Source organism: Spermophilus citellus, assembly GCF_964194105.1.
Source record: "Spermophilus citellus genome assembly, chromosome: 10".
Lineage (NCBI taxonomy): Eukaryota > Metazoa > Chordata > Mammalia > Rodentia > Sciuridae > Spermophilus > Spermophilus citellus.
This window is the reverse complement of record NC_138197.1, coordinates 3,979,542-4,051,630: the sequence shown is the minus strand read 5'-3', so window position 1 is coordinate 4,051,630 and position 72,089 is coordinate 3,979,542. Positions and strand designations below refer to the sequence as shown.

The 72,089-nt window shown below is 38.4% G+C and overlaps 2 protein-coding genes across 2 annotated transcripts; both read left to right on the top strand.

The window, feature by feature from the left end:
- Positions 1–13,317: 13,317 nt before the first annotated feature.
- Positions 13,318–17,866, top strand: LOC308658697 (glycoprotein hormone beta-5-like; the record flags this gene model as incomplete). Its single annotated transcript, XM_081311545.1, has 2 exons — positions 13,318–13,521; positions 17,678–17,866. The coding sequence occupies 2 exons, from the start codon at positions 13,318–13,320 to the stop codon at positions 17,864–17,866; spliced, it is 393 nt and encodes a 130-aa protein (XP_081167671.1).
- An 18,595-nt stretch (positions 17,867–36,461) lies between these two features.
- On the top strand, positions 36,462–71,657 carry LOC308659075 (axin interactor, dorsalization-associated protein-like; the record flags this gene model as incomplete). The annotated part of the gene is made up of 9 exons (XM_081312068.1): positions 36,462–36,497; positions 41,141–41,194; positions 41,540–41,594; positions 48,927–48,990; positions 49,258–49,364; positions 66,674–66,796; positions 68,796–68,918; positions 69,728–69,845; positions 69,991–71,657. The coding sequence occupies 9 exons, from the start codon at positions 36,462–36,464 to the stop codon at positions 70,085–70,087; spliced, it is 777 nt and encodes a 258-aa protein (XP_081168194.1). The 3' UTR covers positions 70,088–71,657.
- Between the last annotated feature and the right edge of the window lie 432 nt (positions 71,658–72,089).

Genomic DNA, 72,089 nt, shown 5'->3' with positions numbered 1-72,089 from the left:
AAGGACTGTACCAATCACTACAATGGTGCTCAGTAGATAACCTCAGGGTGACATTGTTGAAAGAGACAGTGAAACCCCCACATGCAGTGAATGTGTTCATGGATCTAGACCAAGCAAATGGCCTTCTAATAGGGCTTAAGAACTTTCTGCAGAACTATTGCTAGTGAATTTTTGAGACAGGGCAGCAAGGGAACTCAACAAATGCTGCCCAAATTTTAAAAAAAAACATTAGAAGATGAGTTATTGAAATTAGAAAGGTAATCTTGATGTGAGTATGAGTAGTTCGGGAGGCAATACTCCTTGACAGTCAACATGAGCTCACCAAAAAGTCATGTTGAACTCAAAAACATTTTTATATTATATTTTATTTATTTATTTTAAAATATGTGTGTGTATGTGTGTGTATGTATATATTTAGTTGTAGGTGGACACAATACCTTTATTTTGTTTTTATGTAGTGCTGAGGATCAAACCCCCTCATGCATGCCAGGCAAGTGCTCTACCACTGAGCCCCAGCCCCAGCCCTATATTTTATTGTTTTAAGAGATGGGGTCTCGAGCTGGGGTGATAGCTCAGTGGTAAAGTGCTTGCCTAGAACATGTGAGGCACTTGATCCGATCCTCAATACCATATATAAATAAATAAAATAAAGGTATTGTGTTCATCTGCAATTAAAAATATAATTTAAAAAAGAAAGAAAAGAAAAGAAAAGATGGGGTCTTACTGTTGTCCAGGTTGGCCTCGAACTTTCAATCCTCCCACTTCAGCCTCTCAAGTAGCTGGGATTACAGGTTCATGCCACTGTGCCCTCAAAAATATTTCTGAGAAGTGTATGCAGCCATTAAATGAGAAGGATTTAGTACATCTTGAGTTCAGAAAAATGTGTAAAATGTCCAACAATACCTTTTTTGGCATAATGTAAGAGCGCCAACATATGTGGTAGGTACTTCATATTCCAGAAGCTCTGTTTGTGGCCCAATCTGTTCTTTTTAAAAAAAAAAAAATGATTTTTTTTTTAGTTGTAGTTAGACACAATACCTTTATTTCACTTATTTATTTTTATGTGGTACTGAGGATTGAAACCAGGGTCTTGCACGTGCAAGGCGAGTGCTCTACCGCTAAGCTACAACCCCAGCCCTGCAATCTGTTCTTTCCACACCTTCCCTTCTTCCTTGTAATCTCTTCAGGAAGTTAGAGTCATTAACAAGTATTTTTAAAAAGAGTTGAATGAATGGAAACTACTTTGTTAGGGATTCAGAGAATATGTTGCGTATTTGCTGCGTTCCCTTTTTTTATGAGGCCATCCGTAGAGCCTTGGTGAGACCTTTGGATAGGAAAAAAGAAAAGATTATAAGAACTTGGTTTTCCCTCTCACTTTTGTTTTAAAATATGAAAAAAGTTTAGCAAAGAAATATGTTACATGGTTAAAAATTCAAGTACTATACCAAGAATTAAAACAAAGCATAACATTCTCTGTCTCTATTCTACCCCACCTCCAGGATCAGCTATCCAGGGGCAAAAATATCTTCAACTCTCTTTTGGCTGTTTCTTGTAATTTACTTCTCCATATTCAAATATTCATGTACTCTTATTTATAGATGTATAAATTTTAGACATTATCTATTCCATTTGATGGACGTTGAGGGAGCAGGATAAGCCAGGGTTTGGTGGTTTAATTGGTCAGCAGTTCATTTCCCCTTTTCCATCTTTCAAATGCAGGTATACTTCTTCCCCAGTTTGGATTTGTTGCTGTCTAGCCTGCTGTACACCTATTATTTCTGGACTTCTCTTCAACTTTCTCCAGTCTTAGAGTCCAGATTCCTGCTCCTGGCAGTAATTGTTGGTATTTGGGGATGATAAGTAGTCCTGTTCTTCTGCTTGCTCAGAGCTTGGAAACAAGAAAGTGAGATGCGAGGATCTGACAGGAGAAGAAAAAAATATTGACTTTCTTATTGAGTGAAGTCAAATTAGAGAGTACAGCTTGATAGGCAGTCAGATTGGCCTTTGCCCTGAGTTGAACCTGCATAATTTATAGATGCTGGTGGTTGTCCACCCTACAGAAGTTCCCTGCCTTGCTCCCTGGCCAGCAGAGCTGGTCCCCAACTCTCCAGGCTGAAATGCTTGTGGTCTCTCTCATTCTCAGCCTCCCTGACAGCAGGTCACCACTAGGTGACCTGACCCTGCCCAATGTGATTAACGAGAAAATCTGCATTAAACAGTAAAAGTTATTAAAGAAAAAAAAATCTGCAGGAAACTTCTGTTAGACCTTTTCTTTCTTAAAAGAGAGACGCTTGTGACAAGATGCTATCTTCCCTTTATTCTCTTTCATTTCTGTTTTTGGACATTGTGGCTTCAGGACACCAAGTCTGAGCTGGGAGGCTTGTCAACACTTGTGGGTGGCAGAGCAGAAAACAGGGAAGCACCTGGGTCTTGGATGATGTTGTCGAGCAGCAACACCACAGTCGATCTTCCCGACTCTGGGCTTCTTGTTATTTAAACTTAAAAATAGCACGCCACCTTCAGTGGCTGGTACTTGTACCTTGCAGCCCAATCCATCCCAATGTAGACCAGACTACAGGATGCTGAACCACTGGGACCATTTTCATTCTGACAACCTCATCAATCAGGTAAGAAACTAAGGTAGGAGTGTGGAGCAGAGAGACAGAGGCCAAATAGTCCCTCTTTGTTTCTTTTGCCTTTTAGGGAAAAATGAGTATGGAGATAAGTCTCCTGTTCCCCCACCAAGCCTGATCATAACACTGGAAGGAAAAGATGAGCATCTAAAAGAGCACCACAATTTTTAAAAAAATCAAGTCTTAGATCTGTATTTTTGTCTGGTAAATAGAGTTGAACCGAGCCTGTGTGTGTGTGTATTCTGCTGGTATTCCTAAAGCTTCACACTTTGGGCTCAGGCTGCCACAGGCCTCCTCCATCTTCAAGGCAATTCAGAAAACAGAGCATTAACAAGAGCGCCAGGCATGCCTGAAATAGGCATTTTGTTTCCAGAGCCCTGGATAAGAACAATGCAAAAAGGATGAATCTAGTGGCGACATCTTTGAGGCACAGTAATTTCATATGAAGTTTTTGTTCTTTACTTTTGCCCCTGAGGGTAGAGGATTATGACAATTATGTTATTGCCCATCAGGCTGTCAGAAAAGCCCAAACTTTTTTTTTAATCCCAACAGAGCTACAGAATAGCAACATGATGGAAGCAAATAGCTGTCTGTCAATCAAATCTAATTTCCATACTCTCTGCATTTCCTTGATGAGATAGTTCAAGTTGCAAAGAGTGAAAAATGCTTAGTTTTTATCTCCCTAAGTAATGGACATTAGTAATAAAACCCAACCAAATTGAGCAAGGTACCAACAAGTGCCAAGAGGCAGATGAGTGTCCACACAGGCGAATCTGTTCACATTGGTGTGGATGGAAGTGACCAGGTTTAATGTCCTGTGTGGGAAAGGAGGTGAGGGAGAGTGGGTGCTGACCTAGCTGCCTGGGCCAGGGCTTCCAGGTCCCTGCTGTCTGGGTGAGTACATGTTGTACACATGCTGCACTACCTCATAGCGCCAGCCATTCCATGGTGACACTTATACTGGCCCACTAGTTTCTCATTTAGATCTGGGGAGACAAATCTTGTCAGACTAAGGTTCACTTTTCTGGAAATTGATGTCAAACTTTCATGGAGACTGACAAAGTTTTAAATCAGGAGAAAAATGTTTGGTGTTGTCCACAAACATTTGAGTTATTTGTTCATTTACTTAGATGTTGATTGCTCACTGTGGGCAGGCATCGGGGACACAAGGGTGAGTAGGAGAGTCACACACAGCTACGTGGAGCCAGTGGTTTAGTAGATTCAGAGACAAGTGATGAAGTGATGTGAAGGAGACATGATAGGAGAGGCGCTCGGGATCACAGGTGGCATAGGCGCCCAGCTCAGACTTGGAGGATCAGAGGGACTTTCCAAGGGAGGCAGTGCTAAGCCAGGTCCCAGATGATAGGTGGGGGTGATATAGAGGAAGAAGTTGTGACAAGGAAAGGGCAGGTGTCAAGGCCAGAGGCAAGAGGGTGATGAGCTGCGGGAGGAGGAGAGAGGCTGTGGAGCCTCTTTTATCCTGAGTGCCCAGGGACAGTGAAGAGTTTCAGCCAGAATTTACCGACTAGGGTCAGCGTCACGTTTACAAAAGAAGATTCTTGCTCTAGGGTAACAAGACAAGGAGTCAGAGGTATCAGTAAGAAGGGTCTTCAATGTTTCTGAATTAGGGAGACTGAGTCTCAAGGTGTTCAGGAGAAAGAACTGACGAGCTGTGTGTGTGTGTGTGTGTGTGTGTGTGTGTGTGTGTTTGTGTGTGTCTGGGTGCAGGATATCACAGGACCGTGTCTAGAATGAATCCAGTGGTATCATTTACAGAGATGGAAAATGCAAGATGAAGGTGTCAGGAAAGGGTCTGAAGAGAAAGACAGTGGGCTTTGTTTGGAACATAAGGACACCGGGGTATTTCTGTGACCTCCGAGTAAGGAGCAGAAGTAGATGGTGAGGACATCAATGAATGATACTGGATGTTGAAATGCCTCTCACTGGGAGCTTAGGCTGTGTGTTTGGGCCTTTGTTGGTTTTTCCATCCAGGCTTGCTAACTCAGTCATGGGATTGAGGCTTTTACATTGCTCGGCTCTTAAGTCTCCACCTACCTCTCTCTAATCTTGGCCATCATTACAAAGGAGGGTGACTGATTTCAACAGACAATGATTCCAGGACCCCAGAGCCACAGCGGCAGGCAGAACTGGACCTCAGATCAGTCTTAAAAATGCTGCTGTTCAATATACTCACCCCTCTCATGGCTTTAGGGCCTCTTTTGGTATTTTCCTTCTCCTCAGCCTTTACCCGTCCAGCTTGGGTGATATTTTTTCCCCCAAATTCTATCCTTTATGATGAAATAACTCCATCTTTTTGATTATATTAGTTTCCCTTCTCTGGACCTGATTATTATTCAGGCCTCATTGCTCACTAAATGTCAGGGCCCTCTCTACTTGGGAGGAATCTCTCTGATTCAATTGGATGCAGCCTCTTCAGCGACGTTAAGGTAAGAAGCAGTGATTCAGTCAGGCAAACGGGCATGTTTCCAAAGATGGAGAGTCTCAAGGAAGTCATCAGGCTCAGCAGATCAGAAATCATCGTTCTGGATAAATAAGCATTTTGATACATTCTGAAAAACATTCTGTTTCATGGACTCCTTGCTGCTTTAAGCTTTGAAACTTTACGTGCACAGCGGCCTGGGCTCAGCTGGCGTGGGTTCAGATATTTCTGTAAGGCTGACCTAATAATCCCCTTATGGGTTTCTCGTTGGAACAAAGTGTCTGAAGCTGCCAGATACAGCCAAAATCAGGCACTCCAAGCTGAGTTTGAATCCTAGTTCCATCACCTACTAGCTGGGAGGTGTGGAGAATTTGCTTAACCTCTGTGGGCCTCAGTTTCCTCATCATGAAGGGTAGGTATTAATACTTTATAGGATTTTGTTGTGGAAAAATTAATAAATATGCCATATGAAAAGGGTCTGGAAGGAATTTTGCTGAGCATAACACTGTCCACCATGACAGCCACGATGCATAGCTCTTGAGCACTTGAATGCAACTACTGTGAATGAGGTGTGCTGCTGATTATATGTGCTGTTAATGCACCTCAGACTCCAGAGGCTTAGTACATAAAACAAAGGATGTCAAGGGTATAAAATAGTTCACCAGTAGCTGTTTATATTAATTACATGTTAAAATGTAAACATTTTGGAGAATATTGGGTTAAATAATATCAATTTTATTTTGATCACACTGGGATTATGTATTGAAATGCATCTCACCTGTTTCATGTTTCCTTTTTAATGTGGCTACTGGAAAATTTAATACTCCCTCTATGGCTTGAGTGCTGCCTCTGCGGTCAATGTGGGATTATCCTGAAGGGTGTCTAACATTTACAGCTTGGGTCAAGCACTCTCCCTAGCTGGTCTCTGCTCCAGTCTCTCGTCCCTCTGAGGCCACAGGTTCTCCCACATTCCCAATCTGCACTCCACCAGTGGCTGCCCTCCTCTTCCCTGACTCTTGCAGAGCTCACACCATGCTGCACCATTATGAACTGAGAACTCACTGTGTCTTCAGTGATTCATTCAACAAATGGTTTTTGATACTTAACTGTCAGCCAGGCAGTTTTCTAGCCATTGGGAAAATAGCAGTGGACAAGACAAAGGCCCTGATCTATAGTGGGTTCCTCTGCTTGGAATGAGTATCTTCTCACTTTCCTTCAGAGTCATGTCTCTAGGAAATTTCTCCCGACAACATATCTTCCCACCCCCATATGAGCATCCATAGATCCTATTTTCATTTTCATCATAGCATTTATCACATTTTACATTGTGATGATATTTTAAAATCAAATCATTTGAGGTGATGCAGTTTTAAGAAATAATACAGAGAGTCCATGTACCCAGCATCCAGTTTTCCTTAATGATAACATCTTGTAAACTATAGTACAACATCACAACCAAGCTCTTGACATTGATACAATTTCTGGTCTTTTTCAGATGTCCTGTTTTACTTATATTTGTGTGTGTGCATTTATCTGTATACATTTTTGATTTATGTTTCCTTCATGTATCCACCACCATAGTTCAGAGAATACTTCCATCATCACAAAAATCCTCATGTTGCCCTTTCATAACCATGCCCCATCCCTCTGGACTCCAGCCCTCCTTAATCCTGAGCAAACACTAGTTTGTTCTTCATTTGTTTGCCATTTCAAGAATTTACAATAATGGAGTAATGTAGTATGTAACCTTTCAGGATTAGTTTTTTAAACTCAGCATTAACTCCTAAGACATTCATCTATTTTTTTTTCCTTTGGTGATGCTGGGGATTGAACTCAGGACCTGTGCATGCTAGGCAAGGGCTCTACCATTGGGCTAAACCTACAGTCCACGTTCATCTAAATTGTTGTGTGTTCTTTCCCTTTTATTGGTGAGTAGTGTCCCATGGCATGGGTACACCACAGTTTGCTTAACCATTCACCTGCTGAAGGATACCTGAGCAGTATCTAGGTTTGGACTTTTATGAATAAAGCTGCTTTGAATGAGGAGAAGTGTTCTTTTTTTTTTTCTTCATGTGGACATAAGTTTCCATTTCTCTGGGATAAATGACCAAGAATGCAATTTCTTAGTCATATGCATGCTGATTTATTTGTCATCTTTACTAGGTATTGGCTCTTTGAGGTTGGGTTCTTAGCTCTATGCGTATTTACATCATATCTAATTGTTATGTATGTGGCATATGGTAAGACTCAATGAAATGATCAATAATATATGGAAGGATGGAAAAAAGGAAGGAAGAAAAGAGAAAGAAAAAAATCTATGATTACTGTTCATTAGCTCTTCCCACCCTCAAGCTATCCAACATCATTATCTTTCAATTTTTTCTTATGAACCCATTGACCCTAGAACAATACAGTGCCTTGCACACAGTAGTTGCTTAATATGTATTTATTAAATGATGTAACGAATACTCTGGAGAGTGGACCAGCTCCTCTTTCCTCTTCTCCCTCTTCCCACCACCCTACTCCATCACCTGTGCTCAGCAATGGGCACAAACAGACAGTATGCATACTCTGGGGCCTCGATCCCAGGACTTTTTGGGAACAAACTCAATAGCTAACAAATGGAGTGCTGTTGCTTCAAAGCTTGCTAACAACAACTTTGGCCTTGTCTGTGTGACTACTTGGGGAATTACAAATGAGGGGTTTGGGGACCCAGCAGCTTTGCAGATGCATTCCAATGAGAATACAGGTTGCACTTGAAATGAAGAATGCTTCTTTGTGACTCATTAAACTCCTCTCTATTCTTCTCTATTAGGCATGTGTCTGCCATGCCCTGCAAATCTATGACACTCCAAAGTGGAAGAGTCAGGCGGAAATAAAAACATTTCACTTCAGCGCCTAAACCATGTGCCCTTTAATTTGCAATAAATCTGTGACAACCGACAGATACTTCTTTCAGACACTCGTGGAGAAAGGCTTGACTTGTCCTAGTAAATCAAACATAGGCTTCATTATTTTTAGTCTCGTTGAAAAAATGTTACCATGGAAACAACACCATCATCTAGGGCAAATGTTATCTCTTTAAGTCAATAACACGAGGAACTGAGCCACAAATACCTAGTGCTTTCAGAGGAAGAAATGGCTTTCCAATAAGATTAATTTATTTTGCGTCTTCACCATTTATCTTCATTTGCAAACCCAGAAGTTTTCTTCCCCTGTAAATAAGAGATATTAAAAGCAATGTACAACTCTGCAAGATCCAAGGCTGACCTTTCTTGTACCTGTTTGAAGAAAATCATTAATTCTATTAGTTCCTTGAAACTTGTAGCTTTGCTTGTGGCTTTTAATTCACCCACAGGAGGCATAATGGTAATGAATTTGACCCTTGGGCAGAGCATTGTGCTTTCTGAGAGGAAAATGGGGAAAGCTACCTTGGAGCAGGAGCAGCTTTCTGTGTTCTTAAGGGACCATTTTAAGGGAAGCAGCAAACAACTTATTTCCTCTGGGCCTTCCCTTGGTGCCTGCAGAACATGGGGGTGGGGTGCTCAGTAAGTGTTGGTGGCTTAGTCAGTTGGACCCCATATTTAGTCAAAACTGAAATTCTTTGTTAGTATTTGTGAAGATTTATTAATATATTGAATTTTGCAACTATGGTAAATTTGCACCCCACCCCCAAAGTATAAAAAATTTGGACCTTAAAAATTAAATCTAATCCTTCAAGCTTTTTCTCCTACCAAAAATCATGTTAATTTTAGTGTCAGATCAAAGCACCACAGATTGAGTGGGGGAAGCAAGTTGGGACACCCTTGGCCTTGTTTTGGAGTGCTGCTGAGGTCTTACAGTCCCCAAACACTTTGTGTCCTCTATTCTCAGACTTACATTCCCCCCCATATCTAATACCATTGAAATCAGGGTAATAACTGTTGGTGTGACCAAACTTTCTCTTGGCAGCTTTTGATTTCTTATAATGGTGCTGCAGTTCCTGGGAAGGAAAGAGGCGCGCCTGTGTACTACTCATTGAGCACTGGGATGTGCACGGGACCCCTGCCAAGGAGGTGTTTTAATGTGTGGGAAGCTGAGGCTCAGAAAGGTTACAAGACTTGTCCAAGATAGCAAGTTGGTAATTGGCAGAGTCAAGATTTGAACCCAAATTGGATGACTTTATTGTAGTCAAATGACCCCTCAGATTTTCCATCTGATTTGCCCTTAGCTTGTTTTGTTCATAAGAGTTTACAAATCCTTAAATTTGGGGGCTGGGAAGCACCTTATAAGTCATAGGGCTTAACCAGCCATTTACAGTTGAGGAAAGTGAGGCTGAGAGAAGCAACTCACCAAAGGTAAAGGAAGTCATGCCACTGAGAATCAGCACGGCTGAGCCAGGAGCAGGAGATTTTCAAGCTCTTTCAATGCCTCCATCCCCAGGACACAGTGAGGCCCCTGGGGACCAGGCTCAGGTGCTCAGCCACTCCTGACACTCTGCTCATTCCTCCTCTGTTTTCCAATTCCCCCAGACCTCAAGATGATCGCTTACAACAACCCCTCTCTATTAGTCCATTTCTTGTTGCCAATAACACAATATCATAGGGTAAGCAAATTATTAAAAAATAATAATAATAATAATAATAATAATAATAATAAAACTTTGGCTTCCAGTTCTGGAGATGCAAAGTCAAGAGGCTGCATCTGGTAATGGTCTTTTTATCAGAATCCCATGGTGACATAGGACATCACTCGGCAAGAGATGGGGAATGTACATGCAGATGTATGTCCTCTGGTTTCTCTCTAATAAAGCCACTAGGATTCAATCATGGGGTTCCACTCATATGACCTTATCTCATCCGATCACCTCCTGAAGGCCTCATCTCTAAACACCTGAGTCAGATTAAGTTTTTACCCTCTTAATATCTCACAATGGGGATTACATTTTAATGCCTGAACTCGTGGGGGGCATATTCAAACCACATCCAGTCTATAGCACCACTTCTCCCCTTTCTTTACCCCTAGTGAACCTGTGTCTTCTGATTTGTCCTCCAAGGTGATAATGAATCCATGTGAAGATGATCATGGAGCACAGTGAGGGAGGCTTCTCCCCAACCTGTGCTTGGAGATGTTATTTATATCTTTGATGCCTCAAGAAAGCAAGAAGTTTGGTATAACTGGAAAAGAAGGTGGCAGGTGCACAGACCATGGTACCGAGATATCTTGTAGGAATCAGGGCCCTAAGCAGCCTTTGCAATTATGCTGCCACCTCTCACTTTGCCTGTGGAGGGGTGCATGGCACGGCAGAGGGCAAGGATTGCAAAAGGTGGCATCCATACACCACTGCCCTTTTCTGCAGCCATAATGCGTCTGAGAAGCCACTGTTCTCTGCCTGCAGAATGATTTTAGTCACCTTCTTGATGCAGTGCTCCAGACAGCTACTTGGATTGACAGTAGTTGGTTACAGAGATGAAATAAACCCAGTTGCTTTCCCCAGTGTTGTTGAAGGCTTTGGAAGTAGGCAGGTTACAAGATGACCGAGTCTCTACTTCTCCCAATGTAAAAAGGAGAAATGATAATTGACTTACACAAGTTTTTGGAAGGTGTAGAGATACCGTATATAAGAGCACAGCAGATTGCATGGTGCCTGGTAGGGAACAGATGCTCGTTATTGTAAGGTTAATGCTGATGGGGCAGGAGGCAAGGATGCCAGAGCTCTGCTTTGTAAGGTGGCTGGGAATGGTGAAAGAAAGATGCTCTTGACCTCCCTTTGTTGCCTGTCTTTATTTTGTGATATGCAGACCTAAGTACATATGTTTCAGGTCTAAGAGGCTTGAGTAGCTCTCTTCAGAAATGGTTCTCAATGTGCAGCTAACTCTTTGCCTAGCAAGACAGGGAGATCACACCATGCAGCAGTCTGTCCCCATGGTGCCCCAGTTCTGTGTATGCTACTCATGGGCTGAAGGGCCACAGAGAGTCCTTTATTTCAAGCCTAATTCCACTGTTTTTAAAATACATATGGTAATCAGATTCTGGAGAAAGGGGCGGTACATTGATGAACTCACCGAGTGTTGCTATATGTTTTGAAAACCCAAAACTTATATGAATACATTTACTTAAGGAATAACTTTCTTTGCAAAAAATAGAGATGCTTAACTTCTATATTTAGTTTCATTAGTTATTTAATATGCATATTAAATGTCTCTGGCTATGTCATGATTTACTATGATATGAAAACTCCTAAGGGCATAGATGATGTCTGCTTCATTGACTTTTTAGAGCAACCAGAAAAATGCCACAAACAAGTAGATTTTAAATCCATTTGCATGTTTTTGTTGCAGATTGGAATATAAACTATGTTCTATACTCACAAAAATTATTCCATTCTTATTTTAACCTTTTAAGACCAGAAATCTAATGGCACATTTCCACTAGAGCAGAACACGCAGTACAAACACATAAACATTACTTTATTTTAAGTTAAAATAAAGTTTAAAAATATTAATACTATTTGACTTTCTATAGTAAAAATCTTGCCAATGCAGAAAATGTGAAAACTACTAAAAACATATGGAAAAAAAGAAAATTCATATTTTTTTCCTATATGAGTCATTTAAAAATGTTATTAATAATATCAGCTACTTAACTAATTTTAAGGCTTTCAAAAATTGTTCTCACTGTGATTTTCATCTTCCAGTTAGGTTCCCATGTTCTTTCCAGAAAGCATTAATGTTTTTGTTATTTTTCAAAGTATTGAAGCACATGGTAAATTCAAGGAAAAAGTTTGCCATGAGCTGCTGGTAATTTCTCCCGGCTTTAAAGGAAACTTTGAAAAGTTACCATGAAGGAAAAGTTAATCCATCATGTCCCGCTGCTGCATTTGTTCTCTCAAAACCAGGTGAACTACCTCTGACTCTTTCCCTAGGATTATGTCACCCACCAGGGCAACTTTCTCTTTCAGTAGGTGATGTGAAGAAACAAAACAACACCCTTTAAGTTAATCAGTTTTGGAAAATAGAGACTGGCTTTATATTCCATGGCTTTGATGTGCTTAGTAGTTCCTGTAAGGATCTGCCTCTCTCTTGTTGTGATTGACAAGACCTTTCCTATATATATGAGCCACTGAGCAGCCCAGTAACAGAGGGGAGAGACATTTACCCAGAGCTAACTTCACCACTCATTACGACTTTCTAAAACCTTGGGTACAAGTGTCACCTCTAAGTGTCAGAAGAGTTGGCTCCAGCAAGATCAGGTAAGAGCCTCTCCACTTTGAGACTTAATTCCTCCCAACGGGAAGCCTAGAGAAACTACATGGTGACAGGTGGGATCTGGAAGAACAGATTTGGAAGTGCAGTCCATTTTAAGCAATAGGACGTGGGGGAATTCTGTAAATGGCTTTTCCACCCTTTTCCACCCTCACTTTAACATCCACATAGGTTCTGTCTTATGGGCCAAGCATGAAGGGTCCCTTCTGGTTACTAGACCACAGGAAACCATCCTAGTCTATCCTAGAGGATCATCCAGATATCCTATCCAGAGAGGATAGACTTGACAGCAGATTGGGATCATTTTTAAATACTCCAATGCTTTCTGCATTTGAATTAATTTGAATCACAATGAGGTGCTTATTAGAGCAGAAGCATAGAGCAGAGGCAATTTGTTGCCAAGTAGGACACATTTTTATGAATGGCCATCAAGACAGGTGCCTGGTTTCATAAAATCTTCTGCATATCCACGTTGTGTGATGGGTTGAGTTAGTAACAACACGTGCAGGGCCTACTTTTATTACTTATCTATTTCCCAATCATTCCCCATGTGTGACACCAAAAATAAAATTTTGATCAAAGCATATAGCATGGGACCCAAATACCCTGGACCATCATAAAAATAACTTATGTGTATTCATGTATTATGTCAAGATATGCAATTCCTTTGTTGTTATTCATGTTTGGTGCTCATTTTGAAGAGACAAATTTCTTTAACATACAAGTCAACTCCAGCACTTGGGTTGCAGTAAGGAAAAGTCTTAGAATGCATGTCTAGGATTGGATATCCAGAAAAGTCAAGGGAATCTATACTGACTCTGTTACAGAGAACTCTGGGCACCTGTCTTGGAGTCTGTAGGTACTTACTATATCTTGGCCCATTTTCCCTGAAATGCTAAGAGCAAGGTCCCTTTGATAGCAGCCAACGTGTTCGTGGCTGCCCCAAGGAGGGCAGCTGGATTTGTTAAACTTGATTTCTTTTCCTCTCGGGAGGAACAGCATGAAGCTGGCATACCTGTTCCTTGGTGCCACAGCCCTCCTGCTCCTGTGTGGCTGTGGCTCTGTCCTCGGCACCTCCAGTGGGGACCTGCGTACCTTTGTGGGCTGTGCTGTGAGGGAGTTTACTTTCCTGGCCAAGAAGCCGGGCTGCAGGGGCCTTCTGATCACCACGGATGCCTGCTGGGGTCGCTGTGAGACCTGGGAGGTAGGTGGTTCCACTCGTGACTGCTCAGACCTGATTCTAAAACAGTGTTCCCTGTTTCAGTGATTGGAGGTAGAACCGGGTCATCTGCCCTCTCCTTACAGCATCTCCTAAAGCTGATCGGAAAAGCATGATGTCGCCCCCATAACATAGCATTGATAAGATTCATAGCTTTAGTCGTGGTCTCAGGGAAGTAAAAATATGCTGCTATTTCACCAATTTTACAAATCACAAGGAGGGATTGAAGGGATGGGAGGCTCCGAAGTCATGAGGAGAGTCACCACAGGTTGGGAATGAATTCTTGTCTCCAGCCTGTGACCCAGTCTCCTCCCTGTATTCCTTCATTTGTGATAAAGTCAGCCATTTGCCAAGAAAGAGGCCCTAAGCTGTGGGGCAGGTGAGGGCTGGTCCCAGGCCTCTCCTTCAGGGCTGCCTCTGTAGCCCTGCTCCCCTCAGTTCCATGGGGCCCTCAGGGATCATCATAGACACATCTATGAAGCTCCTTTCTATTCAATTAGAACTGGCCTTTCAATTCAAATGAGGATAAAAGTCTTAAACAAAGTTAAAATCCTACTGGACTCAGACGAGGAGCTGGTTAAAGGGGTGAAGAGAAAGAATTATCGAGCACCCATCAAATCACACCACACCGTGATTAGCTGACTCTTCTTACCAAGGCCCACGTTGGCAACTGAAGGAGTACCAGCTCTGATCTTGTCACCCCCAGCTCTGAAGCTTTAATCACCACCCCTACTGTCAATTCAGTCACCAACTTTCAAGGTCCAGCAATATGGCATCTGCCTGCTATCCCAGAGACTACATGTATTCTTAGGTTTGGCTTTGTCAGGCTGATTTTTAAATGTTTTATTAAACAACCCTCATAAAATCTCATCTTGATCTTTTTCTCATATCCTGTCTCATTTCCAACTGTCATATTATCATATTTATTCCTCATTGCTGAACTCTAGTGCCAACTTCTTCTCTGAGCCTTGTCTGGCTCTGTGGCAATTCCTTCACTATATTCTACCTTTTGTTTGACTTCCTCCCCCACCACACACATGATTTTAAGTGTTTTTGAGGACAGAAGTTCCTGATTGCAACTTTCATAGCTTTTGCCAAAGTACCATGCATGGGTGAGGCATTCAATAAATATTTCTTGATCAGAAGGGACTGACCTCTTCCTAGAGGTGTCTGTCCTCTGGTCTAATGGAAGTCAGCTTTGAAGCATGTGAGCACCACCCAAGGACTCTTCCTTTAGGGAAAAAAACAGGCATTTTTCAGGGACTCAGAGAGCAAACCAATATTGCTTAAATAAAATTATGACCCTTTGAATGGAATCGGGTTATGATGCAGAAATCTACAAATTAAATGAAACTACCCCATCAAATTGGCTTCATCTTTGCATCATTCAGGAGCTTAAGATCTAATAGCCAAGTGAAAATTCAGTTTTTCTAAGTAACTGTTGCCATCAAATGAACTCAGGGAACTTGGGCACCTTCTCATGGGCAGGGCTTGGCCTGGCAGTGCCACCTTTGGATCACTGCTTGTCCCTGCGCTAGTGACAGCTCTTTGTGTACCATATCCTCAGACTCCTGTTTCTCTGCATTCAACCCATCCTCTTTTCTCTCACATGTTGGCAACTGTCTTTAGCTGGATCATGGTCACCCCCAGGATGTCAGGGACTGTGCTCTCACTGGAGAAATGGAAACGCCAAGACAAAGAAAGGAGAGTGTCCCTAATTTTAGTTAACTTTTGTTTGTGCCTTTACTGTGTTAGGAAAATGGAGGTTACCTGGGGAAATAAATACAGATATGCGATTCATTTTCCTAGAAACTGGAGGTTTCTGAGATAAAAAGCACTGTTTGTTTGTTGTTTGGTTTTTGGTAGCATGTCTGAATTTAAGGATGTTCATGATAACAAAGTGACTGAACTTGCTTTTGAAGTGAAGCTATTGGTGCAAATAGTGATTTCTTATGACCTGGGTTTAGAATTGCCCAATTTAGCAAAAGGAAAGCAAAACAAAACCAAAACCAAAAAAATGAATCAACTAACCCAAAATACTCACAAATTTCTGCCCTCCCCAAAAAACAACCCCCCAAACCCCAGAGTGAAACCAACCAAACAACAACAACAAAAAAAAAAACCCAGGAAACCCAGATAAATTTTAATTTCAGATAAAACAACAAATACTATTTTTAGTAAAAGTTTGTCCCAAATATTGCTTGGGAAGATTTATACTAAAGGATTAATTATCTGATATACAAGGTAGCTGAGTGTCTGGTGTTCCCATGTTCCTAGAATACTGAGGTAAAAGGACAGAGTAAATGGAAGAAGGTAGGAGAAAATGGCCCAGGACAAATTTAGCTCTTCTACATGATCATTGTTGAAGGCAAGGTTGTTATTTTCATCATCATGCAAGGACTTCATCTTGGGCCTGTCCATCTATCATCTGTGTATCTATCATCAATCTATCTACTCATCCATCTATCCATCCATTCATCCATTCACTTACCTTTTTTGCCTAGAACAAGTGAAGACACTGTCCTTTGACAGATTGTTATCATTTTTGCCATGACTTCTAATGACAGCAACAGAGTGCATTTATGGAACACTTACCTGTGCTAGGTACATATTATCTCACCTTATCTCTACAACAGTCCCATGAGGATATCTTGTTTCACAGATAGGAACACTGAGACTTCAAGGAGTTTAGTTGATTTCTCAAGGTCTCCAACAAGTTGTAGATATGGCAATCAAACTTGACAGGTCTGCCTACATGACTCAAGATTTTTCCCCTTAACTTTTTTTCCCCCATGCACACACACACACACACACACACACACACACACACATATTTTCACCCTGTGACACTGGGGATTGAACCCTGGGCCTTGTGCATGCTAGGCATGCACTCTACCACTGAGCCACACCCCCAGCCCTTTTTGTTTTATTTTGGGATAGGAGGTATTGCTAAATTGCCTTGTTAGCCTTGAACTTTTGATCTTCCTGCTTTAGCTTCTTGTATAGATGAGGACCAGAGATGTTTTTTTTTTCCATATTTGGTGTATTATAATTATAATTATACATAATAGTGCTACTACTTGTTACATATTTGTACATGCACACGATGTAAGGGTTGGAGATTTTTACTACCTTGTGCTGAGTTTTCTCTGGCCCATATGCTCTGTTGATCAAAACTGTCTTTGAATTCAAGGTTAATACAAGGTGAAGGAAGGAAGTGAGTCCTTTGCTTATCAGAGTGACCCAGAGAACATTCAGGAAACTGCCTGGCATTCTTCTTTTGCTGACTCTATAACAGGAGAACCTCCCAGGTACCTGCCTATGTACCATAGGGAGCAAATAGGCAGGAATTCCTACCGTAGGAGAGCCTACTCTCTAGAGCAGGAGAAATGTCATACAAATAAAATACCTGAGATGTCATGTAAGGAGAAAAAGCAGGAAGGGGAAGAGGAAGCTCTAGGGTGTGGAGGGGGATGTTACAGTTTTAAATAGCATGGTCAGGAAAGGCTTCCCTGAGAGGGTGGCATTTGAACAAAACCCCAAGGAGAAAATCCTATGGCAGAATGTTCCAGACAGAGGGAAGAGCAAATGCAAAGACCCTCTCTGGGACTGTTCCTGGTTGGGTTGGGGAATGATAGAGCCCACTGTGGCTGGAGCCTAGTGAGGAAGCCAGCAAGGTGGGACTGTCACAGAAGGTGCAGGGAAGACTGATGTAGGTGCTGGCAGGAGATCACAAGTTCTCTGGCTTTTACTAACTGAGATGGGAAGTTAGTGGGGCTTTGAGTGGGCGGGAGTGGGGTGTGAGGCCATGTCTGATGTTTCAGGAGGATCACTTGGGTGCTGTTACAGGGTTACAGTGGAAGAAGGGACACTATAGCAGCTACACATTGACCAAGAGTATTCATTTACTAAATATTCACCTAGCACTTTCTGTGTGCTGTAGATTCTTCCAGGAGCTCTGGATATGGCAGTGAACAAAATCAGCTTCCTGCTTTCAGGAGTTTCCTTTGTACGGGGAGGAGGCAGAGCAATAAGTAAACAGATAAAAACCATGCTGATGTCTGGTAATGACAAATGGTACCAAGGAAATGAAATAGGATGGTATGTTTATGGGCTCTCTCTTTTCTCCCTATGGGGACAGAAACCCATTCTGGAACCCCCCTACATTGAAGCCTATCATCGCGTCTGTACCTACAACGAGACCAAGCAGGTGACCGTCAAGCTGCCTAACTGTGCCCCTGGAGTTGACCCCTTCTACACCTACCCTGTGGCCATCCACTGTGACTGCGGGGCCTGCTCCACTGCCACCACGGAGTGTGATACCATCTGAAGCTACGAGGTCTGCAGGTCGCAGCTGGTGGCCTCAAGCCTCACAGACCTACCTGCATGGGTGACACAGGTAGCTCTACCCCTGGCTTCACTCAAGGACTGTTTAATCTGACCATACCTGTGGAGGTGGTTACCTGTCTCCCTTAGCTTAGGCACAAGGCCTGGATGCAGTATACTTACATTGAAAATGCAAACCAATATTTGTTCCTTTACCAGAATTAATTTATCTAGTTCATATACCTACAAATTAGTTTTTCTTTGCCTTGAGTCTTGCAACATAGATTGTATATCACAATCATCTTCCGATTTGGGCCGATAACATGCCATTGACTTAAATGCATTGGATAGAATTGGGAAATGGGGCTGTAAAGTCTTTTAAAAGTCTTATGTTCTGTTTAACCACTGACCTTTGACTAGATTTAGGAAGAAAGGGCTGGAAGTTTATCAAAACCAATGCACTCACTAATCTTCATTATCCAAAAAGAAACCCAACTTCAAGTTTCCTTAGAGAAAACTGTTCCAATTCCTTTTTAAATGAGCAATTATCTACCCAGGAAACAGACTGCTCAGATTGATAAATAGCAGGGAATTGATCAAGAGAAGAGCTCAAAGAAGGTTGGATTTGGCTTATTCTTTTCCCCAGCAACATTCCTTAAGTTCCCCTATAAGATCCTTACTATAAGGAGCCTACTTTGTGATTTAAAAAAAATATAGAAGCTATCATTTAGGTATAAAAACTTCTGAAACTCATGTTTTTGGATGTGATATTCTCCCAAAGCGGTGGTGAAATTGTCATTTACAAATATTCTTCCTTCCTTAGCACATTTTAAATTTAAATTGTAACTCATTAAATTGAGTCTAATGTATGAAAGATCATATATCATGAGCTCTGTAATGTTTTGAACAATCAATAAAAAAACAAACAAACAAAAAAAATTCAGAAATCTTACATTTGTAGGGGTAAAACTGCACTGTAGGCTCAGAGGAGAAAGGTCTGTGATTGTCTAGCTCTTGCCTTCACCAAAATCTTAAAGTAGCTGGTTCTGTGACTTTTCTTAAACTCCAATTTTATTCAAATGTCTTTCATTCTGTCATTCTGGGGGTTGAATTTAACCTTGTTCACTTTTCATAATATGCTGAGAAAATCGATATTAATGCCAATAAAGTGCATTCTCTGTCTTTTGAATTCATACAAAATTTTAGTAAAAGTCTTTTTAGCCTTGACTCTGCTTGCTCTAACATGACAAAGAATGGTTCGAAGGAACTATGAGGATTTTCACTGAAGTGTTAATTTTGGATTTCATGGTCAGTTAGGGACACAGAGAGATGACTCTGGGTATCCCAAAGGTAGTACATGCAGCCCTGAAACACAGTGCTCTGGTTTCCATAGTAGCCCTTTAAGCCATGAGTCTTCTCGAAAGAAGAACCAATGAATCCCCATGAAAAACAGTGGAGCAAATGTTGAGATTGATGGTCAAGCACCAGGGAGTGGGAGTGAATGTCTGAGAACAAAGGGCTCATGCACAATTCACCCCAACCCTTTTTGGTAGGAAAGGAAGTCACTGCATAAAGAGGAGTCCAGCCAAGTGAAGTGGTGCACACTTGTAATTCCAGCAGCTCAGGAGGCTGGGGCAGGAGGATCACAAGTTCAAAGCCAGCCTCAGCAACTTAGTAAGGCCCTAAACAACTAAGTAAAATACAAAAAGAAGTGAGACCCTGTCTCTAAGTAAAATACAAAAAAGGGCTGGAGATGTGGCTCAGTGGTTGAGTGCCCCGAGTTCAATCCTTGGTATCCGTCCTCCACTGTCCCCTGCCATAAAAGGGAGTTGAGTGCTGTGGTCTTTGCTGGGACCATGGGTGATGATTGGAGCAACATGGGATGGCACCACTCAAGTGTTTTCAATCCATCTCTCGGAACCTCCTTTAGGATTTTCTGAATCTTGTCAGAAATTGAGAAAAGATGATTGCAGCATCGGTGAGTGTCCTGGAGGACATACTGCGTGGGATGTGCAGGAGAATTTAATGAAGAGGCTGTTTATCAGTGTGTGGGCAGAGTAAGGGAACCAACAGCAGGGCGAGGCACTTGTGGCTTGGAAGCACTGGGCAACCCTAGGCTGAAGGAATGAGAGAAGGAGCAGTGATCACACTCCAGGGAGAATGACAGAGAGGGACCCCTGATATAATATGAGACTTTTATTTTGTTTTCTATTTTTTTTAATTTTTTTAAAGAGAGTGAGAGAGGAGAGAGAGTGAGAGAGAGAGAGAGAATTTTTTTTTTAATATTTATTTTTTAGTTCTCGGCGGACACAACATCTTTGTTGGTATGTGGTGCTGAGGATCGAACCCGGGCCGCACGCATGCCAGGCGAGTGCGCTACCACTTGAGCCACATCCCCAGCCCTGTTTTCTATTTTTTATTGGTGCACTCTAATTATACAAAATAGTAAGACTCGATGTGGCCTGTGTGTCCATGTACACAACACAATTGCAGGTCATTGCAGACCCACCTTGCTTGGGGACCATAAAGGGCCCCTGTCTGAGGAGGGTGTTTTTCATGATGACATTTGCCCTTCTCAAATGCTGCCCCCTTTTCCCTACTTTTCCCCACCCCCATTCCTTCCTGGACTCTACTTGTCTGTTTTCTATTTTCCTGAGGTCCCTTTTATTCCCCCTTTTCTCTCCAGTGGAAGCATCTTTTCTCAAATTCTGAACAGCCTCAGAAAATCCTAAAGACGGTTCCTAGAGATGGGTTGAACTTGAGTGGTGCCATCCCATATGAGAGAAAGCATATGACCCTTGAATTCCTAAGTCTAGCTTATTTGATTATCATAATCCTCTTCCATTCCATCCACTTTCCTGCAAATGACATAATTTTGTTCTTTTTTAGGTCTATGTAAGTTTTGTGTATGTTTCTCACATTTTCTTTTGCATTCATCTGTTGATGGATGTCTAGGTTGGTTTCATAGTTTGGCTATTGTGAACTGCACAGCTATAAATGGACATATGTATACATTGCTATAATATACTGATTTTAATTCTTTTGGATTAATACTAAGGGGCAGTATAGCTGGATCATATGGTGGTTTCATGCCTCGTCTTTTGAGGACCCTCCATACTGATTTCCTTAGTGGTTGTATTAACATACAGTCCCACTAACAGTGTGTAAGTTTGTTTTCTCCTGCAACCTCACCAGCATTTATTATTTGTATTCTTCATTATTATGGCTCATTTATTAAAAAGACTGAATCTGCCACCCTGGACGATCTCCTGCACTTATCACATGGTCTTAGTAGGGAAGGAAAGGTGCCCAGAGACCTGGAATGGAGACAGCTAGGTGGATGTGTTGAGGTTTCCTTGTGGAAGGGGCTCACCTGCTCTTCCTTGGAGATCATAAGGGTCCCCCATCTGAGGAAGATGTTTTAGGAGGAGATGCCTGCCCTTCTCAAATACTGTCTATGGTTCCCGCTGTTCAAGATGAATAATTAGCTTCTAGTTTCAGGATGATCGGGCTGGGGAAAGGCTCTGTCACAGTGTAACCAAGAGGAACTGGCGGATGTACTTGGCCTTGGATCTTGAGAGTGCACATGGGGATTGAGGAGGAGGTGGCACAGTATGTGGCTGGATGAGAGGAGTTTACCTGATGGGGGTGCCCTCAGCATTTCCCATCGTGGGAAGGTTGCAGGATCTTGTTCCAATGTGCCATTGGGATGGGTCCTTCAAGCCTGGGGAAATGGTGGCTGGCATTAATGAGGATGTCTGAACTGTCCTCGAAGAGTATTAGGGAACAGAAGGGGGTCTGCTGGAATGGATTTACTGCAGTTGACCAAAAAACTCAGCAGCTGGCCATGTTCACCAGGAAGGTTCAGAGAACTCTCCCTTCAGTAGAACAGAAACAACGTCCCAGCGGGGGCGCTGCATTGGAGGGCGGTCCCCTGGTGGCTCTTCTCTGTAGCCTGGGGCTGGTGCTGGGGAAGCTGCCAGGAAACTGGGCTTCCTGGTGTCGGCAGAGGTGATGGGGTTCTGGGATAGCAGAGACCACAGGTGACAAGTGGCCGGAGGAGGCAAAGTGGACCTAATTGCTGTAGCAGGCAGCAGGGCTACAATGCAAACCAGAGCTCTGTGACCTTCAGGCTGTGTGGTCCGTGGTGCTCCTAGTCTGTGCTGTTCAAAAAACTTTGATAGTAAATATGCTTCATAACCAGAAAAGTTATTAATGAAAAAAGAGAAAAATATCTGTCAGAATTTATACGAGTGCTAGACTTGAATGTCTTTCAAAGGCCCTCTTCCCTCATCGTTTCTTCTTTCTGCTTTCCCTTCTACAACTTTCTCTCATTTCTGCAAATATTTATTAAGTCTAATTTTGTGCAAAGCACTGGAAAATAAAGATATAAATATCATTATTATTTATGGAACCCCTACTGTAAGCAGGACCCTTTATACTAATTCTTCTTTATTCTTTGTCAACCATACTAGTAAACACTGTTATTTTATTTACCATTTTATGGAGGATGAAACCAAAGCCCAGAGAGGTCAAGTAACTTGCTCAAAGTAACACAGCTAAACACTAGCACATGTCAGGTTTCTCTGACCAAGAACCGAACCTTTTCCACTACAGCATGATGGTTTTTTTTGGAATGCTTCTTCCAAGTCATTCCTGCTGGGAGAAGTCTTGGAATGTATTGATGTTCGATGATCTCATACCATTGATTAGCATCTTTTCAGTCCTTCCTGCAGGTGGTGGAAGGCAAGGTTGGGTTGTTCCATGAGGATTGGAATTTTTCTCTGGTTTCTTCTATAACCTCTAGGAAGATGTTGTTTTGCTGAGCGCAAGTCAAATGTTACAACAGAAGGCAATGAGCACAGAAGCAGAGGCTCAAGGGGGACTCAGAGACAAGGGTGGTGGGCTCTGTGCTTGTTGCCCAGGCAGTGTGAAAACTGGGGGGGGGGTCACTGTGGTGCAGGCCTGTTAGGGCGGCTCTAGGTAAACGGTCGGTAACTCCTTATTCTAAAATATGTTTATTTGTAGTTGATGAAAGATAAGGAATGTGTGTGTGTAGGGGGGTCTTCCTGGATTTTTTTTTCTGTGAGTCTGTTTTTGAATGGAGAATATAAATTTTCATAGCCGATTCTATTTCTGACTTGATTAGATCCGTTACCTGCAGTGGTGATTCACACTTCCCTTCTTCCGTGGGCTAGGAAATGAATGACCCACTAGGAAAGTACCAAATTCTTCTGCAGTGGCCCAATTAACTCTTCAGCTAATTATATATATATATATATATATATATAAAATCTAGGGGCACTCAATCACTGAGCCACACCCCCAGCCCTATTTTGTATTTTACTTAGAGACAGGGTCTCACTGAGTTGCTTAGCGCCTTGCTTTTGCTGAGGCTGGCTTTGAACTCACAATCCTCCTGTCTCAGCCTCCCAAACCGCTGGGATTACAGGCATGTGCCACCACACCCAGCCAGATTACTTAGATTCTTAATGTAATAAAATCATTTCGGACATAACAATTGAACTGTATATCTAACTGAAAATAATCTAGTCTTGATGAGAAAAGTTGTATTCAGAAAATTTTCCACAAGGACTGTTTTCTTCATCCGAGAGACTCTTCAAAATAATGTGTGCTTTTTTATTCTTTTGGGCTCTGTTCTTTGGAGCATGAAGCAAACTATTAAGAGGTAACTTTTAAACCATTCTTTAGCAAACTCTTCGAATTTTATTATCTGTTGCAAGTTTCTACTGGCGAAACAGTCTCCTGGATTACAAGAGTCAAGTTCCTCAGTTGCAAGATGAATCTTCTGGCATTTCTTTTACAGAACAATCTCTCTTTGGTTTAAGGAGTGGAATTATTTGGAATTGTGAACGGGGAAGTTGGGGAAGGCTTGGTGGCTCGTGGGATCCTGGAGGGTCTGAAGGAGGGGCCAAGGCCCTCTGAGCAGGTGGTATCTAGAGACAGGAGCAAGAAATAGAGAACAGACAAAGGAACCAGGGGGGGGGGGCAGGTGCAGGGCACTGTAACTGACAACGCCAGGCAGACTTGTCTCCCTTGAGAAGGAGTTTAGAGGGATCATTCTATTCTCTTCCAGGTCCTCATTATCAGAAGGAAACTGAAACTTTCCCAGGCTTGTTGGCTTTATTTTTGTCCCTAAGTTCCTCCAGCTGTACAATTTCTTTCATGCACTGAATAATTAAATTAAAAAAAAAGGTGGCTTCCTGACACACAGGATAAGTTATATGCTTTGGCCTTGATTGTGAGCCATTGTGACTTTTGGAAAATCATGTCAAGCCAAAGACAAACAACCTGCCCCCTCCCCAAACCTAGACAGACATTTTCCAGGGGACCAAAAAACATCTTGCTCTAACCAGAATATTAATAATACCAAAAACCATCATGGTAATTTTTGTTTTGGTGATGTTGAAGAGAGGATTACAACCAAAGAATAAATGTGAATATCCCCAAGCCATAAATACAATTGAATGATTTGAAAGGACATTTATTAACTGAAAACAAACCCTATATGTATACAATAAAAGATACTGAGGAATCACTGTTATCTTGAGGAAGTGTACACAAGGATTTTGCACTTGAAATGGGAATTTAACCCTGTTAACTTTCAATTTCTTTCTGAATGAAATGTGTGAACAGGTGTCATGCTTTCTTGGCTTTACTGTGTTATATATGGAAAGGTCCCGAAGATGTCCCTGTGTGGAGAGGAGAGCCATCAAAGTCAGGTGACCTGAGCTTCCAGGCTGTTGTGACCCTCCATCTTCCATTTTTTCTGGGATTCTGCACATCACAATTAAAATATGTTGGGGCACAGATTTTACTGAGTGGAATTAAAGCACCCAGCATTGTAAAATACATTGGAAAATATTTTTAAGAGGAAGATTTTGTTCCGTTTTGGGGTCCAGCTTTTTAGAAACAAAGTCCAATTGAAATAAGCGGTGCAATTCAGCATTGACAACAGCTCAGCCAACTTCAGGACAAAGCTGAAAGGGGGAAGGGACCATAAATTCACTCACACCAGTCTCCACGCTTTAAAGCTGCAGATGAGGGAGAAGAAACGGGAGGGCCCTGATGGGCGGGGAGGGGGGGTGCTTCTCTTTTTCAAGCTTGATTATTCCAATGTGTTTTATTCAGTAGAAACCTTTCTATTCAAAAGAAGAGAGGCTTTCAGATAGCTCAGATTGGGACTTCACTGTTACAGCAAAGGGACTAGGAAACAAACTCTTAAAAATAACAAGTAAAAGGATTCTTGAAGAGAAATCAAGGCTGATGAGAGTTTTCTCCCTTTCCTAGTTTCTCACGTAGAGGCTAAAATGACTTTCCTCTGTGGCCTGGGGAAGGAAGAGTGGAAGGAGGTGCCATGTGGCCTGCCAGGCTGTGGAAGGACGTGCAGTCCCTGGTGTAAGAAGTACTTTTTGGCAGTTTGCATCAGTTCACAGGCAGGAAATCAGGGATCCATTTGCAGTAGTGGAAATAATCTTTGGTTAAGATCCCCCAATTTTTGGATTTGATCTAAGCTTTCTGAGAATGTTGGCTGCTTTGAGTAGCCAAGCTGCTCCTAGAGGTAAAAGATGTCCCGTTCAAAAGCTCCTCAGGTGAGGGATCCTCCCAGGACATAGGTGGGATTCCTATTGCTTAGGGCTTGAAGGAAGACACCTGATTGCAAGCACCAGAGTGGGGTCTCTGTCACAGTCTGAAGAGAAGCCTGCTGCAGAAGGGGGAGGCGGGCAGCCCTTCACAGAGGAAGCTGTCCCTTAGTGATGGTGCCTTCTCAGTGCTGTCAGGTCCTCATTCTGAGATCGAATCACTGACATCCGAGCCAGAGACTTAATTAGGTAGGCCATTTGCGTAGGAAGTGGTCACTCTTGTAATCTTGCTGATTTGTCTGAAGGTAGGTGTGATTTGAATTCAGAATTTCTTTGGCAATAAGGAGATTGAAAAAACCATAGGCTTCAGTGGGTGTGTGTGTGTGTGTGTGTGTGTGTGTGTGTGTGTGTGAGAGAGAGAGAGAGAGAGAGAGAGAGAGAGAGAGAGAGAGAGAGAGAGAGATTTTTTAAGAGCTCTGTACAGCATGGCCCACAGTGATGCTTAGTGAAGATGTGTTGAGTAAGGGAATAGATTCTGGTCTGTGCTTAAGGTGATGGAGAGGGGAGTCTACAGAATGGGTCTCTGCTCTCTCCAGAGGATAGGTCCTTTGTCCCCATCTGAAATTTAGAGCTCCATGTCCTAACCAAATGAAGCAGAAACTTTGCTAAATGTTTTATGCCTTAGAAATTTGTTTTATGTTTATTTTGGAAATTTATAATCTCATGTGGTATGAATCTTATTCCTTCAGGAAAAGTAATTTTAGAGGACATTTTTTTCCTCTCTCCCTTGTAAACACCCCAAAGACTTTCAGAACAGAAATACTTTAGATTTAGCAGATCTTTCAAACCAGATGCTGCTTTTCTGCTCAATTCCAAAATATGCATATTCCTTTACTGCAGCTGGGTAGCACATGACAAGAAAAAGAAAGGATTTCTGACAGCCCTTTCATTCATCCAAGAGATGAAAATGACTCAATATTAATTTAGGGGATACCCACATAGCTCTACTCAGAAATTGTCTCTTTTCCCTCCAAAGAACTAACAAACTGAAGACTGCCTTGTTTAGGGTCCCAGGGAAGCTAAGCGTGATAAGCAAGGTTGCTGACTATGGGAACCTTCTCGTGGTGCCCCAGACATTACCTTAGCCTGAGAGGCTAAGTTGATGGGTCTTCATCAGGCAGCTCTGTGTTTGGATGTAGAGACTAATAATGAACTTGACTGTCTCATAGACCAGTTCTCCCCCAATTTTAATGTGCATACAAATTACTGGGGGAGGGGGGGTCTTATTAAAATGCAGAGTCTGATTAGGTAGGTCTAGACTAGGCCTGAGATTGTATGGCCCTAAGTGCCTTCAGATGATGCTGATGCTCCTGGGCCCCGGACCACACTCTGAGAAGCAAGAGGCCAGACAAAAAAACTTCCCATTCTATAAGAAGCCTGTGGAAAGCAGTTTACTCAAGTGATCACCGGAAACACCTTCAAATGACTCACAAATAAGAGTAGGAAGAAGACTATTTAATGATTTGAAAATCAGAACATGACACAAAATAAACTGCAAGGTTAAAGAGTACATGAAATAACATTCCATTAATAATGACCAAGGTACATAGAATAGCCATTACATAAGACGCAGATTGTAGGAACACCAGCCAGTGAGTGGACCAGCTGTCCTTCCCTTGACTGTAGAGATTACATTGAGTAGAACATGAACTGTTACAGTTGAGAAAAAAACTCTGCCGAGATGTACTTAAACAGTAATTTCTGTTGACTCAGAGAGAAAGACAGTGTAACCAGGTGATGAGAATGTAGACTTCATTAACTTTCTTGCCTGTTGACTCCTGGAGGACAAAAGAGTCTGTTTAAAAAAAAAAAAAAAACAACGCTAGATAGAGGTAATTTTAGATGTGTATTTACAAAGCTGTCCCAAACACGCAGCTCTACTCAGAAGCCGTCTTTCCACCCCACCACCCCTCAAAGAACTCACAAACTGAAGACTGCCTTGTACAGGGTCCCAGGGAAGCGGAAGCGTGACTATGGGAACCTTCTCCTCCTGATGCCCCGGACATGACATCCCCTATAACCCTGATCAGATCCTATTCAGCAAACTGTGTGACTGAGAGACTTGGAGGACATAGCTAAAAACCAACAGAATGACTCCAATTTTGCCTTCACAAAACTTCTGAGCCACAGCAGAACTCATAGAACAAAATAAAACTTCCAGGGTAGGATGCGTTTAAAACACACATGCACCAAAGCAACCCTGATCCTTGACATCATATCCCCCATAAGGGAGAAGAAATATATCGTGACCAAAATTCATCATGCAGTTTTTACTCTAATTTCCTGTAGTGGAATTTCAAAGGCAAAAACTGTTGGTGACTTGCACCCCACCATTTCACAGATGAGCCAAACTTTCTTTGACTCTTTGTTTCCCTGACCCCAAGGGACACCCAAAGAGCACAGCGGAGCCCCTGATGGCTGAAGTGATGCTGAAGATAGAGCTTGGTGCTCTGGTCTTTTTTGGCCATCGAAGCACCATAAATTATTGCTTTATCATATGCGATTGCACTTGTGCCTATTAAATACAATCTTTCTTTTGGAAATACTCCATTGAAGATGCATCAATACCATTCACACAAGGAACTGTTTGTCCAGATATTCCAAAGGTCACCCTCTTCAGATTTTTAAGTCATGTTTGAGCTCAGGAAAACTTTCATTTGTTCAATCATATTTCTTGATTTTCCTTGACTGCATGTTCTGTGTAAACAGAGATGGTGAGAGGCTGAGCTCCCATCCTGCTATTAAAGACCCAAAGAACATTGTCTAGAATTTCACTCATCTGTAGTGAATCATGAGTGGAATCCCCTAGGATCGTGACCCGAGGAGCCCTGATGATCATGGAGTGCTCTTCATAATCACAGTCCATTCCTCCCTCTGCCTCTAGAGACCAGGCAGAAAGAAGTTAACCACTCTCCAGGAGGATTCTCAGGTGTGTGTTCTGCCTTGTGTTTGGTTGGGGTTTCCTCTTCATCCTGTTACCTTTTTCTAAAATTCCTAACTTCTTTCCTAAGAAACTCAGTTTTCCATGATCTTCTCTTTTCCTTTCTGTTTCTAAGGGTCCTGGAAACAACACTATCTTGTGCAGTTTTCTTACTGATACTTGGACAGCCTACTCAGTGACTCTCTCTGTTGAGAGTGAATGCAGATTTCAAATTCTGGCAGCTAAACAAGGGTGGGTTTTAAAAATGAACATATAACTAGTTAGATAAAAATCTCCAGCATGATGTCAAGTATGCTTTTAAAACAAACCCTCAATTTGGAATCTCTTTGGTGTCATGAATGAGTTTACATTTATGAATGGGCATCTGGGGATGCTTTCCTCAAGTTAAATATATTTTTCTTCTTTTAAAAAAATTTTTATTTGTTCTTTTTAGTTACATGACAGTAAATGCATTTTATTTTTGAAGATGCTCAACTTTAAACATTGACCAATTTTTTGTTGGACTCAAATTTTGGATTTAGCTTTCTTTATTTTCTCCTAAAATTGTGAGTGTAATTGTGAGTGTTCTTTTGCTACCATTCTAATACTATTTTACTATTGGGGGTCTAATGAACATTGTGTGTGGTTGCACCCACTTCTCTGATGGATTGCACATCTTCCAAAAGATACTTTGCATATCATAAACAGACATATTGCCATCAAAGTCTCAGTACCAAAGCCTTCTTGCCACATGTGTATGACTTACTTTTGACCTCCCAGCTTGGTGCTTCCTAGTTTAATGTTGCTGTAGTTCTCACCTTTAGTAATTGTCTAACTTTTCTTGGCAGAAATCAGACCAGATTTCTTATGTGGACCATGGTTTTGACTTGTGCCTTAGTCCTTCTGTATTTTTGAAATAGCCTAAGAAGTCCATTAATTCCATCAACCAACCAATCAAACATCTGAGTGAAAAAAAAAATCTGTCAAACCCGAAGCAGTGGCACATGCCTGTAAACTCAGCAGCTTGGGAGGCTGAGGCAGGAGGATCACAAGTTCAAAGCCAGCCTCAGCAACTTAGCAAGACCATAGGCAACTTAGTGAGGCTCAGTGGTTAAGTGCCCCTGAGTTCAATCCCATTCCCCCCCCCCAAAAAAAATCTGTCAAACTATTGATTGAACCATTAGATTGGGATTACATTGCTGATTACCCTGGATTCCAGGCATATTAGAGAATAGACTGAATTCTTGTCTCTAGTTTTTTAGTAGTTTGATGGCTTATCTTATTTATAGTGGCTTAACTATAAGAAGTTGTGGAGAGTAACCTTAAAGATTTCATCTTCTACTATTATTTTCTTAGCTTGCTTGAATAAAGTACTGTCAAATGCATTCCATACGGTGTAAAATCTATCACATTGGATGCTACCTTCTAAATGTCTTTATAAATTTTGTAATTATTATTAATAATTGAATATAGGGTCAAAAATGTGTCTGAGATCTGTAGGATAAATGATATAACTCCAATGATGTGCCTACAAAACTCCAACTTAATGGGTGTGTTAATGAATCGATTGAGGCTCAAGGGCACTGGATGGGAAGCAGAAGAGCCAAGATCTGTGCTGGCTCTGGCACAACACACCTCTCTTAGGCCATTGCAGTAGAGTTTCTCATATGTGCAGGAAGGACTGGACTACAGTTTCTGAGGCCTTTTCTAGCTCTGAAAAGTTAAGACTGTCCTCACATGGAGATCAGCGGCCATTTGTTGACTTTGGGAGACAGCGTGGACCATTAAAGATCCTTCTTCCGATTTCTATGTCTTTTTATATTTGTGGTTTCAGAGCATTCCATTTGATCTTACAGCAGAAACCACTTTCTAGTGAGATGAATTAGGTCTTGCCATAAAAGAGGGAATGAATGACTGATTTGGTGGGATGCTAACTCACTTGGGTTGCTTTGTTCTACTTGGTAATTGACTCCTAAGGCCTCTTGGAGGAGTCTGTATTCCATTCCGACACCAATAGTCTCTGTGTCCAGGCTCCGGCTCTGTGTGACAGTGATCTTCCCACTGTGAACCCTTTCATCCCAGTGGCCCACTAAGGAGGTGATGACCTGGGGAGCTATGTGCCTGTGCACACATCTGGAAAATTCTCTCTGGTGGAGCTAATGTACTGCTTTCAATTTTTCATCCACATCAATGAGAAGTAAGGAGTGGCCTTTTAGCAAGATGTAGTGATGCAATAATGTAACAAAACTGACTAACAACACTTTCTTTATTACAGGGCTAAATGCTCATTATTGTTTGTAAAGGATGAACTCATAACCTCTGCAGCTATAGTTCATACATGGTTGATTTCCATTTACAAAGGCAGAAAGTCCTCATGTTCTCTAAATGTCAAGCTTTGACTTACAAAGCTCCTGTTTCCTTTTAGGTGGTGTGTGTGTGTGTGTGTGTGTGTGTGTGTGTGTGTTTGTTTTTAAGACAATGCTAGCAATTAGATGGGAGAAAAGAAAAAATAGCATTTGCAATGTGGAAGAAAGGAAAACACATTTCAGAAATTCTAAACTAACCAATTAACCAATAAAAACAAAAGACTGAAGGGGTATCATGAAAGGTCTTAAGAGAAAATACTCATAATACAATTCTTTTCTATGGTTCTTCTAGGAGCAGAAGGGACAGAAACACTGGATTTTTTCAACAGCTTGAATATGAAAAAAAATTTGACATATTTCATACTGCAAAAACAGGCTTTGCTTATGCAATAATATAAAATGATCAAGTGACTACCTGGGTTATTCCAGGGCACGTGAAAGCAAATAAGACTAATTAGAAGCCATCTTATTCTCTATTTAAAAGGGAGGAAGTAGCTCCCTGTGACGCAAGAATTTCTGGATGTTTGGAATTGTCATATAGGAAGGTCACAAGATCCCCCTACTGCGAGCTTTTTCTTCTCCTAAGCCAAAGTCCTTGGAATGCATCATTTGGAAAAAGGATTCAGAGCTCGGTATTCACAAACCTGGTTCCTAGACAAACTTTTAGAATAATGAATATGGAGAGAGAGAGGCAGTAATTTACTGCCTGCTGTAACTGGAAAATGTCATTTAAATGGAACAGGAGCGTCCATAGTGCAAGCTAGAAGCACCTTCAGTCTGTCTAAGCAAGTGGAAAAATCGAGGCACTTTGCTTGAACCGGGAGATTTTTGAAACACTTGCTTTTTCATGTCCAATGTCCAGCTCTTTCTTTTAGGTCAGGTTATGACTGGGAAGAACAAAGGAATTGGGCGCAGGAGAAAGTGTCAAATCAAGGAGGAAAAGAACATGCAATGGTGGAGGGGAGCAGGAAGCAGGGAAGTCCATTTTGCTTAATATTTGAAAAGATGGGTTCTGCCATACCCTTCCTTCATGCCATTTGGAGGGAAAGCAGAATTATTTCTTTCTTAACTCAGTTCATTTTTAGTTTGCCCTGGCTGGCAATAGTAGGTGGAAAAAAGCAGTTCACTTATCAACGTAAGCCCTTTTACAGTGAATTTTTGGCCAAAAATGTGGATCTGCAAAATAATTCAGATGGTGTTTTTTTTTTTTCCTCAAAAGGTATTGCTCTGTAAAATTTTGAAAAATTTAAAGTTCTCTTATAATCAGGCATTCAGAGGTACATGTTGGTTCCAATGACTTTGGTAGAAACATGCTGAAAATAGAAGCGAATATCAACCATCTTGTCTTTAGGCTGCTTTGGTATGGATTTGTAAGGCCTGAGTGAATTGAAAAAAAAATTAGGAAATTTCTTGAAATAATGCAAAAGGAACGTAACACGATGGGTAAAACAGAAGATTCAGAAGAAAACGTTGTGTTTTTTTTTTTTTTTTTTTTTTTTTTTTATATTCCCGAGTTTTGTAAAAGATGTAAGGCCACCAATTCGGGAACTGAGCTCCTCCTCTCCCATCAGCTTTGTGCTTGTGGGAGCGGCAGGTGGAGGGCGAGATGGCCCTTGACTGTTCCCCACGAGTTCGGCAGCGACACTGTCTGAAATCCGGCCCCGCTTTAACGGCGGGGTGCGGCGTGGGTGCTTCTGGCTGGGATGGGGGACCGGGGACCTGGGACTGGGGACGTGGCAGTTGGTTGACGGGGAGGCTGTGCTGGGGAGCTCACAGGTGGGGCGGCCTTGGTGCGAGGGAATTCATTTCTGGTCCTGCCCTCCTTTTTGGCTGGAGCTGGGTGGCAGAGATTGGCTGCTGTTGCACCCTTGGGTGGGGTGGAGGCGAGTCTCCAGCAGCTTCAGATGATGGAACAGCAGCCGTGACATTCTGAGCAGCGGTTCTTCTTTTTCTTGGGGTGGAAAATGGTGAGGATGGCTTCATCAAAAACCGCTTTGAGACCCTTCTGAGTCAGGGCTGAGCATTCCAAGTAGCACTGTGCTCCGATCTTAAATACAAAAAGGGAGACAGGCCTGAGCAACAAGAAAAGAAGGGCAAAGCTCTGTGGGTCAACCCTCTGCCCGCCCTACGAACAGCCTGGGGATTGTTCTGGATTATGTTTTTTTTTCCTCTGCATTTCAATTTGCATCTGCAATCCTAATCTTTTTCTATTTTTCTATTGTTTTATAGTCTTGTATTAACAATAAATGGTTGTGGATCATTTTTGGTAAACAATAATTCTGAAAATGATCTACAAACCATTTTTTCCTAACAGGAAAATATAATAGGAGAGGATTTGAAACTGTGGTATGATTTGAATGTATGTTGTGAACAACAGGACCACAAGATATTGTTTTTAGCACGCTCTCTTTTGCTTGCAGTGTGGAAGTCAAGTTCAAGTGAAATGCATCTCCTGGATGAAGTAAAGCAGAATCAACCTGGCTGACAAGAGTGCATAGGATTTCTAGGTCATCCTTGATTAAAATACTTTGGATAAGCTATCTCTTAAGAAGGTAATATCTGATTGGCATTATCATTTGGTTTCAACATACTTTAAAAACATTTTAAGAATTTAAAAAAAAATTTAAAAATTTAAATTTTAAGAAATTAAAAATATAGAAATATTTTAAAAAATCATAAGATACATTTGCTGAGGGAGACATCTTCCTCATTAGTGCACGGTCTGTATATGTAAATGGTAAGTATTTGGTACTTGTTTGGGGCTTTACTTGAAAACTTTGTAATAATGTCATTCCATGGTGTATTTCATAATCACAAAATTCCTACGAGAAACAGATATTCAGGCCAAAGCTATAGATTCTCATTAAGAAAATCACAGGCCATGAAGACCAGGTTTGGCAGTCAGCCTCAATGTAGGAGACCTGAGATAAAAATGGCTCACGAGCTCAGTATGAGCCAACAACATGATGTAGGCCTCTTATTATTAAGGACATCTCGAGAAATACATGTGTTAGTTTTTGCTTCACATTAGGAGACCACCTTGAAAAAAATTAAAGAGATTCCAGAAGAGGTTGACTGGATGGCAAGTTCCTGGAAACTATAGCTGATAAATGGCTAAATGGGGCAGCAAAATCATAGGTCTATTAGGACCAATAATTTATATAAGTGAGGAAATCAGGGCTGGTGTGAGGCAATAGGGGGAAGTGAGGACTATGGTGGATTGACTGTAAAGTACACGTCCCCTCTAGGGCAGCCAGTCTTATTCTGCTGCCATGTGAGAATGTTGGGTGATGGTTGCCCATTTTTGTATTTTTCAAGAGGAGTTGGAAATTGGGAATTTTATTATTTTATTTTGGTGCTAGGGTCTTAATCCCAGGGTCTCATACATGCAAGGCCAGCACTCTGCCATAAATCCACAACTCTAGCACCTACATTTTTATTTAATATTTACCAATTTTTAAAACCACCTGTATGCCTTCTGATATGGGATGTATTTGACTGTTACCAGCAGCATGTGAACTAAAGAAAAATGGAGGTTTAGCTTCAACAAGAATGGGAACAGCCCCAGGAAGGTAAAATGAATCGTTTAAGGGATTCAATTAGAAAGTGAAAAATTAGACCTAAACTCTGGGTCTCTTGATATGTGTTCTTTTCCTTGTTCCATGACCGTAACTGTAACCCTTATGGCTCAGCTCTGCAAGAAGCTGGTCAAGTTGACAACTTAGTGAACGAGGTTGCTCTCTTATTTGAAAGGCCACAGCTATAGAGACTGAGAATGAAATAATTTTGTTTTGATTGGGTCCAAAAACTATTTCCTAATGTCTCTGTGTGAACCAAATGAAAATACCAAAAGCATGGTATTGAAATCATCAATGGAAAGCCTATTTTATGGCTTTCAATCGGCCTTTAGATTAGGAAAAAACTTTTTAAGAAAATAAATGAAAATAGTAGGGTACAAAAGGGGAATAAAGAGTGAAGAAAATTTTAATTTTAATTAAAAAAATTTAATTTTAATAATGTCAACTTTTTGGGGGGCAGGGTGAATTATGTCCGTACTTGATATGCTAATTGGTTAAGATGGAAATTCAACCAATGTGCCAACTGAGTTATTGCTTGTAATGGGACAGGTTGTGTCAGTCATGCTGAAAAAATACCTAGAAAGTGCTGTGGTGACGTTCTATCTGGGAAACCTCCCCACTAATTATCACAAGCCTTAGTCTGATTCTGGAAATTTCAGGAGAGCCTGGTTGAGCCAGGTTTACACTGGGGGTCCTGCAAGATAGGCAGGGAACTCTGTCCTCTGTCCCCATAGTGCTGTGGATAAGCTTGTCAGAGTTTGCCTTTGATGATGCAGGAGGAGCCCAAACTTGTCTCTCCCAATTCCAACTTTACTAAAGATAATGAAACAGTAGGTAAAGACATTATTGTGTAACAAGGTTAACATAACATCAGGCTGTACCGATAGTTCCAGGAAAAGTAGCCAAGAGATTTGGGGTGTGATTTGGGAAGTACATGTGAGAAACAGAACCCAGTTATGAGGTAAGTACTGTTACCTCGTTTCAAGGACTCTGAGGGTCAGAGAGAAGAATTCATCCTGGTTCAGGGAAAAGGCAGAGCCCCTGTTAGAGGGACTGTGGGGAGAAAAAATAATGTATGTTCTCAAAGGTGTGAAATGGAAAGCTGGCTCATGGAAATATGGCTTTTCTTACAGCAGTGACTTCATCTGTTTCTTGGTACAAAATGACCTACTCAGTCAAATATGTAGAATCCATCTGTAAGCGCTCAGGGTCTTGTTTAGATACACATGTTAACAGTCTGGAGCATGCTTTTCCAAACTGACATGTTTTCAAGAAAAAGGTGGAGATTGAGGATATCAACAGAGAGAACCTTTTTCTGATAACTTTTACAGTGGTTAAAGCTTATTGTTTCAAAAGCTGGGAAACATGCCATAGAGGTACAGAAGATCCAAGAGTCTGACAAGAAGGAATTAAACAACAACAACAGGCCCAATGATGACCTTGATGGCTAATCAAGTGAAAACCATACATTCTTCTGGATCACCCTGGTGTCTGTGGGGTATGTAGTAGTGTGGGACTGAAAGTAACTGGAAGAGATAAAAGCAGAGAGGCCTTCCCAGCTGTCTGAAGGGCTGCACCGATTTAACAGCCATAGCCTGCTGACCCAGAGCTTGGGGAACATGACTGCATTTCACCACCACGAGAACTTTACAAGGCAAGTCTATCACCACCCTCATGATACAGGGTCTTGTTTAGATCCACATGTTAGCCATCTGGAGCATGCTTTACCAAACTGACTTGTTTTCAAGAAAAGGGTGGAGATAGAGGTATAGCCCGGAGAACTGATGTCCAGAGAGATTAAGAACCTGCTTATGTCCATACAACTAAGAAAGGGCAGAAATTAGCCTTTGTCCATTTTCTGAGCCAGAATCTTAACCACTCAGCTTTGGGGATTGTGGTAGATTGAAGGGTACATACCTTGTCTGACTATTTAGAAGTTTCAGATGAGGAGGAAACACTGTCCCAGAGTTGCCAGGCATTCTGAAAGTTTTTTTAAGAAGCCAGAACAACATAAATATTTAAGTTTCCAAAGTGTTTTAATGTTGGCCCCTGAATTGCATCAAAAGTACCCATGGGGCTGATCAAGATTGTGGGTGAAATTTGGCCCGTCAGTTGCCACTTTGCTCTTTTGTGTTTTAAAGGATGCCTTGGAAGGTACTGGTCTGGAATTTTTGTCTCCTGTCCCCTAATTTTGTCTATGCATGAACTCATCCTTATCCTTCATGAAGCCTGACAGAGATATCAACTGCTTCAAGAAATCTCTGAATCTTCCTTCCCTGAATGTCAGTCACTCCCTGCTCTCTGTTGCTTTAGAATTTGCTTCACGTGTCTCCTCCTCTTCCAGCCTGTGGGCCTCAGGCATTCAGATACCAGTGATGAGGTGGAGGCCTTCAAAGACCACAGGGCAAACAGGAAGGCAGGAGCTATGACTCCTCCATTCAGGAGGAAGGTATAAAGACTCCAGTTGACTGAGTCTATAACATTGACTGAACATTGTTATAGCATTTTTTTCTGCTTTAAATTCTACCTGTGTGTATCAGAAACCCAACAGGTAACAGGTATGGCGTTAGAGTGACAATAAGAACAAAAGATACCAGGGGAAGACCATGGCAGGGGAGGGCAAAAAGAGGCCAAAGAGAATAAAGAAAAATAGGAACATGTCAAGAAATATCTCAGGGAGTCTGAACTTAGAAAACCCTGCTTAGGTTGTATGGAATGGAACTGAGAAAGAGAACACACAGAGTATCATAATCTTAGAGCTAAGGTGTAACATAACACGAGGCACATAGTAGGTGTTTAATCAATTATTATTGAAAAAATCTGGTAGTAAAATGGACCTTTGCGCATGTGTAGGCTGAAACTTAAGAGACACAATAATTGAAAGACAAGGAAGGAAAGAACAAGTTAAAGGGTAGCAAGGAATGTTTATTAGAAATTGATGCAAAATATTTATGTGAACGTGGTTGACTTTGGAGTGTGAAGGATGGCAAATACAGATGTTATGGAAACATCCTTTAAAAATAAAATGCCCTTTGGGACCAAAAAGAGATGATGGATGAAACACACCAAACAAAAAGAATCAGGTATGAGAACTCTGAATTCACAAAGCATTTTAAGTTTTGAGGAGAGTACTGCACAGTGAAATCGGAGTCTTCTGCACATGAAGACAGACGCCCCAAACTCAGGGTTTCGTGTCAGGCTCTAGGAAGGAGGCGGAAGAGACCGCGGTTAAAGCACTGCCCCACGTCCCAGCGCTGCGGCCTCTTAGCTGGGCGCTTCCCCTCTCTGAGCCTCAGTTTCCTCCAGGCAAGTAGAGATAACAACACACACACCTGGGGGGGGGTGGCTGTGAGGATTAATTAAGATGAAGCCTGTGACGTGCTTGGCACGCAGCCCAGTGCATGATAAACACTCCATAAACACTGGCTGTTACCATAAACTACTTGACAGAAAAGTCAAAGAGTAGAGAAACTTAAAGCATCTCTATAATTACACGAATTGTGATGAAAGAAGTTAAGATCTCGCTTGGTTTTCTTCTAAATTGGGTTTGGTAAGCGAAACACGATTCTCTCTGTACCTGAGAGCAGTTGCTAGGAGAAGCTGGCAGAAGGCGATGGAGTGGTGCACTCAGCCATTGTTTCTGAAATAAGTTTGAGATGAGATGGGAGGTTTTGGAGGGACTTCTTTTCAGAGGGAAGAAACAACTGGCAAGTGACAAGTGGAGCTAGGCAGCTGACTGGACGAAGGTGGAAGACAGGCTCAGAGGCAGGGAGCAAGGAGACCGACCTCCTGCAGGGAGCTGGTGCTGAGCCAATGGGGACCTCCTGCTACGAACCCACTCAGTTTTTTATGGGGCTATGCATTTGCACATGTTAATGAGAACATTTGAAGGACAATGTTTAGGGAAAAGGTAGCAGAACCTATCCATACTTATTTTCCCAGAAGAAAAGTAAATGGTTGAAGAATGGACAGCTTACACAAGGCCAGGTGCAGGTGACAATGTCCCCAGAGCTGGATTAGAATCTTTTTCTTTTTTGGAACAGGGGATTGAATCCAGGAGCATTTAACCACTATAGTCACATCCTCAGCCCCCCCCCCTTTTTTTTGTATTTTATTTAGAGACAGGGTCTCACTGAATTGCTTAAGGCCTTGGTAAGTTGCTGAGGTTGGCTCTGAACTCATGATCCTCCTATTTCAGCCTCCTGAGCCACTGGGATTACATGCATGTGCCACTAGGATTTCTGACTTTGTTAGGATGAATGGTGTGAATCAAACACATTTGTCTCTCGAAGACACTATTTCCTAACCTGTACTATGAGAGGAACACTGTCCACTAAAGAGAGTGTGCAGTGAGGTGAAATTTGTGAAATGTTCAGCATCCTAAGAGCTCTGAGTGGTCCTGGTGACACTGATATGACTGTGCAGGAGTGGGGACTTTACATGTTTGTGAGACGTTCTTTCCTGGAAAGTTAAATGTATATAAAATTAGGCAAAAACTCTCTCATATATAAGAGGAAATGTACTAGTGATCATTGCCTGAAACAAATGCATGTTATAACATATTACAAGAGTGTAGTAATTTTAAGATAAAGAAATCACAATACAGAAAACTACATAGGGCAATTCATATGTATGCAAATATCTTTTTATTGTTAATTATTATATGTATATAAATCAAAACATATAAATAAAATATTTAATATGAGTGAATGCTACAATCCAACCTCAAGGTAGATGTCAGAATTAAAGGAATAGATCACAAGAAGGGATTTGTGTGTAGAATGTGTGTCACACTAGAATTATACACAAACATCGACCAAACAGAAGATATAAAGAGAGATAATTAAAAAATAAATAAATAAATAAAAGCAGAATATAAGCCTCCCTCCATTTATGGATACACCAAATAAATATATACTCCTGTTTTGAGTCCTTCTTAAAACTGTAAATGAATTAGAGGTACACACATTGGAAAATTTAAAAAAATTTCTACCAAGAGATAAGTAGAATTTGAGCAATATGCAAAATTACTGGAACAAAATGCCCAAATCCAATGTTAATATAAATCAAGGAAAATTGATTGGGTTTGAAATATATTATTTAACTCTAAATTGCCTGTAATTTAAATGCCAATTTATCTGTACACACAGAGGAAGGAATAATTTTGCTGAAGCTTATAGATTGAGTGTCTCTCTTTTCAATATAGTGATTTTGTATATGTTTTATCACACATAATAGAACATGAGCATATTAAAAGCAAGGACTGTGCCCTATCACATCTGTTTTATAGCTTATTTCATAAAACAGATTGACTGTAAAATTTGCACCATTCATCACAAATACTGATTTTGTTAATGTTGCCTATGTTTTTAAACAAGTCAGAATTGAGCTTAAATCAGAATTAAATTAGACCATTGTGCTATCTTTCAGATATCTTTTAGTAAATTTCAGGCTTTATGAGAAGATGGTTGGAAGGGAAGATGTCAAAAATCCCTTTTCATTGCCCTCCCCCTTTTTAATTATCTGTTTTCTTTTTTAAAGTTAGTATTTTGGGGCTAGAGTTGTAGCTCAGTGGTAGAGTGCTTGCTTGCCCAGCATGTGTGAGGCACTGGGTTCAATCCTCAGCACCTCATAAAAACAAATTAATAAAATAAAGGTATTATGTCCATCTACAACTAAAAAAATGCTATTTTTAAAATAAATAAAGTCAATATTTTAACTTACAGATAACAAAGATAGTACATATAAATTGGGTAACATGTTTTGATACATGTATATGTTGTGTTATATTTAAATCCAGTTAACATTTTCTACTCATGTATCATTTCTTATGTTTAAAAACAGAATTTTTTTTCTTTTTTCTTTTGAAATGTAGGATGCATTTCTTTATCCCCCCACCCACCCCTACTGGCCCCAACCCCTGGTAACTACCATTCTACTTTCAACTTCTATGAAATCAACTTTTTTGTATTCCACATGAATAAGATTTTATGGGTCTTGTCTCTGTGCCTGGCTTACTTCATTAATATAATGATCTTGTTCTATCATGTTGTTGCAAAGGATAGAATTTCTTTATTTTTATGACTGAATAGTATTCCATTATGTATATATAACACTTTTTTTATCCACTTATCAGTTGATGGACTCTTAGGTTTCCATTTCTTGGCTAATAGGAATAGTGCTGCTATGAATATGGGAGTACAGGTGTCTCAGCAGCTTACTGATTTCCTTTCCTTTGGCCATATATCCTGGAGTGGAATTGTTGGATCATATCGTAGTTCAATTTTTAATCTTTTGAGGAACTTCCACACTGCTTTCCATAATGGCTATCTTTGTTGCCCTTTAAATCATATCTAGACCTATCACCAAACCAAACTTGATTTAGAATTGGTTGTGGCATATTAGTTTAGAAGAGAATATATACTCATCTCTCTCCCACTTCTCAGCCCTTTGTCTTCTGATTCTCTTCTCTAAAATATGCAAGGTTCTAGAAAAGGAATAATAATTTATTTAAAGAAGTATAGATCTCTTTTGTAAATTTTTTAAATTGTAGATGGACACTATATCTTTGTTTTATTTTTTTTTTATGTGGTACTGAGGATCGAGCCCAGTGCCTCACACATGTGAGGCAAGTGTTCAACCACTGAGCTAAAATCCCAGTCCCTATAGATCTTTTATAAATAAAAATTCTTGATTTTAGTAACTGACAGTTAAAATTATCTTGGGATTTATAGCATTTTTTCCCTACAGAAAACCATAGGCAAAATTGCAACATGCTTGGAATTGCAAAGCACAGATTTACAGGTAAATGGATTTTTTTAAATGAATTATTCTAAATTGTTCTGATAAGATATTAGACATTCATGCCCAAAGCAATATGGTTTTATAACAATTGGAATTGATCAGTTGAACTCACACTTAAATGATTTAGTTCATACTTTGTACACTGTAGAAATAAAAGATATGATTTTAATTTTTTCTGTTTCTATTAGCTTGAATATTCCAAAAATCAGTTTGGAACTTTTCATTTTCTACCTTTAAAGCAAGAAATATATTTATTTTAAATATTTGATTCTTGCCACTTAAAAGACATAGGGTGCAGTGAAATCTTTGTAATGAAAAGATATAATATGCATATTTTAAATTTAGTCCACACAGTCCCAGGAAGAATTTAAACTGGAGGACCTGAAGAAGCTACAACCAAGTAAGTTTTGTTTTATATTTTTTAGTGATATTCCATTAGGAAGAGAGTTTTATCTGTTGTGAATATTAAGATTGTTTAGCACAGAAAGTGATTGGATTTATTTCTCTTATTTTTTTTTTGGTGCTTTTAAAATTCCTATAATATTTGCATTTTTAATTACCATTTGGATTTAATCTTTATTATAGCATATATAGGTTGTACTTCATCTAAATATCCAAATTAACCTTTAATTTGTCTTAATGGCTTTAATAAGATTATAATTATTTTGATAAACATTTTCAGTAGAGTCCAGTAGAGAATATAAGGTTATAGTCATTAATGCCCATTCACATTACATGTTATTGAAAACTACAGTCTGAATGTTGGGAATGCATTACAAAGTGTTTTGTTGTTGTTGTTGTTGTTGTTGTTGTTGTTGTCTCCATTTTTCCCTTCTTCAAAACTTTTAAAAAGTAAAAAAAAAAAAATCCTTCAGTTATCTTGTTGGTTAGGATATTCCCAAATAAAGCCTTTCTGCTGTTTTAAATGATTGCTCTCATTGAACTGTCTGAAGTATGGGCAAAGGCACAGTGTGAATAACTGAATGAATGTAAGTTAATTTTGCCTTTTTAAAATTTTTTTTAGTTGTAGACAGATACAATACCTTTATTTTATTTATTTGTTTTTATGTGGTGTTGAGGATCAAATCCAGTGCCTCACACATGCAAGGCAAATGCTCTACCAACTGAACTATAACCCAGCTCCTGTACTCTTTTTTTTATTGAGATAAGATTGCACATCTCAGTGCATTTATGTGACTAGGGAATAGTAGATTATATTTATCCAAATAAGTAAGATTTTTAAGTAGGGAATCATAAAATCAAAGCATTTTCAAACAAAAAGGAGTCTCAGACTTGTGGTCACATTCTCTATTGAGGAAAGAAATGAAATGATTTGTTTGTCCTGTTTCACTTCAATCCCCAGTAGCTGAGCAGGGCCTAAATCTCAGAACATTTGTCAGTCTATCTCAGTTCACGCTAGTGCAATCCTTTTAATGTAAACATGCTTTGAGTAAGAGGTAAAAAAAAATTAATTTAAGAACTAAAGAGAGCCTTGCACAGTGGCGCATGCCTGTAATCACAGCTGCTCCGGAGGCTGAGGCAGAAGGATATCAAATTCAAAGCCAACCCTAGCAAAGCAAGGCACTAAGCAACTTAGTGAGACCCTGTCTCTAAATAAAATATGAAATAGGGCTGGGGATGTGGCTCAGTGGTCAAGTGCCCCTGAGTTCAATCCCAGTACCCCCTGCCAAAAAAGAACTAAATAGAATGTTCCTATAAATTCCACAAACTGCCAATATCTAATTCATTTATAGCAATTCTAACAAAGACATATATTATTGAGATAGCTGAAATGTGATTGTATTGCAGATCCAGGGTAGAAAAAGGATTCTCAGAGTATACTGAAGGGGATCTGATTTTCTGTTGTTTGGGTTGTAAAAGAGAAGTTAACAACAACAACAGACAACAACAAAGGAATGCATAGCAGATTTGTTGTGATTCTGGTGGCTTTTCCACAGTTTTAGATGATCATATTACATTTCTTCAGAACACCATCCTTCTGAATATGGCAAGAATTCTGATGAACTCTGTCATTTTAATAGTTTTGGTTACTTTATGTAATCCAGATCATAAAGGTTTTTTTTCTTTGTGGTTCTGGGGATCAAACCCATGACCTCACACATGCTAGGCAAGCGTTTTACCACTGAGCTACATCTCCAGCCCTAGATCATAAGAGTTGGAGATGTCATAAGAGACACAACTTATATTCAGAAATAGTTCTTATGCCTATATCCAATGTATATAAGGATACTAATCAATGTAATATTTCTCACACATTTTGGGGTTTTTTTGTACCTAAAACTTTATTTTTCAAAAGCATTAATAAATACTTTGTATAAGATTGAGATATAATTTATATAAAGCACAATTCACCAATTTAATTAATCATATTCATTTTTTTAGTAAATTGGAAGAGTTATGCAGACATCACCACAATCAATTTTAGGACATTTTCATCACCACAAGAAGAAACCCTATTTCCATGAGCAGTCATTCACTTCTTGCCATCCCCCTAAAATCCCTTCCAATTCCCAGCCCTAGGAAACCATTAGTTTGATTTCTGTCTATAAATTGTCCTATTATAGACAATTTATTTAAATGGACTCATATGATATATGATCTTTTATGACTGGCTACATATAAGATTATTTTGAGAAAAACACATTGATGGCTTTAAATAAAAGATTGCAACAGTTGTGTATACGGTGGTTCTACTGAAAATTATGTTTGTGTGTGAGTGTGTGTGTGTGTGTGTGTGTGTGTGTGAGAGAGAGAGAGAGAGAGAGAGAGAGAGAGAGACAGAGAGACAGAGAGAGAGAGAGACAGAGAGAGAGAGAGAGAGAGAGAGAGAGAGAGAGAGAGAGAGATGATGCTGGGGATTGAACCAAGGGCTTTGGGCATGTTAGACAAGTGATTTACCAGTAAACTACATCACCAGCCCTCAGTTTTTTATGATAAAAATAATTAGGATTTTGGCTTCTTATTCAGCCACTATTTCCTATTAGTTGTTTGTTTCCAAACAAAATTTAAGAATCTTATAGATACACAGAGTGGCTGTAAAGACTGTGGATGTTTATTTCATATATTTATTATCTCTTCTCTTCCTCTGAGCATGCTCAAGTACTTCTATTGACTCACAAGATCTTTCATTAATTGCCTTTTTTTTTAGAATAGCATCTATATGCTAAGCACTCGAATCCTCTCAGTAACATTTTGCTAAGGACAACACCGACACTAGCTTGTAAATCCCAGGAATGAGTTTTAGGGTCACCTGGACCGGTTCTTTCACTATGCTATTATTAATACCTGTAGTGGTGCTGTACTACATCATTCCTAAGTACAGCTCTCCAGTTCAAATTCCTAAGAAATTATTGACCCATGTATTAGTCGAAGATCAGGTTAAAATCTATTACTTTTTTTGGCTTTTTAGAAAAGATTTGGAGTAGAAATGGAAAGAGTATTTTGGAGATTCACTTTATTATACTTTATATAATGTTTTTCATTTGTACTTTTCCCTTCTTGATAGTTATCTTTTTAGATGATTTTAATCTGCTGTTGCTTCTCAAAGAAACATAAATGAGCATTCTGTATTTCAGTAGGGTAGACTCTGTAATTTGGAATTTATCCAAGCAGGGCACTTGTTGTGAGTTAATTATTGAGTTGGAATTAAATATTTTCTACAAATTGGTATTTAGTAATATTTCAGATTAACTATACTTATTCAAGCTTGCTTTTTAAAAAGTTAAGCCTCTTCTAAGAAAAAATAATGAATTCTAACTTTTAATATGTTGAACTTAACTGGTTTCCTTTCTTTTAAAAAAAGTTTTTTTTTTTTTTAAATTTAATTTTGTGCCTGTGTGTGGTGCTGGGGATCGAACCCAGGGCATTGCCCATATAAGGCAAATGCTCTGCCACTGAGCTACATCCCTAGCTCTTGGCTGGTTTATTAGGCTGATGTATTCTTTACTTCAACATTTTGAAATATTTTAAATTCTGTCTGAAAATACTAAAACTATGATTGTGAAAGTCTGAGCCATTTTTTCTTATGTTAATTGCAGTAATGTACTGCTGCTTACTCAAGCATATCTCCCCACCACCCACCCTGCAAAATTCCCTTCTATTAAGCCACCCTTCAAGGCTTCACAGAAATCCCACCTCTCCCTGAAAGCTTTCTCTGCTGTCTCTATAGAGGCATAATTAAACTCTGCCTCCTCTCCTGTATAGGATCATTTTAACTATCCATTGTCAGACTCTCACATGTGTTATTTTCACTTGTATTTGTTTCAGCCCTCAAAGAGATTATGAATGGACTCTTCCCCCACCCCAGAGCCTATTGAATGCTTTAAGTGTAGTATGAACTTGGCAAGATTGTGTTGAGTTAAATAGATTTGAATGTTTTGAAGGAATCTTTTCCTATAATTTAAAAAATAATCTTTCAAAATTAAGGCAGCTGCCCATTTTTCCTACCACAAATATGAAGCACGTCAGTCACAAAAACAGAATGCATTTTGATATTTGCCTGTGTGCCATCTTTTGAGGGTTAGCTTCAGGAGGTTGGTAGGTCCATGCTCCAAGAGAAAGGCTGGGAGTGCTGAATTTTCCATGGTGGAGTAGCATCAGATGTCTGCCATGTAGTGACCCAAAGTGTGTAAGTCCTACCAAATCAGCCAATGAATCTCCAACCCATGACATGCTTCATACTTATGATAATATCTTTTGTAAAATTCAAGCTCCTCTTCAGATCCTCCTAAAACATCATTGCTAGTATTGGTAGAAAGAAAACTCTATGTAAAGTTTAAGCTATTTTAAAAGAACAATAGAATCTGTTATTCCATAGTTGTTGAAAATGTAAACCCATACTACAGTTACAGAAAGTAAAACAGAATTTGTTTTAAAGCTATTTAAATTTGTTCTAAAGCTATTCACATAAATTAAATGTTTGATAATACTTTAACTTGTAAAAATAATATAACAAAGCTATTATTCTAAAGCAAATACTTCCTCTTCAGAGCTTTGATACCAAAGAAAAGAAAATACTATTTAATTATTCTGTTACAATACAAATGCAAGATAACCACTGAGCCACATCCCCAGCCCTATTTTGTATTTTATTTAGAGACAGGGTCTCACTGAGTTGCTTTTGCCTCACTTTTGCTGAGGCTGGCTTTGAATTCTTAATCCTCCTAAGCCCCTGGGATTACAGGTGTGCACTACCAAACTCAGCCAAGATATTCTTAATAACCAAGACATTTTTCAACTTTTTTGTTTGTTTGTTTTTGACGTACTGAGGATTGAACCCAAGGGTGCTCTACCACTGAGCTATATTTCCAGTCCTTATTATTTTTATTTTTTAAAACTTTTTTAGTTGTAGATGGACACAATACCTTTATTTTATTTATACATTTCATGTAGTGCTACATGTGCAAGGCAAGCATTCTACCACTGAACTACAACCCCAGCCCTTTTATTGTTTTATTTTTATTTTGAGACAGGGTCTCCCTACATTGCTTAGGCAGATGAACTTCTAGTCCTCCTGACTCAGGCTTTTGGTACCTGGGATTACAGACACATGCCACCATAACGGGATCAACTTTTAAAAATTATTGTTATATATATTTTTTAATGGTTGATTTTTTGCCCATTTCATTAAACTCTTATGACAATATGATCATTTCTGTGTTTTTGTTTCTGGTATGAGTGAGACATGATCTTTTTGTGACCTGCTCCCCATTCTTGGTATCTATCCCATTGTTGTGTAAGTGATCAATATTTATTAATATTACTTATTAATATTGAGTTGATTTAATAGTTTAGTAACAATGATCATGCAGAAGTATAGAAAAGATGTTCTTGTATTAAAAAATAAACAGTACTTCTTAGTGAGATAAGAAATATTAGGATTCTAGTCAACTAGATCAAGAAGGTCATGGAGAGAGTGAATGTCCATTTTAGATTTTCCCTTGCCATTTTGTATACATTTATTTAGGCTGTAATTCTCCCAATAGCCTGTAAAGGAGGTAGCATTCTCATTTTAGAACTGGGGAGATTAGAGTATTTATGTAAATGTTCAAGTTATTGTTGTAATTGTAGGGCTAGGTTTTGATTTAAACCTTCTACTTTGATCTCCTGCTGTTTCCCCTTTGCTTGTCAGACTTAAGTTCCCACAGTTCTTTCTGTGCCTTGAATAAGGCAAACTGTTTCCTACTTGGAACCTTTGTTGTTGCTCCAGCCTGTTCTCTAATACTTGGGAAGCCCTTATGCTAGAGCCACTTGTGGATGATTCCTCTCATCTCAGGTCTTGGTTCAAATGTCTTCTTACAGTTTAGTTTTGAAAGGCACCCTGTCTACCTTAGCTACTCTACCAAGTTCTCTCTGCTTTTACACAACAACCTGTTTGTATCCTTCATACCACTAATAACATCTTACATTATCTTGTTTATTGGTTGGCATATTTATTGTCTACTTTTCCTTAGTAAGGTCTAAGGTCCAAATATGAGTTCTTGATTACTGTGTATCTTTAGCACCTAAAACAGTGATTGGAACATTGTGAGTACTCGGTACGCATTTATTGAGAAGAAGAAAGAGATAACGGATGAGGAAGAGCTAAAGGGAGAGAGAATAAGAGTGAGTAATGAGAATCTAGATACAAGTTTCCAGCTTCTTTCTCACTGGATGATTGACTCCTATTGGAATAAGTTATGTAATTACAACCTGTTCTTTTTGAATTTCCTTATTTAGGAATCCAATATGCCATACCCCTTTTAACTCAAATCTGCAAGACTCCAAAATTAAAGTCTGAGTAATTAGAGTAAAAACCATGGGTTGCCCAATTAATAATGCTAAATATTCACCTTGAAATAATTGCAGGTAGTCACTAGGAACCCATAAATTGGGGAATGAAACAATAAATTTCATAAAATACTTTTCCAGATACAGATAGAATTGTAGAACATCTGTCTGTAGGCTTACATGCCAGAAAGTAATCAACCAGGACACAAGAGGTGATAGCATCATGTTGTTTGATGACTTTCCTGAGGAGAAAGTCTTCTGTGTGTGTGTGTGTGTGTGTGTATGTGTATGTGTATGTGTGTGTACACACGTGTAAATATATATATATATATATATATATATATATATACACACACACACACACACACACACATATATGCATGTATATATGTGTGTACACATATACAATAAATTTCATCATAAAAGGAATATTAGAATTATAACCTTGCTGCTGCGAACCTTACCAGTGTGATAAGTATTGAGGGAAATCTACTTAGGATAAAGAATAAGATGTGATTATCTATTTCTCTTTAATTAGTCATCTTCAGTATCAATCTTTTAATTAAAATACTTCAGGAGAAGAGGTATTATCTTTCACTGGTACCCCATATCACCTAGAACCTTGTACATTGGAGAACTATTTTATGGTTCATTTTCTATGAGGGCTCTGAGACTTTCCTTGGAGATCTTAACAGTACTCTGGAAATACTGGTACCTGCAGTCCACTATGGACATTTTTATTTTGCTATGACACTCAGTAGTCAATTGTAGAGTCTTGAAATGATAGTGAAGCTCGGAATTTAAAATACATATATTAATGTGTGGTTAATACACTATAAAATATGATTAAAAGTATCAATTTAAGATATAACATATAAGACTAACTAATATATAAGACTTACATAACATGTAAGACTAATGTTTGTCTATGTCTTTATTCTAGTCCTAAAGAATATTCTCACATATAATAAAGAATTTCCATTTGATGTTCAGCCTGTTCCATTAAGGTAAATAAATAAGCATCCATATTTTGTCTTCTGATTTTATTATCTATTTTATGCCTGTTTTTCAAATATTTCTGGATTTTTTCCCTATCAAATTTGGTATTGGTGATATGGCTGATATCATTGGTAGCAATGAGATGATTGACATTGATATTTATATCAACATTAACCTAATAATCAGCATCTTATCTGGGAAGTTAGTGGCTATGAGGGTTAGCTGGTGTATTAAGTGGAGTAGCTCACTAATTTTTCTGTCTTTTTTTTATATAGGAGAATTTTAGCCCCTGGTGAGGAAGAGCATTTGGAATTTGAAGAAGATGAAGAAGAAGGTGGTGCTGGAGCAGGGTCTCCTGATTCTTTTCCTGCTAGAGTGCCTGGTGGGTACAAAAAATGTACATTAAATTCAAGGTCAGGTGTTTGGAACTTACTTTTGTACTTGTTAGTGGCGGGTAAAACATCTCCAGGTTTGCCAATCTTAAGCAAATTATCATGGCCATTCTGTTAGCGGTAGCTATCGGTTTATTGTGAAAGTATCTTATTATTTGTGTCAGGGATCCTCAAAACATCCCGTGTTTAGTGATTGGCTAGGAATACCCACAGGACTCAGCATATAGCTGTACTCACAGTTGTATTCTGAGTCATTACAACAAGAAAACACAAGAACAAAATCAGCAAAGGGTAAAGGCACACAGGCAAATTCCAGAGGAAACCAAACTTCTAAGAGTCCTCTCCCAGCAGAGTCAAATATGTACTTGATTCTCTCAACATTCTTTCACACCTGTGAAATGAAAAATATTGTCTATTGGGGAAGCACTGTAGGGATTCAGTGCACAAGACACTTATTGGGGTTAGCATGAACCAAAACTACAGACTCCAGGAAGAAAGCAAGTGTTCAGCACAAACCATATTGTTTGCATGGACGGTTTAGGCACAGTGATCTTCTTAACAGGGCATGATGGGAATCCTGCTGAAATCCAGGTTCCCAGATGCTAGCCATGGACCAACATTGTAAGTAGGCTTTCTAGAGTAACTGTTTGCTATGTTAATTCTTTTCTTTATATATCTAGCTGTTCTTTAAATAATCATATATGATTGTGAAACCTATTATTTGTTACCTGAAAACTTATTTATCATGTTGAATATTAAAGCTTCTAAATGACAAACCAAAGTAATACAAATTAAAAAAAAAAAGCTGGCCAGGATTATATGCTTATAATCCTAGCTACTTGAGAAATTGAGGCAGGAGGATTGCAAGTTTGAGGCCAGTGGGGGCAACTTAGAGAGACTTTGTCTCAAAATAGAAAGAACTAGGGATGTAGTTCAGTGGTAGGGTGCTTGCCTCACCTGTGTGAAGCCCTACATTCGTTTCCTAGTACCACATGCACAAATAGCCATGACACAATTTTAGACACAATTTAAAAAAACATTTCTGAGTGACCTAAACATAAGCCTAGCAATCTGAACATTAATCTAGATTTGTATTGGTTATTCATCTTTTATATAGTCTTAGATATGTACAAAAAATGTTTTTTTGAAACTCAAAATGAAGAGTGAATCTTATTTCTTTAATATCAAACCTGTACTTGTTTCTTTCCTGCATAAATGTTCAATTCTGAGTTGAACTTGAGAGTTAAGCAAATATGGATTTCATTTTCAGCTAAAGTGCAGTTTTTTTCTTACCCATGCATATAGGAAGTTGAAAACTGCAACAAAATATTCATTGCTGTTCCATGAATATTAGGGCATCCTTATTTCACAGAATTTCAGAATATATCTAGGGTTAAAGCAGTAAATACCACCAAAGTGTGCAGTTAGACTCTGGCTCTCCGAGCACTTCCTTTCTCTCAAAGTCTCAAATTCTTAGACTGAGTCGAACATTCAGAGCCAGAGTCCCTCATCCAGTCATGTACTTATATTGAAAGGAAAGGAAAATACCATTCAATGTTATCTGGTAGTTCTCCTAGCTGTTTTTCAATAGTTTTAAGGCTTGTTAATATTCTATTACTCTCAAGCAGTTTTGGAAACATTTTAAGATTTCTTTTTTATAATTTGTTTCTTGTTTGTTTGTAGTACTGGGGATTGAAGTCAGGGGTGCTCTAACACCTAGCTACATCCCCAGCTCTTTGATTTTTTTTTTTTTTTTATTTTGAAACAGGGTTTTGCTAAGTTGTCCAGGCTGGCCTCTCCTGCCTTAACTTGCCAAGTTCCTGGGATTACAGGCATGCACCACTATGTCTGGCTCAGTTTTTTTTTAATCCATGAATCTTGTCACTTGAAGTCAAAAGGTTTTCTCCAGAGCTTTGCAGAAATTGGTTCATAGGAAATGTCTATTGAGTAGGCTCTTCTTCAAGGCTCTAAGCAACATCTGGCCTGCTTTTTCTTGAAAGTGCTCTGGCCACTCAAGTTTTTAACCCAACACCTGTAGTAACTCTTCCTTGCATGCTAAATGGCATCTGTGTATGAAGCATATACCCACTGATTTATCTTAGGTTTTGTGAGAGTATTTATTATTTTTTTCCAGATATGATGGTGACACTTAAGAATTCAGCCATTATCCAAATCACATATTTCTGAACACAGAAAAATATTTCTAGTACCAGTCAATAAAGAAAATAAAAACAAGAATATACTCATATAACCTATATACAAACAACTTTAATCAGGTATAATTTTTGACAGACCTAGAAATATTATTATTTGAATGCTAATGACCCCTAAGATTTTTATCAAACTTAATATAACTTCAAAGTGAACAAACTTCTTATGATTTTACTCTTTATCTTGAAAGGTTGGAGCAGGTCCTCAACTACTAATCAGTTACCAACCAAAAGAAATTGTGCATGTGTTTTCATATTTTCACACAATTTGTATGTGTGTACAAATTGCAGATGTGCAGTACAAATTGCAAAATTTTTCTCTTGCTAGATTTTTAAGACCCATTTCATGTTTTGTGCCATCTACAAAATGTTATGGCCAAATAATGATTTGTCAATACCATTATTTTAAATTATGTTAAAATTATCCCAAAATAATAGAAAATATTATTTTATATATATCATTTTTATTGCATTTTAAAATTACAAAGAAATGTGCACTTAAAAAAAGTGTGTGACTTTGAATTGGTAGTATCAGACATCTGAATCTAATTACAAGTATGATAAATCTAAAACAAAGAAGATATATATATATATATATATATATATATATATATATATATATATATATAATCACATACATATGATAATGCTTAGTTTACATTTTAGATATCAGGTTCATCTCTGTTCTAAAAGTATGGACAAAAAATTTTGTACTCCTTATTCATGACATTTAATTCACCAAGCACCAAGGCAAAATGAAGACTGACTCACCTCTTATTGAAGTAAATGCCTGTGACAAAAATTTGTACAAAAAAATTTGTAAAAAGCCAAGCAAATGAAATTATTCAATAAGCAAACTCAAATCAATGTTTTAAAAAAATATAATCTTTGGTAATTTTCCTCTTTTATGTTCTGACCTAGACAATAATGTACTATTTTGGAACAAAGACTGTCATGCCATTTCCAATTTTGGACTAGAAATTGTCCTTATGGTATGATATGAGATATAAACAATAGCAATTTTTAAAAAGCAAAAATAAAAAGTTGAAAGAAAAAAATGACTTCCTCTTCTGCATGTGACGACAGGGTCTTAAGGATCCCACTGACCTTCATATCCATGTCACTCCAGACTCATCCTCAGGCTGGTGGTCTGATTCTCCATGATCTCTATGGCTACACAGAGACTATTGAATGTGAGGCCATCCTACTTGATACTCAGACCTTCATTTTTCTCAGCATCCTCTTGGAACAAAGAAGTTGTGGCCGGGGGGTGGGGGGCTTCAGATGCTCTCCCATTGTTTTTCTGTACCTGTTGCAGGTAGAGTGGTGCTTCATTGCTTGGTCTGTGTCAGTGCTGTGGGGTGCCCAGCAGAAGTAGAGGCCTTACTTGCACAATTCCCTTTACTCTCCACAGTGGCAGTGGCTGTAACATTCTTGGCTAGGTCAGATGCTTTTACACAGTTTTTAAAACATTCTTGAGCGAACTTGTCTGTGTTTAACAAACAGCCATTTGGGGGATCCATAGCTACCTTCATAAATTGTTTTCCACAGATGAAGCACAATGAAATAGAGCAACTTGAGTTTTTACCCAAGTACCACCTGTTAATAAACAGTTTCCATCAACAAGATGGACTTTTTGGTGTCCCCTATTACAGTAGTGTGGTGAAATGGTTCCAAACCTTCTAATTCATTGTCATTACTTTATCAGAGTTGTCTTTAGGTTTAGGCTTAGAATCTTACTCTCGCAGAAAAATCACACTGAATTGAGTAATTCCTTCCAACTCTTTTTGACACCAGTGAGAGCATGCTTGCTCTGGTTGGTGCATAAGAGGTGGTTGGGGCAGATAAGTCAGAAAAAAACATGCTTTCTGTGTTCAGTACAACTTGGGGCTCACCAGCTACCAATGGCTTCCTTTGTCTTGCAGTAAAAACTGAAAGTGGAATTAACCAAATGAACACAGTCCTGCTGCTCACTGCTATATGAGTATTAAAGACCTATCATATTGCTATCTGGGCTACTCAGTCTCTGTCCATTCCTGTGAATGTGAATTGCCCAGTGTACAAAGTTCAAATGTTACTCTTTTTTAATCACTCCCTTACTTGGAGTTCTTAGTGACAGCTCAATAACATCCCTGGGATGTTATTGAAAACTTGGTTTGGACAGCAGTAGCCATTTAGAGTTTTCCATATTTAAAAGTATGAGGCATAAATAGTGGCCTCAAAAAAATGTCTATATTCTAATCCTGGGAACCTGTGACTGTTATGTTACATGGCAAAAGGAACTTTGCAGAAGCTTGAGATGGGGAGGTTCTCCTGCAGTTCCTTTTAAGGCTTTAGGGACAATTAAATTAAAGATGTTAAAATGGGACATGATGGTTAAAAGCATGGACTCTGTAGCCAAACTGCTGTGTGATTATGGATAATTTGTTTTTCTATGCCTCACTTTTCACCTCTGAAAAATAGAACTAAACTATTGTTGTGAGGATTAGATGAGAGGATTAGGATAGTATGTGGCACATCACAAATACTCACAAGTGTTAGCTATTTCTTATTTACATAGCAATTCCATGTGGAAGAACATTTCTTCTGAGCTTTGCTCTAGATATGAGAGCAGATGATCTAGCTGGAATAGCACAGTTTACATTGGATTGTGTGTAGTGATTTCTTTCTTATCCTTGTTAGTCTTCGAATTTTATGAATGTAGTTGACTTGTTCTCATATTACACTATGTAATTGTATATGTTAATTCTTCACTTAGAAATCTTCCTTTTAATGCATTGGCTCAATTTACAACTATCACGGTTTTATCTTTGATGCAGAAACATGCACCCTTTTTCATGTAACCTGGGAGCTATAGATGGTATGGTATTATTTTAGTATTTGATCTTCTTTTCTGTTTATTATTTCTTCACTCATTGATATAGATTTTCTAGCCATTTGTTTACTAGAGAATGATAACCTCTAGAACTGGAAATTCAGTCATTCATTCAATAAAAATATTTCTTCAACAAAGATATGTTTATTCCTTGTGCATACTACAAAAGGAACATTTCCCACACCTTTCAGGATGCTTATTGTGTAGTCAGCAAGACAGAGCCAAAAGCACATGATTATGATTAGAGATGTGCACCAATGTCATAGGTTGGCAAAAAGAAGGGCTGAGGGAGTTTAATAAATCTAGACAGATTTAGGACTCACTGAGTATGTAGGAGTTGACCATGCAGAGAGAGAGCACATCATAGACCATTCTGAAACACCTTAAATAGGCACCTTTCTATGTAATCTATGATCTTAATTACAGTCAGCTTCCTTCATCATGTAGCACAAGGTTTGACATTCTACCTTGAATTAAAAAAGAAATTCAGACTTGAAATCACTGCCTCCATATTAAATTATTCGAAGCATAATGATTACATTAAACTTTACTGTGTAGTCTCAGGCAAAAAGATTGTTGGTAAGGAATGTAGCATCAGCCCTACCATTTTAACTGAAAGATCTAGATAATGACAGGTTATAAAATTGACTCATCCCAAAGTAACAACAAGTTTAATATCAACTTGTAAAAAAATAATGTTAACATCAAAAAGACTTTGAAAGTTGTAAAGCAATCATCTTTTGACTGTCAAAAAAAAGTAGTAAAGAGGTAAGACATAAAAGAGGTAATATTCTTGGGGGGTTTTTGGGGTGGGGTGGGGTGGGGTGGGTTCTTTTTTTTTTCTTTTTTGGAACTGGAGGTCGAATCCAGGATTTTGCAAATGCAAGGCAGACACTTTGCCACTGAGCTACATCCCAACCCAACATTCTTAATATATAAAGAAAAATTTTAATTCTAATAACCAAAGCAAAATACATGAGAGGAACAGACAACATGAGTGAGTGCGCACGCGTGCGTGTGCACACACACACACACACACACACACATACACACACACACATTTAAAAATGCCTGTTAAACATATAAAAAGATACTCAACTTTATTTTTAATAAAAAACATAGATTAAAGCTACTGTTGGTGAGTCTTAGGGGAAATAGGTACTTATTAATCACTGGTGGAAATAGAAAAATGGTACAGTTCCTTTGGAGGGGAATTGAGTATTCTCTAACAACATATAAGTACATATTTTTTCCTTAGCAATCCCATTCCTGAGAATTTACTCTGAAGATGCACCCGTAAAATACAGGAAAAAGAGGGGGAAACACTTGCATATACACCAGATTCTCTGTTGAGGTGTTTTTTATAATGATAAAAAGTTATAAATAATGTAATTGCCATATGAAGATTGACTGAATAAACTATGATACATAGGATGCTGTGAAAATAATTCAGAAAATCTCCATGAACTAATGAGTGATTTTTCAAAATATATTATTAGCAGAATTATCAAGATAGTTCACATTAGCAGATTAAGGTGAAAGATTTCATAATGTTGTCAACAATGCAGAAAAAGTTTTCAGTTAAGTTTGAAATCAGCCTTGATTTTAAACAATTCTTGGCAAAGAACAGAAAAACATCCTTAACTTGATAAAACATGGCTACATGACATTTACAGCCCAAAATCGTTTAATGATGAATTTGAACAAAACAAAAGTGTCTATTACTTCTTTTCATCAGCATTGTTTTGGAAGCCCTAGCTACTGCACTAGGACAAGAAAAATGAAATATAAAAGGGGGGATGTTCTTTATTTGCATATTTATGAATATAGAGAGAATATGCAAAAAAAAACTATTCATAACTCATTAATAAGATAATGTGGTTTCTGGATATAAAATCTGTACAGACAAATCAATTCTATCTCAAACAAGTAATAGTTGCTTAGAAAATGAACTATTATAATATTTATAGTAGTATTAAATAATATCAAGGACATTATTATAAATTCAACAAAAGAAATATAAGAAATATAAGAGAAGACTCCCCACCCCCAACTCCTCCTACCGCCAGTGGACTGGTCGTGATTGTAGGGGCTGAGGGAAGCAGAGGGGATCCTCGACCCCCAACTCCCATTACCACCAGCGGCGACACCAATGGTCTTAGCCACCAGATTTCAAAGTTGTGCCAACCAAAGGGGTCTGGAAAAATTAAACTATTGACTCCCAGACCACAGCTCCATAGCACTGGGGCTTAGATGAATGACAGAGAGAGTGCTCAGTTGTTAGGGAAATAGAGCACTCGCTGGGGCTGAAAGTGTAACCAAATCCTTGGGGAACTGCCTCCAGTGAGCAGGACCTGGCTGGCTGGCAGGAGGAAGGGGAGGAGGGGCCGTAGAAGTGAAACGGCTCTGGAACAACAGGATTGAGAGACTCCCAGGAGTTGCCTTACAGGGATTGCTGTTGACACATTGAGGGCAAAACTCAGCGCGGAGGGCACAGCTTTGCCTATGGGAAGAGAAGGAAATGGATCTCTAAGACCTAATTTTATTTCTTATTTTATTTTATTTTTTCTCTCCCTTTTTCCCTCTTTCTCTCCCCTTCCAAGTTTTATTGTTCTTTCCATTCTCCTCTATGCTATCTATCTCCCTCTCCTTCTTTCTTTTCAAGAGCACCTCCCTTCCCCTTCCCCCCAACTTTCATCCCAAGCATTTTGTCCTCCATTTCGTGTAACTGTCTGAATGAAAATAGGTGAATGTTTCGAGGCCGTCTATAGTGCTCCTAAATACCTAGCTACTACCAACACCCTGATCCAATCGATGGTTAGTATCCCCCTTCAGTAGAGCAATCTTCTAAAGTAGCCAAGACATACTAACCCTTATACCTTCATAGCACCTAACCTAAAGTCCTAAGAACAAAAAACAAATCACTATATGCATACAAAATCCGGAAGCCCTTTATAAATTGAATGAATCAGCTCTAAAGTACAATAAAGCTCAACATCTACAGGCATAATCTTCCACCACAAAGGAGAGACAACAGAGATAAACAAAGCCAAAACAAATGTATAGGAGAAAGCAGTTACAAAGCAGTCAAACAGAGCTGGAAAGTAACATGAACAACATGAAAAAACAAGGGAAAAAAGGATTACAGATAATGCAGGACAACTTAAATCTACAGGAGGACCTAGAAGCATCAGAAACATGGACAAGGAAAGAAATCAAGGCATACCTAACTGAGATGGAACGGAATTTTAGAGAAGACATGAGACAGCAAGTCTAAGAATTGAAAGTATATTTTGAAAACGAACTAAACAAACAAATTAAACTGCAAAGAATGAGATTTACCAGGAGATAGAGATCTTAAAAAAAAAAAAAAACCAAACAGTAATTTTAGAAATGCAAGAAACCATAAACCGGATTAAAAACTCTAACGAGAATATTACAAATAGACTAGATCAAGTAGAAGTCAGAACATCAGATAATGAAGACAAAGTTTATCAACTTGAAAAGAATATAGTCAGCACTGAAAAGATGCTTAAATCTCATGAGCAATCTATCCAAGAGATATGGGATCTCATCAAAAAATCAAATTTGAGAGTCATTGGAATAGAAGAAAGGTTCAAACCAAAGGAATGGACAACCTATTAAATGAAATAATCCTAAAAACTTCCCAGAGATGAAAGATGGAATGGATTGCCAAATCCTGGAAGCCTACAGGACCCCAAACATCCAAAACTGTAATAGACCAACTCCAAGACATATAAATATGAAGATATCCAACATACAGAACAAGGAGAGAATATTAAAGGCTACGAGGGAAAGGAGGCAGATTACACTCAGGGGTAAACCAATTTGGTTAACGGCTGATTTTTCATCACAGACTTTGAAAGCGAGAAGATCCTGGAACAATGCATTTCAAACACTGAAAAATAATGGATTCCAACCAAGAATACTGTATCCAGCAAAATTAAGCTTCAGATTTGACAATGAAATTAAAATCTTTCATGATAAACAAAAGCTAAAAGAATTTGCAGCCAGAAAACCAGCACTGCAAAGCATTTTGGGCAAAGTTCTACAAGAAGAGGAATGGAAAAATAGTGCCCAAAACCAACAGCAGGATGTATCTCAGTAAAGGGGGAGGAAAACAACCAAAAAGTAAAAACTAGCCAAAATAAAATAAATAAATAAATAAACATGGCTGGAAGTACAAATTATATTTCAATTGTAACCTTAAATGTTAATGGACTAAACTCACCAGTCAAGAGACACAGGCTAGTAACCTAGATCAAAAAAACAAATCCAACAATATGCTGCCTACAGGAGACTCATATGATAGGAAAAGACATACACAGGTTGAAGGTGAAAGGTTGGGAAAAAACATACCACTCACATGGCCCTCAGAACCAAGCAGGAGTGGCCATACTCATATCAAATAAAATCAACTTTAAACCTAAGTTAATCAAAAAGGATAAAGAAGGACACTATATCCTGTTAAAAGGAACTATCCACCAACAAGACATAACAATTATCAATTTATATGCACCAAATAATGGTGCAGCAACGTTCATAAAACAAACTCTCCTCAAGTTCAAGAGTCAAATTGACCACAACATAATAATTATGGGTGACTTCAACACACCGCTCTCGCCATTAGACAGATCTTCCAGACAAAAGCTGAATAAAGAAACTATAGAACTCAATGACACAATCAATAACCTAGACTTAGCCGACATATATAGAATATATCAACCATCATCAAGTGGATACACGTTCTTCTCAGCAGCACATGGATCTTACTCAAAGATAGATCATATATTATGCCATAGGGAAACTCTTAGTAAATATAAAGGTGTGGAGATAATACCATGCACCCTTTCTCTTGCCATGCACAAAAGTTAATTCAAAATGGATCAAGGAGCTAGATATCAAATCAGAGACTCTGCACCTGATAGAAGAAAAAGTTGGCTCCGATCTATATATTGTGGGGTCGGGCTCCAAATTCCTTAATAGGACGCCCATAGCCCAAGAGTTAAATACAAGAATAAACAAATGGGACTTACTTAAACTAAAAAGTTTTTTTCTCAGCAAGAGAAACAATAAGAGAGGTACATAGGGAACCTACCTCCTGGGAACAAATTTTTACTCCTCACACTTCAGATAGAGCCCTAATATCCAGAATATACAAAGAACTCAAACAATTAAACAATAAGATAACAAACAACCCTATCAACAAATGGGCCAAGGACCTGGACAGACACTTCTCAGAGGGGGACATACAATCAATCAATAAGTACATGAAAAAATGCTCACCATCTCTAGCAGTCAGAGAAATGCAAATCAAAACCACCCTAAGATACCATCTCACTCCAGTAAGATTGGCAGCCATTATGAAGTCAAGCAACAATAAGTGCTGGCGAGGATGTGGGGAAAAGGGTACACTTGTACATTGCTGGTGGGACTTCAAATTGGTGCGGCCAATATGGAAAGCAGTATGGAGATTCCTAGGAAAGCTGGGAATGGAACCACCATTTGACCCAGCTATCACTCTTCTTGGTCTATTACCTGAGGACCTTAAAAGAGCATACTATAGGGATACTGCCACATCAATGATCATAGCAGCACAATTCACAATAGCTAGACTTTGGAATCAACCTAGATGCCCTTCAATAGATAAATGGATTAAAAAAATGTGGCATTTATACACAATGGAGTATTATGCAGCACTAAAAACCGACAAAATCATGGATTTTGCAGGGAAATGGATGGCATTAGAGCAGATTATGATAAGTGAAGCTAGCCAATCCTTAAAAAAACAAATGCCAAATGTCTTCTTTGATATAAAGAGAGCAACTAAGATCAGAACAGGGAAGAAGAGCTTGAGGAAATGATTAACATTAAACAGAGGCGAGTGGGGGGAGAGAAAGGGAGAGAGAAGGGAAACTGTATGGAAATGGAAGGAGACCCTCGTTGTTACACAAAATTACATATAAGAATTTGTGAGGGGAAAGGGGAAAAAAAAACAAGGGACAGAATTAAACAACAGCAGATGAGGTAGAGAGGGAAGATGAGAGGGAAGGGGAGGGGGGATAGTAGGGGACAGGAAAGGTAGCAGATTACAACAATCATTAATATGGTATTATGTAAAAATGTGGATGTGTAACCGATGTGATTCTGTATTTGGGGTGAAAAATGGGAGTTCATAACCCACTCGAATCAAATGGAAGATGATATGTCATGAGCTTTGTAATGTTTTGAACAACCAATAATAAAAAAAAGAATATCAAAAGGAAAAGGAAACTGGAACAATCTTGAAATTAGGGAAAAAGATGGAAGAGTGACTTAATAATTGTTATGGTTGGTGAGATGTTGAATTGTACATTCTCTTTTACTTTTTTAATTTCTCTCGATTGAATTGTTTATGAGAATGCATTTTATAAAAACAGTGAAGTCATTATTCTTTTTTTTATTTGTTCATAATAGTTATTGTTGACATTAGATTTATTTGGACTAATTATAAATGCATGGAATATAATTTGCTCCAATTCAGTCCCTTACCTTCCCCATCCTCCCTCCCACTGTTCCCTTTCATCCACTTTACTGATCTATTTACATTTTTTAAAATTAGTATCTTATAGATATTCAAAATTATGAGTTTCATTATAGTATATTCACATATGTGCATTGGAAAGTTAGTTTGGGTTTATTCCACAGTTTTTCCCTACCCACTCCCCATTCCCTTCTTTTTCTTTTATTGATTTTATTTTTTTTAAATACACGACAATGGAGTCTATTACAATTCTTATTACACATATAGAGCACAATTTTTTATATCTTTGTATAAAGTATGTTCACGCCAATTCACGTTATACATGTACTTGTTTTTTTGCATTACAATTCTTATTACACATATAAACCACAATTTTTCATATCTCTGTTTGTATATAAAGTAGGTTGACACCCAATTTGTGTCTTCAGACATGTACTTTGGATAATGATGGCCATCACATTCATTCCACATTCATTAGGAGGCTAATCCCCTGCCTCCTCCCTTTCCCTCACTCCCCTCTTCCCTATCTAGAATCCATCTATTCATCCCATGTTCCTCCTCCCTACCCTATTATGATTCAGCCTCCTTATATCAGAGAAAACATTTGGCATTTGTTTTTTGGGGATTGGCTAACTTCACTTAGCATTATCTTCTCCAACTCCATCCATTTACCTGCAAATGCTGTGATTTTATTCTCTTTTAAAAAAGTTCATTGAGTGTATATATATATATATATATATATATATATATATATATATATATATATGCCACATTTTTAAAAAATCCATCCATCCACTGAAGGGCATGTAGGTTGGCTCCACAGTTTAGCTATTGTGAATTGTGCTGCTATAAACATTGATGTGGCTGTGTCCCTGTAGTATGTTATTTTTAAGTCCTTTGGGTATAGTCCAAGGAGAGGAATAGCTCAGTCAAATGGTGGTTCCATTCCCAGATTACCAAAGAATCTCCATACTGCTTTCCAGATTTCCAGATTGGCTGCACCAATTTGCAGTCCCACCAGCAATGTATGAGTGTGCCTTTTTCCCCACACCCTTGCCAACACTTATTGTCGTTTGTCTTCATAATAGCTGCCATTCTGACTGGAGTTGTATCTTAGTTTTGATTTACATTTCTCTGATTGCTAGAGATGTTGAAAATTTTTTCATATATTTGTTGATTGATTGTATATCCTCTTCTGAGAAGTGTTTGCTCAAGTCCTTGGCCCATTTTTTGATTGGGTTACTTGTTTTTTCAGTGCTTAGCTTTTTGAGTTCTTTATAAACCCTAGAGAGTAGTGCTCTATCTGATGTGTGAGGGGTAAAGATTTTCTCCCAGGATGTAGGCTCCCTGTTCACCTCACGGATTGTTCCTTTGCTGAGAAAAAACTTTTTAGTTTGAATCCATCCCATTTATTGATTCCTGGTTTTAATTCTTGTGCCAAAAAAGTCTTATTAAGGAAGTTGGGGCCTAACCCACATGATGAAGATTAGGGCCTACTTTTTTCTTCTGTTAGACGCAGAGTCTCTGGCTTAATTCCTAGGTCCTTGATCCATTTTGAGTTAAGTTTTGTGCATGGTGAGAGTTATGAGTTTAATTTCATTTTCTTGCATATAGATTTCCAGTTTTCCCAGCACCATTTGTTGAAAATGCTATCTTTTCTCCAGTGCATGTTTTTGGCACCTTTGTCTAAAATAAGATAATTGTAATTTTGTGGGTTAGTCTCTGTGTCCTCTATTCTGTACCATTGGTCTACCAGTCTGTTTTAGTGCCAATACCATGCTGTTTTTTGTTACTATTGCTCTGTAGTATAGTTTAAGGTCTCATATAGTGATACCACCTACTTCACTCTTCCTGCTAAGGATTTCTTTAGCTATTCTTGGTCTCTTATTTTTCCAGATGAATTTCAGTATTGCTTTTTCTATTTCTATGAGGAATGCCATTGACATTTTGATTGGAATTGCATTAAATCTATAGAGTGCTTTTGGTAGTATGGTCATTTTGATAATATTAATTCTGCCTATCCAAGAGCAAGTTAGATCTTTCCAGAAATAGTAAATGAATTCAGCAAAGGAGCAGGATATAAATCAACACCGTTAAATCAAAGGCATTTCTGTATATCAGTGACAAAACCTCTGAGAAGGAAATGAGGAAAACTACTCCATTCACAATAAACTCAAAAAAAAAGATACTTGAGAATCAACAAAAGAAGTAAAAGTTCTATACAATGAAAACTACAGAACCCTAAAGAGAAATCAAAGAAGATATTATAAGATGGAAAGATCTACACATTCCCTTCTTAAAGTAGAAAGGGAGGAGGAGGGAGGGAGAGGGGGAAGGTGGGCAGGGTCAGATCAGAATATGATAGCCCAAAGAGTGGGGTTTGGCCTGCTGAGAACTTCTAACTGAAGGAGATTGGAATCCCAAAAGCAACCTCAGCAGCAAAGCCTCTGCCCTCCTCCTGCCCTCCTGTCCTTCACCCTTCTCTCCCAAAGCCAGTCATAAAACCTAGAAAGCGCTCTCTCTCTCTCTCTCTCTCTCTCTCTCCCTCCCCCCCCCCACTTTCCCTCTCTCTTTCCTTTCCTCCCTGTCCTCCTACCCTCCCTTCACCTCTCCCTTAAAAACCCTAATTCCAGACAGGACCTGCCTTAGGTCCAGAAGGAAAGAAGGCTATACAGAGAGGCCAAGAAGAATCTGACCAGACAGGGCTTGCTAGGACCCTGGCAGCCTTTTACCATTAGCTCACACCCCCTTTTCCAGTCATTTCTGCATGGCCATCTATTCTTCATGGAACATAAACATAAAAACATGAGTTTTCCCTGGATCTGTAGGTCTTTATTTCTTAAGGCTTTTAGGTCAAATAAAGTTCTATTAAATAAATGTTATGATTTTTAAAATGTAAAGATATATACTAGTTCATAAATTAGACAAAGCAGTTTATAAAGATAGACTCTTTCTGAAACTCATCTGAATTTTTATTGCAGTTCCTGGACCTTTTACACAGCTATAGAATTAAGATACTGTATTAGTGGTAAGAGGATAAACAGTCCAGTAAGACAGAATAGAAAACTCAGAAAGTGATTGCCACATGATTTATGATTGAGGTGGGACTGCAGATCAGTGGTGGATAATGTCAGTCTTTTTAATGAGTAGTGCTGAGACAATTGAGTATTTATGTGAAATTGAATGAAATTAAAGCTCCTACTATACACCGTAGACAATAATTCTGTGTGACATATAGAATTAATGTCAATAAAATGCTTTCAAGATAATACCTTTATGATTTTGGAGTGGGGTAAGTTTTCTTAAATATGGCATAAAAGCACTGATTGTAAAGGAAGATATTAAAAAATTTGATATTACTAGCAGTAAGTATTTATCATAATCAGAAGACACCATGGCAGAGAAAAGTCATTCTTAATATTCAAAACTAATACTTGGTGTTAGAAGTTAGCAATGGTTGCTATCTTTTGGAAGAGTGAATTGGATAGGGTTGGGGGAAGGACACTCCCAGGAGGCTGATCATATCTTTCCTAGATCTGATACTAGTTATACAGGTGTATTCACTTTTTGAAAGTTCAGCAAACTGTACTAACAATTTGTACATTTTAAAATGTATATGCTCTACTTCAACAAAAAGTCTTTATAAAGGAAAACTACTAAGAAGCTATTTGTAAAACATTTGTCCAGCAAAATAATAGAGACCTCCTACAGCTCAATAAGATAGACATCTCAATAAAAAAATGAGCAAAATAATTGAACACACTTCAGAAAAGAGAAAATCATATATTTGATTTATTCTAAAAGGTGCTCAGCCTTATTAATCTTCAGAGGAATGCAAATTAAAATGATTGATCTCTTTATACCAAAATTGGCTAACATGAAGAATCTGAGAAAACAGTACCTAGTGAGAATGTGGAGCAATGGGAACACTACTGCCCTTGGGCTAGGAATAAAAAATTGGCACAACCACCTTGGGAAATGGATTGTCGTTACATAGTAGGTATGGAGGTAACATGCCAGGTGACTTAGTGATTCCTCTGTTTCAGAAATGGGTGCTTATGGGCACCAGAAGATGTTCAGAAGAGTATTTATAATAGCCTTGTTAATTATATCCAAACACTTGAAGTAATTCAAATATCTATCAACACAAGAATGTGTACATAAACTGTAGCATATTTATACAGCCATGTACTACATAATAGAATGAACTTTTCTGCAGAAAAATTCATATATGATATACATACATGTGAATATATATGTATATAAATGTATACATATTCACATTTTTCATAAAATTTCAGAGGTGTTTCTTAACTCTCTGAAGTTCATCCCAGATGTCCAGGTACAAGCCCCTCTTCTAAAAGTACCCTAATTTGTCAATCAAAGAAGATGCATAAAAGGTATTATGTATATATTTAATGATATCAGCCTGAGCCCATTTAGGTTTGTTAATGCAACAGTGAAATGCAGCCTCCAGGCCTTCCCATTCTTTCATTTGTCTGTATTGCCTTCATATTTGTTTAAATTAGAAAGTAATACATTTTTAACAGCACTGTTGAGGTATAATTTGCATATCATAACATTTCCCTTCTGTAAGTATAAAATTAATTGATTTTTGACACTTCTATTAGAGTTTTGCATCTGTCATCACTATACAAGTTCAGAACATTCCCATCACCTCCCAGAATTTCCTCAAGCCACATTTGTCATCAATCAAATGTGTATTCTCAAATGTAGTGTGTTGATTGCTTCATGTATTTCAAATAACACATCATTAAAAGTAGCATAACACATTGTTGAATAGAAACTTGAAAAACATCAACCAAAATCTTTTGTTAAGTGTATTTTGAGGTTCTGTATACATACTTGATTAAAATCAGCTTATTTGCATCTGTTCTCTATTGGTAGTTTCAAAAAAGGGAACATACTGAACGGTTGATTTCTTCCTTAATATGTTCTTGGTGGGTGAATGTTGTCATGTTGTTCTGGGTGGGTTTTTAGTTTTACAAATTTTAGTTGGTTTGGGGGAAATTTTTCAGTTATACAAAGGCCCTTTTATATGGCAGCCTGTATAGTACTAATTTCTGAGAGAATAAATCATACAAAATAGAATGAAGCATAGAAGTTAGACTATATAGTTAAATTAAAACATAAATATCAAATTGTAAATTATTTTCTTTATTAGGAATAACTAAAGGAAAGAATGTATTGATCAACTCTGATATTAAGTGTCTCAGAATTTAGAACAGTATAACAAGTATTTTAAAAGCTTTTCTTGTCTTTGTTCTACCACTTCATATTAAGATGCTGAGTATAATATAGAAGTACATATGGAATATAAATATATGAGCATATTATACTATTATGTATAATTGGGCTTCCTCAAGTGATGTTTTTAACAAACTTTTATTATACATACTATACACTATTATTATAGAAATTATTATTTCTGCTTAAAGGTGATTGTATGGTTGGGAAATGCAGATATATTATGTGTAAAATTAAATATTTTTCTAAAAAAGTATAACATCAGATGTTCATGAATTTTGGAAATAAAAATACATAATGCCTAGCTAGTTCCTAAGAGGTAGGCTATATCTTCTGTTTGTCAAAGTATTTACTCTGAATTATTGGTGGAGCTAACTTTTATTGAGGTTTCTCTGTTGCCAGGTACTTTATTACCAAGGTTGCCATCAGAACCGGGAATGACATTACTCATTATCAGGATTGAGAAAATTGGTCTGAAAGACGCTGGACAGTGCATCGATCCCTATATTACAGTTAGTGTAAAGGGCAAATAACTGGCAAATTGCATTATGTTTTTTTCTCAAATGGGACAAAGTTTTTTGACAGGGGATGGTCTTGTATATGTGACAAATTACTTTAATGCATTCTATAATGAGGCAGAATCCTAGAAGAGATCATAACAGACCATAGTTCTGAAAGACTTTTTTTATTGGTTGTACAAAACATTACAAAGCTCTTGACATATATTTAATACATTAGATTCAAGTGGGTTATGAACTCCCATTTTTACCCCAAATACAGATTGCAGATTTTTTTTAAATAAGGACTGCAACCTAAATTCCAAATACCAGAGACTGAAATTTTTTTATTATTTTTTTAATATTTATTTTTTAGTTTTCGGTGGACACAACATCTTTGTTTGTATGTGGTGCTGAGGATCGAACCTGGGCCACACGCATGCCAGGCGAGTGCGCTACTGCTTGAGCCACATCCCCAGCCCCTAGTTCTGAAAGACTTACAAAAAAATATTTCCTACTTATACACTCACTTTTGCTTTTGAGTTTTTGCTTTTGAGATTTTTGCTCTTCAGATTCCATCTAACGTGCGGACTAAACATACACATTGTCCTTAACAGCAGCTACAGCCTTCAGGATGTAGATTAACAATAGCACCCCTCACCTTCCATGGGTGTGTAGTTTTCTACACAAAGCCCCATGTCCTGTTTTCCCATCTCTCCTGCTTCAGCCCCTCTTCTTCCTGTGCTACTGAGGTATCTACATAGGTGAGTCCTACAGAGGCAGATGAAAATCAGGGGACAGGGAAGTAGGGTGCGTCCATAACATCCATGCCCTGAATGCAATCCCGTGGGATGATGATGTGATTAAGCAATAAATTATACCATTTTACAGAAATAACTATAGTTAGTACAAAGGGCTTATTTTAACCTGTAGTTTTGCACCAAAGGAACAGATCGGTGCTGAAGTTAAATGGAGGAACTTTTATCAATTGCAGAAATAAAGTCAGATCCATGGGTTCATTAGTGCTAATTAAAAGAAAAATATGACCACAAAGAAAAACATTTATTTAAAAAACATAATCCACAGCAATAATACTGGTACACTTTTAAATTACGATGTTACCAGTTATCAAATATATAGTGTACTGGAAAATATTTACATTGTTTGATAGGCCATTTGTAAAACTGCATACTCATCCAGAAAGTATACTTAATACACAAAAATATTCAATGATGTTGTAAATGTTAAATTACCTTTGCATGTTAAACTGAAATATTTTTATGTAAATATTTTTTAATTATTAAATATACTAAATTGTTTTTGAGCTTTTTGAGACACATAAATGAATAACACATAAACACTGAGGAGTTATTAAAAAAAGTCCTTTTGAATTTGATTAAACTGAGATTTTAAAACCCGGAAAATTAAAACTATATATAACGTACCATCTGGTTGTTGTAAATTCAGGGTATGTTGTAAACAGTATAACCAGAATTTAGATAATATATATGAAAAATTATTCATTAACAAAAGGGTTTTTGTTGGCTGTTCTCATCCATTTTTTGTTCTTAACAGGGAAATTATGATAAGGTTAGGTTTAAAGGCTTTTCTAAATAAGTCATATACTTGATCAAAGTTAGAAATTGGTGGCAGAGCTCCATTGTGGCAAATTATATACTCCATATTTTTTTTTTTTGCATAGAAAAATATAGTGGGCTATTCCCTAAGGAAAACATGTTTGTTTTACCACTTCACTATGAAGATCAAGTTTTGTCCACTTGGCCATGTAAAGGCTTCCTTGTCCCCTTCATGAGGTCTCCTATTCAGTCTATATTCAATTCTCTCCACATACCCCATGAACTTCAATAACTCTCACATACTTGCTCACACCAAATAGGAATCTCTTAGCCTGAGAATCTCCTCTCAGCTCTTTCTATGCCTCTTTAGGAAGTGTAACCTTTGCAGTTTCTAGATTTTCTATCTGTATATGTGAATGCTCATAAGCAGAAACTTATTTGTTTCTCCAGATCTGAATGGCATAGATTTAACTCCTGTGCAAGATACTCCTGTGGCTTCAAGAAAAGAAGATACATATGTTAATTTTAATGTGGACATTGAGCTCCAGAAGCATATTGAAAAATTAACCAAAGGTTTGTAATTATCAGTTACTGACTTCTTAAGGACACAGTACTTACCTGGGTTTGTGTTCATAGTGTACTTAACACAAGATCTTACGTCACATAGTTATGAATATTGACTTAAAGAAAGTCAAATCATTTTTTTAAGTATGAGAATTAGCAGTTGCATTATCTAGTTGTGTAATGTGGTTAAATATTATTTGATAGGGAAGTTTTTCTCATAATACAGACTTAAGGAAGCAGGTTCCCTAATAATTACCTTAAGTCTTTTTAGGAACCTAATGATTACTAACAGTTAAAGAATTATTATTTTTTCTTTCAATAAGATGCATTGGGTAAAAAGATACTATAACTGGCAGTTAGTTTGTAAGAATATGGAAAGGACAATCTGGGCATGGTGGTTTCAGGAGGGAGAGAAATGATATAAGCTAGAATTTTTTTTAAAAGGAACTCTTTTAAATTTCTATTCTATCTAATATAGGTGCTTATTGAAACCATTTCTATAGGTACTGCTGATACTTAAGTAACTTCTGTTTTTCTTGTGGTATTTAATATTTTATATTCTTTGGTAGTTTATGATTCTACCTGTGTACATAACTTACATTCTTGCTATACAATTTTGTTGTACTTTGTAGAATTAAATGATATGGAGAAATGTCACTCAGGCATGGTAGAAGAGCTTGGAGTGACAGCCACAGTGAGTTATCAACAGTTGTCTCATCAGACTGTTTGACACATGTTACTTTGTAAAATCACAGGCTTCTGGTGACACATAAGAAATGTGTGGTCTCTGGCTTATGTGGTTTGTTTTAATTCCTTAGGTGCAGCTATCTTCTTTGAATTCAAACACTGCAAGCCTAAAAAAAGGTTTACCAGCACCAAGTGTTTTGCTTTCATGAAGATGGATGAGATTAATCCTGGACCAATTGTAATAGAACTGTAAGTGATATACATAATAGGATTCACACTGGTCAAATGGTTACTAGTTCATGTTTCTTCTTAGTCCCTCTCATCTAGAATATAACACTGGAGTAGATCAATCATCAAAGTATTTTAAACAATGATCTTTCTATTGTGGTTACAGGTACAAGAAACCCACTGACTTTAAAAGAAAGAAATTGCAGTTATTGACCAAGAAACCACTTTATCTTCATCTACATAAAACTTTGCACAAGGAATGATTCTGACATGAGTAATATGGAATTTCTGTGAATTTTACCACTCAGTAGAAACCATCATAGCTCTGTGTAGCATATTCATCCTTCAGGAGGCAGGAAGTGAGCCGTACCTATAGACCAGTGAGTCCATTGCAAAGCTGTACCACAGAACTAAAGTCCAGCACCTCATTGTTATGACTCCTTTGGATACAGGTTTATTGTAGATTTTGAAACATTTTTTTTACTTTTCTATTAATTGTGCAATTAATAGTGTGTTTCCTAATTTACCACTGTTCCTACCTTGCTTCCTGGAACAATACTGCTGTGGTAGGTATGCTCATCTTCAAACTTAATACAGCAATAAGAATGTGCTAGAGTTTACACATTTGCTCCAATATGGTCTTTTGATTTGAATTAACTTTAAACTTTTGAATTGAAGTGGGTAGGATAGTACCAGATTGCTTTGAAAGGAAATTGGATCAGTTATGGTCTGTCTTATAGGCTGTTCCTTAGAGCTGGCCTAAATTCACCCTCATCTGATAGTTCTACTTAGAAATAGTGTGCCTTGACCAGATCAATATCTTATATGGGAGTGTTCCCCAGGTTGTAGCTGTGATTTTTTTCCAGATGACCAGATTGTTTTTCTGAAAGTGAGCATATTTTTAGTCATGTTGATTAGTTGTTCTACATCACATTGCTATTGTTTCTAGGGTTAACATTAATGATTCTAGGGTTAATATTAAAACCATCTCAGAATAATTACAAATTTTTGGGTGGATTTACGTCTTCTAAATCATGTCATCTAAAAATAATTGAGTCAGATGCTAATGAGATACTGCAGGAACAACTGCTGTTTTTCTGACAACTGATTGTGAAACCTTAAAACCTGCATACCTTGTCTTTATAAAGTGATGAGTATGCAAAATCTGGAAAGATATTCTATTTTTTTAATATAGGTAGATACAACTGCCATTTATTTCCTATTTAGATATATTGACATTCATATGAAAATATGCAGGTCATTAGCCTATTATAATTTCACTATTTACATTACTTTTAACTTAATGATGAGACATAAATAAAACTTTCATAGGTGGATATTTGATACACAGAACATAAAGATTTGTGAGGAGCTTTTTTGTGGGTTACATGTAGAACCCACGTATTTTAATGTTCACTATTTTAAATGAACAATGCATGAAGGGAATGCAATACTTGGCCTATTTTTAAACTAGTGTAAACCCTAATCATACAATCTGTTTGCTTTTTAAAATGAATAACAGTTATTTTAGCCCTTGCACTTCAAGAGATCTAGTCTTTAATTTTTCAGTTGTCTGTTAGGTCAGTTTTGTTTACTAGATGAATGTTAATAAAACTATATGAGCCTGAAAGAATTATCAACCAAATTTAGTCTTTTCTTTCATCTGGATTGGGTTAATTTCACAAGTGCAAAAATAGTTCAGTCTACAATAGTTCTAGGAAATGAAGAATTTGCCTTAATAAAATGTTCACTCAACTGAAACTCTGAGTAGTCAAAATTTCCAGACTGTAAACTTCTCAAGAGAAGGGCCTCATTTTCTCCATGTCATGTAAACTTTCCAAGGTGCTTGGCAGCACTCTGTACCCTGTGGAGTACTCAGTACCTTTTTGTTTGATGTTACTGATGTTTGATGTTGCTCCCTTAAAATCTACTATTAAAATGTAGCAAAACTGATACATTGTTCTGTTTTCTCATACTATAAAACATGTATATCAAAGTGATAATTTTTTTAAAAAAACTTTTTTTTGGTTGTAGATGGACACAGTACCTTTATATTTATATGTGGTGCTGAGGGTTAAACCCAGTGCCTCACATGCAACCCCAGTCCCTCAAAGTGATAATTTATATGAAGAAACATTTAGCATCCTTCACATAAGAATGCTTTTTTTTAAACCTCTATTTATTTATGTGGTGCTGAGGATTAAACCCAGGGCCTTGCCTGTGCTAGGCAAGTACTCTACCACTGAGCCACAACCCCAGCTGCCA